Source organism: Uloborus diversus, chromosome 3 (genome assembly GCF_026930045.1).
Source record: "Uloborus diversus isolate 005 chromosome 3, Udiv.v.3.1, whole genome shotgun sequence".
Taxonomy (NCBI): Eukaryota; Metazoa; Arthropoda; class Arachnida; order Araneae; family Uloboridae; genus Uloborus; species Uloborus diversus.
This window is the reverse complement of record NC_072733.1, coordinates 215370276-215442364: the sequence shown is the minus strand read 5'-3', so window position 1 is coordinate 215442364 and position 72089 is coordinate 215370276. Positions and strand designations below refer to the sequence as shown.

Genomic DNA, 72089 nt, shown 5'->3' with positions numbered 1-72089 from the left:
GTTTCGTTAAGATAATGTTTCATTTACTTTCTTTTCTTTTTATACAAATTGTTTGCACACCATGAAACGCTACGAAATGAATGTTTGTTTCTGAAACATTAAAGAACTTAATATGCTTAAAATAATTCTAAAATATAATTGGGATTTTAGTAAGTAAATAAATACTAGTGTAATCAGCAAAAACTTGTAAAATGCTGTGAGTTTAAATTGTACCCCCCCCCCCTCTAAAAAAAACTCTACTTTAAATTGAAATAGTATTGAAAATATTTTCAAACTTTTAACGTAAATTATTTCTCTGAAACGAGAATTTTACTGAAATTATAACTTTACAGATTGTATACACGATTAGTAAACTCACAAAATAAATGCTCCATCTTCTACTTCACTTTCAACCAAAAATTCTAGCGAATATACTTTTTAAATAATCGTTATGAAATGCATCATCTAAGGTTAAATTCAGTTTTTGTAACGTTTAATAATCAAAGCGTTTAAAATTTATTGCTGTATTCCTTAAATATCCATTAATATTTTATTTCATTTCAAAACTTTTTTAAACACTATTTGTTTTAAATTTTCGTGCACTTAGTTACCCATAAAATAAAATGTAAATGCATAGTTTATCTTAAATATTCCTTAAGTAATGAGCCAAGAATTCTTAATTATGTGAAAATGTGTCCAACAATTTTCTGAGTGGAAAAAACGCTATTTGTAGTTTCCATAAAGTCAGCGTAAAATATTAAAACACTTATTAGCCAACTCTCTTAAGCCCTGACTATGACCAAAAATCTGACTTTTTCAGAAAATATTTCCATCATTCTTAATTAATGAACCATAAAAATTCTCAGTCTTTTGCTCTTTAATGCTTTAATCGCTCTGAACATGATTAAATTTTTCTTTATTTTATCTAACATATTAAGTAACATGCTAAAGAGGTATTGCAAGTGCGTGTCAGAAAAGTTATTCTTTGAGTTGTGATGGAACAGTTTTTTGATTTAAAAATATCCTCATGTTTTTATTTCGTGTTCTAATATTATCCCTATTAAGTGAATAACTAGACTTCTTTCTTAAAATAAATCTTTTTTTTTTTTTTTTTTTGCTCTTGAACTTTTATTTAAGATGTTTAATTTTCTCAGGAATTAACTTTTGAATGTAATTAAGTTACTTGTTATGAAATAATTTAAACTTATGGTGTTAATGGTTTCGGATATTTTTGAAATAAAAACAGCTTAACGGGACGAAATATGGGAAGGAATATTTTCTTTAAAACTTGCCTGGAGACTTGTATAAAATAATATTATTTTATTATTTTTAAACTAAGATTTTACAGCAAATGAATCATTAATAGCCACTGATGTTAATTCAGCATTGGAAATTTTGTGCTTTAAATTTGAATATTCAGCATTTTATTTACTTGTTAAACGTTTTCGAAGTACAGATTTTTCACTCCGCTTGTTAATTTATCTTAGAAACTTTTTAAATGTTTTAAATACGTTGATCGTTAAGCTTTAATTTTAACTTATGCTGTTAAAAGTGGTATATTTACGTATGTCACTTGAAGGCAAAGATTCCAATCTTTCAAGATTCCAATAATGCTCCAATATTCATGTTTTAAAACTATCTGAAATTGTTTTCATTAATAGTTAATTGCGTAAAGGATATTTTAGTTGACTTTTTTTTCTCTCAAGGATTTTTCTTCTTATTATTTTTTTCGTTCTAATTAGGTTGTTTCCTTAAATCAAAAGTAATACTTTTAGTCACTAAAATTGATAGAATAAGCAAAAAAAAAAAAAAAAGCAGGGATTTTTTTTTATTTTCCCAATAGTTGTTATTTATTTTTTTTTTTAAATGTTGGATTTCGGAAGTAAGACGTGTTTTTTTTTTTTTTTTTTTTGACGTCACAAGTTGTGTATTTTGTCGCGCTACTCCATTGCCACGCTAAATTGTTACGCTTTGCTGTCAACCGCGTTGCCAGGTTATGATAATTTGCACTGTGCGCTAATAGCATAGTGAAAGGAATTTCATCGCTTGTAATGTCATATGCAGAAGCGTAAAAAATGAAATTTCAATATACGCTCCGATTAAAATAATTGTTAATTAATATTAAACTATGTCAAATTATTTAAACAATGGTTAAATCATATTTTTTTTAATATGTTGTATCAAAAAGAAATACTTTGAAAATTTCGGAAACAACCCCATTTTTGTAAAAATTCTCTTCTTCTATACTTAGCTTTATTGTAAATTTCGAGTCTTCTTATAACATTCGTTACATAATCTTTCGTTTGCATTGTGGAAAAAATAGTGCTTTACAGCATGCTTTCGATCCTACCAAAAGAAGAATTGCAGATGTAAGAATAGTTTAGTATTTAATCTTTTCTCTCTAGAGTTAAAAAAACTTTTGATATATTTTCTTTATGTGCTGCGTACTAATCATTGGAAAATAATCAAATTAAAGCACGCTTTTTATCCTTTAACGACCATTTTGCGAAATCGTTTAATACCGCCCATTCGATTTAGGACATTGTAAACAGCCCTCCGGCCATTCCCTTTTAATGGAAGACCCCATTTGCATTCCAGTCGATGCTGCTGACCTATTTCATCCCTTGACCAGTCTCCTCGGGATCTGATTCAGCAATCCTTACAAAAACCCATCTAATGACTTGGGGAAGTTCTCTGCTCGTAGCTGCCTTTGATTAAAGGCTAATTAAGAAACGCCAGTCTTAATTTATAAGTAATTAGATATTCGCCTGAGTCGTTAACCAAAGACTTTTCTTTGTTACTCAGGGAATGAACTAATTAGATCTATCCCCATTAAAGATGGGGATTTGATTTGTCCATGCAGGAGGATTCAAGACGTGCAATAGCCTCGATGATTTGTAGATTCATTTCTACAATATTATTGTAACTTTTTGTTCATTAATATTTGTTGTTTTATCTTCTGTCGCATGTTTGGCTTTTTTTTTAATTATTTGAAATTCATGTGATTGTGGTCTTTTTTGAGATGTTTTTTCATATCTTTGTTTTGTTTCATTTATTTTTTTTCTTTGATTGTTTATGAAAAGATTTTAGGTTATGATTAAAAAAAACTTATGAAAAAATCTTGAGTGAAATGTAATACTTGCTTTATTAGTGCTTCCATTTTTAAACTCAAAGGACGGCCTTTAATTTAAGGACAGCTAGTAAATTTCATAATTTGATTTTTTCCACTTTTTGAACATAAAGCTCAAAACCGCAGTTTATATGGAAATTTAAGCGGTTATTTTCATACATGACGTATAAATGATTTAAAGACACTAATGAACAAACTTACTCCTTTATAATACACTAGTGGTACCCGCACGGCTTTGCCCGTAATAGAAAAATTAAAATGTCTTTTGGTTCGAGTGTTCAACTGTATATTTACAAATAATGTGTGGTGAATTTTCTCGCCAATTGTCTTGTACCCATGTTACGGTTCCACGTTATGATAATTTCGTAATTTACTCGTCCATCTTATGATAATTTTGTTCTTAAAATTGGAATAGAAAAATAACCACATCGAATTTTCGAAGAATCTCTTCGAGATTCACAACCCCATGCTACAAACTAACTTAGTGCCGAACGGTCTAGGCGCTATGCGCGTCACAGAGATCCCGACAGACAGAGAGAGGTCCGGACAGAGAGACTTTCAGCTTTATTATTAGTAAAGATAAAACAGTTATATCCCTCTATATGTCTATACCATACTTGTATGTGTATTTTCGACGTGCTAGGGAAAATATGCTAATAATTTTCATTTTCTTCTGAATTTTTATTATTGAGAATTGTCTGTAATCAATGCATTATATTAGCGTGAATTCTGTTCCGCTTTGCACTTATCCTCTTAGTTTTATCCTCAAACGCGATGGATAACAAACGTTTGTCTAATAATAACTTTTTCTTCATGTGTCTCCTGGGATAATGGGGTTGTTTCCTTCAGTTAAAAGTACTACTTTTAGTCACTAAAATTTATAGATGAATAAGCAAAAAAAAAAAAAACAATAATAATAAGGACCCAGAAAATACCTTCATTTTCCCAACAGTTATTTTTTAACTAATTTTTTTTAATGTCCAATTTTTCAATTTGGCGTGGTCTTGATGACGTCACAAATGATGCTCTTTGGCTCATCTTTCCACGTTATGATAATCAAGAAGCGAATTAAAATTGCGCTCTACGCTTGCTATTAACCATATCGTTGCCAATACACGTGAGTAAAGATGCGAATTAAATATTTTGCTCTGTGAATGGCAACACTAAATGGCATTTCATCATTTGTGATGTCATCGGTAAAAAGCGTAAACAATAAAAGCGCACCGATTTAAGTATTTTTTTTTAAGTATTAAACTTAAACAAATTATTTAAAAAATGGTTAGGTCCTATGTTTTTAAGCATGGTCTTTCAGAAAAAAATATTTTTAAATTTTTGGAAACGACCCCATTATTGCTTCCTAATGTTTACATTAAGCTGCGTAGTTTTTATCCTCTAAGCGCGTCTGTCTGTAACATCGTTTTTCTTCCTGCTTATGCTAGACATATTTAATTATCGCTTATGTAAGATTGGAAAAGACTTTCAAATATGCTTTTGTGCAAATATTGTTAAAATAAATTCTCCCAAAATGACAAAAGCATTAAATAAAATAAGGCTTTTGTATTGCCCACATCACCATGGCTGAATCTCATTACAAAAGAGAAGCTGGAATATATGTGCGCATCAAATAAATTGATTCCTTTTCTTCTGAGACTGCCAAATAAAATACTCGCACGCACATAGCTCTTCGAAAACAAACTGGCCTTCATTTCTTCAGCGATGCAGCTTCTGCGGGGAAATAGTTCAGATGCGGTTTTTTGGCAGCCCGAAGAAAAGTACAAATGAGCCCTGCTTTTCAAAATTCATTTTGAGAAATTTATAGGATAGGTTCATCGGTGTGTGTGTGTGTGTGCGGTCGCTCGAATGAGGTCGTTTGTCTTGTTTTATACTTGGAAACAATATGGGTTTCTGAGTGTGCCAGCTATCGATACATCTTCGTTTTGTTAAGGGAAAAAATTTGGCAGCTTGCTTTTCAGTTTTAAAGTAGTATATATTGTCGGTGGGCGTGGTTTCAGAATCAGGGTGTAGAAACGAATGAAGATTTCGTTTTTAAGATTTTTTTCTCTCAAATCGATATCTGTTTGTTTAATTCCATATAAAGCTAATGCTTTCTAATACTAAAGGAAATATCGTGTGGTTAGGAAAAATTAATTCGACTTGTAAAACATTTGTTCGATTTTTAACCCTCCGTTTTTTTCGAGGAGAAAAGGGGTGGGGGCAGGGGTACATTCCCCGTATTTAAAAATTGATGTAAATAAATATATAATGATGTATTGATAAAAGTTTTAATTACAAATTGATAATATCTTATTTTAAAATGAAAAGCTAAGTATGCTTACTTTCATTATTAGGTATTGACTTATAAAAGGTATTAATTTGTCATAGGTGGTAAAATATTTAACTGCTAACACTTAAATTTGATATTTGGTGAGAAATTGTTCTCCACTGCCTTCTAAAGAATTGAGTGAAGCGTTTCAAAATATGAGAACCTCGGTTAGTGCGAGCAGATGGGTATTTTTTATCTTATTTTTAGTATACTAGGGTGCTCTGTATACTAAAGCACAGTATACAGAGTGTGCTTTATACACTCTGTATACTGTGCAGTATACAGAGTATACTGTACAGTATGTGTACAGTAGTACACAGTACAGTATGTGTACAGAGTATGTGTACAGTATACTCTGTATACTGTACAGGGTGCTCTGTCCCCTGCTCGCTAACGCTCACCAACCCTCGAAGATTGCTTCGCAACCTTATTTGATTCGCAAAGATCTAAATCATCAATTTGAAAGCAGAATAAAAACGCATTATGAGTTCCCTTTTGGAACAAAGAGCACCCCTTCCTCGGGTTTAAAAATAATTTGTACCCGTTTATTTGTACCGATTTTCCGTTAAAATAGAAATTTTAAATTTAGTGAATAATAAAGACGAAAACGAATCAAAAAGACGTAACTATAGAACGCCGAATAAAACATCAATACAGTAAAACCTGTAAAGTTGACCACCCTTGTAAGTTGACCACCTATCGATGTTGACCGCTTTTGTCAGGAACGAAATTAGTCCTATATCATATAATGAAGGAAAACCTCTGTAACTTGACCAACTCTCTATCTTGACCACCTGTCTATCTTGACCACTAATGTATGCCAAATTTGGTTTGGAGTATTGTAAAAAACCCTTTGTAAGTTGACCACTTGGTTTATTTTTTTTAAACTTTCTTCAGAAAATTATTTTGTTTTATTATTTATTTATTTATTATTATTATTTCTTTTTTTAATAGCTTTCTAAAAGTGTTTTTAATGCTTTGATGACAGACTAGCATTTTACTAAACTTTTAACTTTTAACTAAACAGCAGCGTAAAGCTTATGCTGCTCTTTATTCTCCAAACATGTTTTTCATTTGTTGTTCTATTTGAGATAGCTTTTTGTACTCTGTTCAATGAAAATAGGTGTCAGTAGAAAAGTTCAATGTCTTTTCTTTTTCAGTTGCAATATCTTGTGGCAGCACAGGCATTGTGCTAAAAAGAGCAGGGACAGATCTATACATTTTGAGCCTACCTGCAACAAAATATGTAGGGCCCCTCCCTAGTGACCAGCAGTATCTATTTGTAAAGTGAATAAGTCTTGGTGCTAGTTTTTTTTTTTTTTTTTTTTTATTTTTTCTTCAATTTCTAGGGTCGTTAGCCCCTTTAAGAACGCGGGCCCCTCGCACTGCGGGTACGCAGATCTGGGATTGCTAATGAGTAAAGTTACATGTTTCTGGTGCAGGGGATTAAGAGATAGGATATTTAAATTTTGCCTTTATGAACTGAGAGAGTCGCGCTTATTGCTCTTTGTGCTATAAGTTGTACAAAAAAGGCTCGAAAAAGAAAGTTAATTGAACTTGAGATTAATAAAAAGTATGTAATATTATATTAAAATTAATTGAAATTGGAGAAAGTCAGAGAAAATTAGCCGTCACATATGGAATTTCTAAAACAAGTGTCTAATATAGTTAAAAACAAGGGAAAAATGACAAAATTATTCGAATAGTATTATTAATTATTGTTTCACTTTCAATAATGTTAAACAATGAAAGTGAGTTGAACAGAAAGAATAAGGGTGAATTACTCAAAAAATGAATAACATGGTGCAAGAAATGACAAAAAATTAAATAAAAAAAAAATCATTACCGCCCTTTATAAGTTGACCACCAAAGTATTGCACCGTGAGTGATCAACTTACACAGGTTTCACTGTAATTTGAATGGAAATGAGATTTTTCGAACTTGATTAAAACTCTTTCTAACTTTTTTCTTTGGAGATAGAAGCTGAGTTTTTCGACCATAGGTCGAGTTGAATCTGGAGTAAAAAACGTCGTTCTTTCCAGTGGTGTCAAAAAGAAAACTGTGGGGCAATTCCTTCACTTTTTACTGACAGATTTAATGAAGAAAGTAGTGCCTAAATTTTAGCTAAGCCTAAAACAGTTCGAGCTAAACACGCAAGTAACTCCCGCCGTATTTAAGTTAGAGCATTAAAACAAATTCCCTAGACCGCGGAAAATTCTACCCTTTCCAACGATATATAATATTAATATGTGCATGTAATATTTCGCCCCTTTAATAGGCAATAATATGCAATTTACGCGAAATTTGAGCTTAAAAAATTAGCTACAAAAAAAAAAAAAAAAACTAATTTGAGTTTTAAAAAACAAAGCCCCAGGTGCAAACCATCGGGACTCGGAAGTAATTTTGTGCAAAATTTCAAGGCTGTAGGTGCTAAGGGGTCTCCTGGATGCAGGCCCGCCACAGACTTCCTTTCAAAATTCTCTTTGATCTTACTTTTTTTGTTTACTGTAAAGAGAAAATATTTCAATGTCTTTATCAACTTTCGAAACACAGGGAAACTCTTATGTTTCATTTATGTATTTTACTCTAATTTTTTCTTCAAATGGAAGCACGCATAATAAAAATTATTATTTATACTTAGATATAATTATGTGGACTAATTTTTAATATGTATAAAATTCTGTATATAATAATAATATATTGTACTATAAATGTATTATATTTTATATTTTAATTCCCAAAAACACAGTAGCTATATTTCAAGTGGCTTAACAATGAAAAATTAAGTCAGTAAACCTTCAATTTTAATTTTAAGCAGCACGTGCTTGAAATGAACCTAGATTGTTTTAGAATCAAGTTGCATCTAAAATCATTGCTTTTCATTGGAAATTTAAGAAAAAAAAATCTGATTTTATATTCTACTCAACAATTGCCGTTAAATACACAACGCAGGTGAATACGAACTAAACTCAAAATCAATTTTTTCTGTGCAAAAAATCGCAAAGCCATTCTTTAAAAAAAAAAAATTGCAGAGCGCGAGGGGACGGTTTGAGGCCAAATGTTCACCCGGTTTACGAAAATGTGGAATCCACCAATTTAACGCTTCGTGAGTTCCCTAGAGCGAAAATATAATTATCTCGGGATCTTCCTCGCCTTGCTGCCTTTATACGGAATTTTGATTTTTATCCCTCTTTCCCCTCTAACCTTTGCTGATCTCCGTAAAGTTTTTCCCTTAATCTTATCAAGGTTTGAGTTTTCCGTTATTTTTTCCCCTATAAGTCAATAAAGTATGAGTCAGGTTAAATAAAAACAGCGTCTAAACATTTTTCAACCATTTTTCGGTAGAGTGTAATAATTTGTTTTGCTCTATGTTCACGATTGAGTTTGAAATAAATAGTACTGTACGTGAGGAAAATAGCTTTGATTTATGTAAACAACCAACTCAGATTTTGATTCAGACTTAAATCTTATAAAAAAGTTGTTTAGATTTTTTTTTAACCATCGACATGGAGAGGGGTGGGTTACAAGTGATGGTGCTTAATGGCTGAATCGATTTTCATATTTTTTTCCCTTATGTAAACGGCGACTTAATCGAGAGTATTCTTAGCTATGATTCATTAGACCATGGAGTTTATAAATTCGTATGTTTTGTTTACTCTTGCGTAGTCGGTTTTTGCGCTTAAAACGCAAGGCAGTGCAGTAAAATGGAAAATAGATCAGTAAACATTCTACATTACTGCTGTTCATTAAGTGACTTCATGCATGCGTTCTGTATAGAGCTTAACGGCCATACTTACCAGCGAAACTGAACTTTAGCCTGACAACCGAACCACTGATTATAGCCTTCTGATTGGTTAAAGAAGATTTCCATCGCTGCCTACTGATGTTTAACCAGTGAATATAGCCGTAAGTAGCGTTATTAACTGGTTTGACTTAGTTTAGAAAGAGGGAGAGTGTTTCATATTTGTATACAAGTGTTTGGTTCGCTAAACAATTTTGGTCCTAAAATGTAATTTTCTATTTCTATTTTGAGTCACTAACTTTCGCAAGTGTATCACTATTTTTAGAAATGATATTACTCTGACTGAGAGGAATGAACAGCAGAAAGCCCTCTGCCACCCAGGGGCGTGCACAGGGGGGGCTACATCCAAACTCTTCCCCTTGCTGATAAGGATGACAGGTGAGCTGTCAGAGCAACTATTGTATGGAACTTCCTTTGTGCAGGGAAAGAAACTTAAAAAGCAGGTTCAGTACAAATCCGTATGTCCGCCATTACTGGTCACGAAAACAGTTGTAAATCCCCGCGGAAAGCATTCGCCAAGGGAAAGATAACACGCCAAATTGTTGCACTCCTTTCGAAAGAGCGTCCGGTTCTCCGGAAAATTCTTGGAGGTGTCTTATAAGTGTGAAGCTAGCCGTAAATAATAGGGTGCTTTCATGCGATCATTTTCTCAACTTTCAATAGTCTTTCTCGCTAAAATTATTTTCCGATACAGAACTTTAAGACGATTTCTTAGCGTACTTTCTATGTCATAATGCTTGCATACTAATTCCGGTTCAAAAACAATGAAAAATAATTATTACTATAAATAGACATGGTACGAAGTTTCGGCTATTTCTCCACAGCATCGTCCTGGCCGAATCATGAGAAGTGATTCTGCCGCTTCAGCAGCTATATTATGTTGAAATAAATAAAGATTTATGTTGTGAGTTTCATTTTACAATTGTAATTATATAAAATAGTGTCCTTTTAGTTTACGCAATTATGCCATACAATGAAATAAAGTAGATAAGTACATTTAGTTAAATTGATTGTAAGTATTGAACACTTGGAACCAGAAATTGTCCAGAAATTAATTGCATATTCTTTTAACTTGAACGTTTTTGGAGAAAAATAAGTTTAACCTCTATATTCGAAGTAAATAAGTACGTAGCATTTGCTTATTTTAAAATAGATTATTTGGCTGTAAGGATAAGGGGAGGTAAGGATAATCTTTTAAAATATTTTTAAAAAGAGTCTCAAGAGAACTTTTTTCTTTTAAGTAAAAAAATGGGGGGGGGGGGACTTTTTTCGGCTTCTTCCATAAAATATTTTCCCGTAGAGATTGTTCAAGATTATTAAAAATAGTCCTGGATTATAAAACATCCTACGAATTAAGCAAAAAAAATAGTTAATTGAAAATGAACTTTTATTATTTATATTTTATAAAGCAAAATATGAAGAAATAGATTATTCCTTGCACATCCACGTTTTATCACTTTAAAGAAAATAGTTATTTGTGATTTTTTTTATTTTTTATTTCGAAATAAATACGTCAGCTCCGCTTAATCGGGTAACGGATATGCAAATACCCCGCGTTTACGTACAAAATCTCCTGGAACTGAATATTTCCACGTAGACGCAATGTTAAATATCCTCGCTTAATGCAACAATTTCCCCGGACAATCGAATAATATTAATCAGCTTTAGCAAATAATTTTGCTGGGAAAAATTTTGAATAAATTAGAAAGAAATTAAGCAAGAACATTGATTGTCGTTGAAGGCGTGAAAAACAACATCCATAGTCCATGAAAACGTTTTTAATGTTTTTAAAAGAACAGTGAAAGAAATTTAAAAATTTCTTTTGTCTTTGTCATTACAAAAAAAAAAAAAAAAAGCAGTCGATAATGAAATTAAATAACGCAAATGAATATACGCACTTTAGGCGATGATGAGGAATTGATAAATATTAAATGTAAGATACGGTAGACGAGAAGGGAAAAAAGGAAGTCAGAAAAGTGTTCCCAAAAAGATCTTGAGTACAAGCAATTTATGGAATTTTTCAAAAAATAACGTACTGAAAAAAGGTGCCAAAACAAAGATTTCATAACTCAAGCTGTAGGTTACTTTTTATAATTTCTATGCGTACTTGTAATGTATTGTACTAATTGTTGAACTATTTTGATGTTAAATTTAGCTTATATCAAAAACAATTTAGCAATAACATTTATTTATGCAGCGATCTATTTATTATTAGTATAATGTTTTAAGACAAATGTTGTCAAATTAGAAAGCTAAATAAAATTTTCCCGCATATTAAAATCAGGGGTGATTGTGAGTTCATCAAAAAATACCTGAAAGTTTCAACGGGGGGGGGGGGGAGTAATCTTTGGGGCCCCTATTACTTAAGTGCACCTTTGCCATAGTTTTAAATAGTTCTGAGTCAAAATATTGCGTGCACATTTAATTAAATTTTTAATGGATTACGAAGTTACTTTTGAGCTGGTGTTATACAAATTATCTTGACATTTGTCCATCTTAAGGGATAGTTGTCCATCTTAAGGCTCTTGCAGGTATATTTGATGAGTATTATATAATTTAAAATAAATTGCGGAGGTAGGGAGATAAAAGCATAACGAAAAAAGATCATAATTCCGGTATTTTCAGACATAAAAATACCGGAAATACGTCCGAAAATACCGGAAATTCGGTAAAATACCGGACCACAATCACCCCTGTAAAATAACCCGCTTTATCGAATAATATTTCTTGGAACCGACGATATTCAATTAAGCGGGGCTAGATCCAAAATAAATGCGTTAACTCTCTTACTTAAAGAATTTTTTCTGAAAGATAAGTAAAGTAAGAAAAAATATATGTACATAACTAGAACAATTTTAATTTGACTTCAAAAATTTCAAATTAGGTATAATGTTAAGATTTAGTAAAATTAGTTTAAAAATAAGACAGTAAGCAGGAAATGTTTTGTGACACTATACATATTAAAATATCTGTAGTACAGTATCATATTGCATGCATTTATTATGAATTCAAGTATTCATGGCTAAAAATTCAAGAAAAGAAGCAGCCGAAGCTTCGGTCACCCTTTATCCGATGCTTCGATGTTTGGCGCTTCGGTTAAACTGCACTTCGCTTTTTAATTATTAGCAGTAACAATAAAATAAAACAGTAATTAAAAGGCAGGGGCGGATACAGACAGTTTTTGGGAGAGGCCCCGAAAAGTAAAAAGTGCCCCCTTCATAAGAACTTTTTTTATTAAAAAAAGTTCTAGACCGGGATACCTCGCCCTTTTTCGTTATTCATTACTAACAAGCTAATTTTCCGTTAGTAGCTTCATTTTGTCGTGACGCCCAACATTAGCCAGTACAAAAATTTTGTAAGTGGTAGCTAACAGGGGTATTAAGGACATAGTTTGTTCATTTGGCGGTTATCAAATATTTATAACTAACTGTGTGTTTTTTTTATAATTATCATATTAATTATCTAAATTATCCGAAAAAAAATTGTCCTACAAAATGCACGATTTGATCAAAGATGTCCCACTTTTGCAACATGTACTATTTACGAAGACATGAAATATAATTACTAACCAGCTGAATTTTTTTTTTTTTTTTTTTGGTCAGTTAGTTAATGTTTATATAATTTAAAACACACATTGTCCTACAAATTGCGTGGTATGCTTTTCTGGTTCGACACTCCAAAGTTGTCAATACTACAGGACCATTTTTTTTTATTAACCGTAGGACACAAATATCACGTGATAGACTAATGTGTTTCGTGCCCAAATAAAGCAATGTTCAACGAGAAAACAGGTATATATCCCTAGTCCTACAATAATTGTTATTTTCGTTTTCCTATGTGAATCCATCCAAAATAAAAGCCCTCAAAAAAGAAAGAAATACCCCTTGAAAAAACTGCCTTAAAATTTCCAATGACGCAATTTGCGCTATGGACCCCCCCCCCCCCCCCCGTCTGTCTGTGCACTCCAGTTAATTAGAATGTTTTCCTGTGAGAGTTTATTATTTTACTATTATAGAGTGTGGTTTCTGCGAGTTTTAAGTTTTTTTTTTTTTTTAAGTAATAGAAATTATTTTTATTTAAAAAGAGGATTTTCGCCCTCCTCTTTCCCCCAAAACCCGAAGCGCTAAGTGCTGGGACTTTTTACCCCCTTTTTGCTGGAAGGGTAAGAAGTAATTTGCAACAGGTTTCGACTTTTTTTTTTTTTTTTTTTTTGGACGTTTGGGTTTGGCCATTTTTTAGCCTAATTTTACTGTACTATATGCATTACACTCCAAATTTTTTAGAAAAATATGTAAAGCATAATGTACTTACGAAATTGATTGTTTAAAAAAAAATAGCAATAATTTTATCATGAAAATACTCCAGTTTTTTTTTTTTTTTTTTTTTACATAATTGCGTGAAAAATTCTACTTAAAAAATTATTTTTCATATATTTTAAAAATAAAATGAAAAAATAGTCAATCGATTTATCTTTTATAATATAAATATTTTGATTTCACTCGAAATTCTTTATAGCAAGAAAAATGATACCCGATTATGCCGTCATTCCAATTTTCCGGTAGTACGACATTACAATATTTGTGATTATGATTCTTTCGAGCTGATGGAAAATTTCGACAAGAAAGCAAAATATCTTGAGAAAATTTCTTGATTTCTTCGCGTTTCTCATAAAAGCGAGGGTTGTCGCACAATATATTGCAAAAAAAAAAAAAAAAAAAAAAAAAAACACTCCATTATTTTGTAGCAATTCACAAAGTAATTAAAATTATTTCAGAGCGATAAACACGTGGTCAACATAAAATAACTTAGCACGGTTATGGTCGACTCCAACGTGAAATACCTAATACACAGTAAACAATTATGTGCGCATGCGTACTAATATAACTGAACTCCAATAGCAAAATGTAGTGAATGAATCTATTTTCAGTTGTATGAATTTCAAATTACATTGGAGGATCGGCAAAACGTACCACGCAATTTGTAGGATAATGTGGGTGTTAAATCACATAAATATTAACTAACTGATCAAATAAAATTTAGCTGGTTAGTAATTATATTTCATGACCTTGTTAATGATACATGTTAGAAAGGGGGGGACCTCGTTGATAAAATCTTGAATTTTGTAGGACAAATATTTTTTTGGCTAATATCAATAATTATTTTGAGAATTTAAAAAATAAAACCCAGTTAGTAATAATTTTTTTATTATCATCAAATCAACATATTATATACCTGCCACAATCGAGCATTTTTGCAAAGGAAACTGTTGGGCGTCTCATTGAAACGAAACCACTCACGAAGATTCAACTTGATAGTAATTATTTTTATATTTGAGATTTGTACTACAACTTTGGAGTGTCGGACCAGGAAAGCATACCACGCAATTTGTAGGACAATGTGTGTCTTAAATTATATAAATATTAACTAACTGACCAAAAAAAAATTCAGCTGGTTAGTAATTATATTTCATGTCTTCGTAAATAGTACATGTTGCAAAAGTGGGACACCTTTGATCAAATCGTGCATTTTGTAGGACAATTTTTTTTCGGCTAATTTAGATAATTAATATGAGAATTATAAAAAATACACACAGTTAGTTATAAATATTTGATAACCGCCAAATGAACAAACTATGTCCTTAATACCCCTGTTAGCTACCACTTACAAAATTTTTGTACTGGCTAATGTTGGGCGTCTGGACAAAATGAAGCTACAAACGGAAAATTAGCTTGTTAGTAGCGAATAACGAAAAAGTGCGCGGGATCCCGGTCTATTTCCGCGAGGTCCGTTTAAAATGTTTTTTAAAGATCTCTTAGAGCCAATTAAACTATTTTTAAGTACATAAAATTACTTACTAACTCATTTCGGATTCCCATTCCCAAATTTTAACGTTGTGATTTTAACGGAAAATCTTAGGCTCAACTCAATTCAAGCCCCAAGCTAAGGAGCAAAATATATTACTAGAGATCATGATTATGAACGCGATTTTTCAAACGTATACAACTGCAATTTTGCAATGCGCAGGAGCCTCGTAGCTAATGAAGTGCCGGATCGTCAAAAAAGTAGATCCACGGATCCGGATCATTAGCGTCAAGATCCACGGATACGGATCTCAATTTGTTTTACCCAATTAAACTATCCAAGTGTTCAATTTGTTACGGAAGGTATTCCCGTCAGAATAATAACACTGCTTCTTCAAAAAATGTCATCTACGGCGAAAATATAATCAAGACTATGATTTACTCTTTAAAGAAATCTCCGTTAAAAGTGAGGGAGAGTTGGAAGGAACGGGTCAACGCTGCATTAATGCCTAAATAGAATGTGAAGAATTATTTCTAGCTTCCTTGGTAAATGTAGGATACAGGAGCAAGAGTGTAAAGCTGCTACTGGGCAGGCTAGAAATAATTTTTCGCATTTTGTTTCAGCATAAATGCAGCACTGACCTATTCCACCCAACTTACTCCGACCGACAGAATAACAGAGCAGAGAAAACCTTTACAAACAGTTAATAGAGAATTTAGTTTCACTTTTTTTTTTGAAGAATGCCGAGGAAAAACCAAAATGAAGAACAACAGAAACCCCAAATCAATAACAGAAACGAATGTTAAACTAAAAATTAAAAAAAAAAAAAAAAACATGTCCTAGAGGGCCGACCCGATATTGAGATGGATTTTGCGGGTCAAAACACACATTGTTAACAAATATGAACTGACAGCGGATAGAAATTTTAAATCATTTAACTTTTTCTCCTTACCGACTATGAAATAGCTACCTATCACGCGTATAAACAAGGCCGATCCTAGGGTGTCGGCCGCCCATGTGCAAAGACCTAATGTGCCGCCCCTCAAGAGTAATTTGCATATTTTGACTAATCTTTAACGTCTATGTAAATTTTTCTTTAAATTTCGATGCCTAGTGCGAATTTAAAAAAAAGGGGGGGGAGGAGAATGATCTTTTAAAGGGAAGAATTTTTTTTATAATAAGCTCCTTAGGTACAATTTATATCTTTGAAGAAAGTAATAGATACCAAGGTTTACTAGTCGTAAAAACGCATTTTAGTCTTTCTTCGATGACATCAGAGAAGGGACGGAAGAAGGGGAAGCGTGGGGGGATGCGTCAGGGGTTCAGGGGAGGAGGATTGCTCCAAGAAAATTATCGAAATTAGCGTATGAAAAATATTTTTAGTTAAACTTTAGTTGTGTTTGGTTACAAGGACAAGAGAGTCAAGTATATTCAAAGTGCATGGAGAAATTTTCGTAATTGACGTCAAATATCGCAATTTTAGGAACTTTTTCGAGACTTTAGGTGAAAGTAATGTTGCAGTTCTTTCCTAAAATTCTTTCAAAATTGAATTCAATTTCAAGATGTTTTTTAAGACCGTAGCTTAGGAAGGATCGACGTTCTTCCAGAAAAATCTCCAAAACTGAAATTTTAAACCCGCAATTTTGGGTTACCTTTGTTGACGTTGCAAAGGGGAGGGAGATTCAGTCGTCTCCCATCGAAAGATTTCGAAATATAAGTTTAAAACGCAAATTTAGGCCGTGTTTGTTGACCGTAGGGGATCTGGCGGCTATCCTCCTGTAATTTCTCGGCACTATTTTTTCTAAAACCCGTTTTTGGCCAGATTTGAAAACAATATATGAGACGAGAAAATATCCGAACCAGAATATTTTTCGGAACTGAAAGCCATTATAGGCTATTTTTGGGAAGGAAGGATTTTGCAGCTCTTAAGCGTATGTTTCTAAAATCGCAATTTTATAATATCTTTGGTGACGTTAACAAAACTGGGAAGCTTCTACGGATCTTTCGGATGTATTTCAACATTAATATCTGAAAAATATAACTATAGACTTTTGTCCACCTCACCTCTCGACGATTGATGGATATGCCCTATAGCGCCGTAAAAAATTACATAAGCCTGGCAGTTCTCCTCCGAAATTCTTTAGAAATATAAGTCCCAAAATCGTATTTTAAGCATTGTTTGATAACGATTGGATTAACAGCGGGCGGGGGTTCAGTGTGCCCTCACGAACTGTGTTTTTGAAACTGAAGTCAATTTCAGGCTAGTTTATAGGCAGAAAGCTGTAACTCCACGGAACCGTCTAAAAACGAAATTTTTAGGCTATGCTTGATTAAATTAAGTTGGAAGAGGTGAATCAGAGACTTAATTGGGTCCTTAAGATCGATGGTTCAACCAGCAAAATCTTCCGAAAGTAAAGTCCTAGAAACGCAATTTTAAGCCTTCTTTAGTTTCGTCAAGGAGGTCGTGGCATCCTTTTGGATCTTCGTTTCGGAGCTACATTCAAATTTGCTTCCCGAGGCAAAGGCCCTTGCGAAAGTATCTAATCAGTATAGCTTTTTTTTAATAAATAAAATATGTCTTCATTGTTTAGGTCTGTAAAAGCTGGGGGGGGGGGGGGGGTAAACATTAGTGGAAGTCCTCGGTGCTCCTTTTAGACGGCACCATTTCATGCTTCAGAAGGGGGCCTTTCCCCTCCCCTGTATCAATGCCTGATTACCGGTTCTGTCACAAACTTTGCAACCAAATGAAGCATGTGTGTTAAGAGTAGATATTACTCTTAACACGACAATAAACCAACACAATATTCCCTAACATTCTATTTTTCTTAAACTATGCTATGCTGTCGGGAAATCGACACATACTTTGACAATTGAACATTTAAAAATCAACATATTTATTCTACTTATAATAAGTTAACTTGTGAGAAATTCCTGAGGAATTTTGCTTGATCATGGGAACTATATGATGCGGCCTGCGGCCGCCCCTTGCTTTGGCCGCCCTTGTGCGGCGCACACTCTGCACACCTGCTATGATCGGCCCTGCGTATAAAGGCTTTGAATTGCGTTTAAAATTTCCTTGACAAGATTATAGCTTTTACTGCATATAACTTGGAAGTTCCAAACAAATATCAAATGAAGAAAAACTTAGTTCTTTCAATTTGAGGCCAATATTTTTAACGTACAGGTAAGTTTTTACTAATATAATTCTGAAAAACGTGAAGTCGGTTTTTATTAATATCTCCGGTTTTGCAACGGGTGGTACAAATTTGCTTCTGAAATGATACCTTATAATTTAAAAAGGGAATAAAACCTAATTTAAACGGAGAGTTTTTTATTCAAATATTTAGGAATTTTTAGAATAGAAAAGTTTCGTTTAAGATCCGTCAAAAAGTAGCGGATACGGATCTTTAGTTTCCCTTGGATATCCGCGGATACGGATATCCGGAACATCACTACTCCTAATCTTTATCGCTCTGCAAATTAGTACAAATTATTTTGAAACCCGGGGAAGGGATGCTTTTTGTTCCAAAGAGAGCTCATAATGCATTTTTAACCTGTTTCTTTATAATTGACGTTTTAAATCGTTGAGAATCAAATAAGATTGCTAAGCAACTTTCGGGGCTTGGTCAGCGTTAGCGAGCGGGGGGCAGAGCTCCCTAATATATTGAAAAATAGTTAATGGTATTGTTAAATTATTCCCGGGAGGGGGAGGTTCGGAACCCTGTGCCCCACCCTAAAGCTCCTAAATGTTATAAAGTTAAAGTTTTGTCAAAAACATTTCATGACTAATAGGCCATTTTAAAATTTTTAAACAATGCAGGTTTTCGAGCATTCTGTGATTTAGTTTATAAGCACTTTTGCAAGCTTTTTTCTTTTTCACTATTATTTGAAATTCGAACACAAAAACTTTTAGAGCAGATAATGGTACACAATCCTCTCTTTAAGCGAAAATTTTTTATTCAAACAAAAATAGGTTAGGTAGCAAGTAAATATGTTTTAAATTTCAAACAGTTTCGTCTTAAATAGGTTAGACTGAATGAATGATAAGTCCGTCATTATGAAATCGTAGAAACTGGACACACGTGCTTTTTTTTTTTCTCTTTTCTTTTCACACACCCCTGCTTAAGAGTGGGCCACTCTTTAAGACGCCAAGAATTCGCCAACTTCATTTTTAATAGTAGAACCTTTTAAAAGAGTGAGACTTAATGGGAAAAGAACAGGAAAAACTGCTTGGTATTTTCAAACTCCTTTCGCCCCTCAAACTCAACAGGAGGTATGACTGGAGCTCTTCGGCTGCGATAAGCGCTATTGTTTGCTTCCCCTAGTCCCTCGGGTCTACCGGAAGTGTGGAAGAAATTGGAGTACACCAAGTAGAGATCATATATACGGAGAGATCGGACAACGGCGCGCCGATCTCCGCCATGTTTAGTCCAAGTGTCGTCAGCTCGAAATGCTGCGCTGTGTGAATTTCTAGCTTTTCCACGGAATATAGGATATTAAATCTTTTAAGTACAGACTTACTTTTTTTTCTCCTCGTATTTTTATAAAACGGAGTGAGTTCAAAGTCTGGCAATCCGGCGCCAATTGTTTCGTATCGTCATAGCGCGTACAAAGATTTTTTTTTCCTCAAAAATTTGTTTATAAAGATAGAAAACAAATAGATATTTGTGATCTGCACATTGCATTTCATAATATCATAACTAGCTTCTAATTTTTTTGATACAATGTACAGTGATATTTGGGGCAGAAGATTTACATTATGGTCTACGGGTAGTGGATATCTTTGGACTTAAGATGGCCGCCGTTCCGAAGTTCTTCGTCCAATCTCTCCGTATTTAGGATCTCTAGGGTAAAGGGGTTTTACTTGATAAAGTAGGTAAATTTTTAGTATGAATTATTTTTTTGGAACCTCATTTATTTTGTTTTTTAAATATGTATAATGGAAAATTTTAAAACAAAACAATTACATCTGAAATTTATTGAAAGCCTATAGGTACATATTTTACTTTTATACATAAAAGATGTGTTGAATAAACATAACAAAGTTAATTAAGGTCAATTTCAATTAATTAGCCAAAACTAGAAGCTGAAAAAGGAATTTGAAACACTTAATGGCTGCTTGTGTTTAAAGTTGGCTAAGGAAGAATTATCATCATAGGGTAGACAGACCAGTGAATGAACAGTTAAGCACTATTTCATTTTTTAAAAATCCTAGTAATTTTAAATTATATGCTATATAGATTTTGATAGCTAAGACAATTTAATTGATCTATGTAAATATCTCTAAAAAATCGCGGGAACTTAAATGGTTCCGCTTCCGACTTTTTTAGGTGTTTAAAGAAAAAATGGCACAACGACCCAGTGAATGAACACCTCGAACCAATGAACACAAATTGGTCCAGTGAATGAACATGATAAATTTTGATTCAAAAAGAAACTAAGTTTCTTTGAGATCTATATAACTATCTATATTTTATCTATCTATCTATATAACTATCGATATCTATCTATCCATATAACTATCTATATCTATTTATCTATCTATTTATTTATATTACATTCTATCTATCTATCTATATCTTTTTATATCTCTATCAATCTATCAATATACCTTTCAATCTATTTTTCTCTCTGCACATCTATCGGTCTATCTCTAAGTCTATTTACCGATTTATCAATGTACTTCTCTATTTTTCTATCTACCTACTTATCTATCTACTCATTTATTTATCTATCCACATATATCTATCTATCTATATACTTATCTATCGATCTATCTATCTACTTATCTATCGATCTATATATCTATCTACTTATTTATCTATCGATATATCTATCTACTTTATCTATTTGTCTATCTACCTAACTATCTACCTATTTATCTGTCTGTACATCTAAATATCTACCAATCTATTATCCTAATTGATCTATTTATCTATCTATCTGCCTGCTTTTTTACCTGTCTATCTATCTAACTAACTATCTATCTATCTCCTTATCAATAAATCTACCTATCTATATCTATCGGTCTATATATCTATTAACCACTACCTATCTATTTATCTATGAAAAATGACGCGCTGTTCATTCACTGGGTGGTGTTCACTCACTGGTCGGTCTACCCTACTGAACTTTTTCCTCTGTAATAATTTCAGGATTGTCTGAACCAGGCCAATAAAAACTCACTATTTCTATTCGTTCTTGTATTTGGTCTTATTCGTATTCAGCAATATTTTTTTTAATATGTATCATCAACTTGCAACATTAGACGTACATAATACTTTATTGTTTGCTTTGATGTAAGTTTCACAAGCTCATAATCACCGGCTTTAGCAGTTTTCGCATGGCTATCTGCAATCCCCCTCCCTGCTCTCCCTCGCGGCACGGGCAGGGGGATTGCAGATAGCCATGGTTTTTGTAACTGAACTTTCAATTCCAACACTGGGTTCAATTCCAACAACAATGGGTCATCATAGTTGTTTTGTATTGCACTAATACAAATACTTCATCAGAGTTGCTTTTGATTTTAAAATTGTCACTGTTATGGAGGGACCCCTTATAGCAATAATGTATGGGGTAAGTGGGACCCCTCCTCTTAAACGCATAGTAAATGTACTTTATACTACTAAAATACTAAATATACTTTAGTTTTAAAGTCCTCACTATTATACTGCCGTGGGCATGTAAAAGGCAGTAACTGCAAATTTTGTTATTTATTGTACGTTAGCTTTATTGTACAAGCTTGTTATTTAGACTACGCTGAAAAAAAGGCACAAAAAAATGTTAATTCCAACATTTTCCTATTTTTTTTAAATTAAAAACACGTTTTTTTTTTTTTTTTTCAAAATGTCTCGAAAACTCATTTATGCAGATTCTGCGATTTATCTACTTACGGCAGAATAGGGGGAGCCACTTACCCTTTATAGTGAAAATTTACGGGGTAAGTGGAACCCCTCCTCCTAAACACTTATTAATAATATTTTGTACAAAAATTCTTGTTGCACTATGCACTTTTCATGAAAAATTAATGATCGTAAAAAAATAATAAAAACTAACCTGGAAACACTTCATTGAAAAATGTTGCTTGAACTCGCAAAAAAAAAAAAAAAATATTGTTTTTTTTTTTTTTTTTTTTGACTAGTTGACTTAGTCAAAAAAGAACCGACAAGCTGAAAACATAGAAAAAAATTCCACCTAACTCAAATTTATGTAAAACCAATAACTGATAAAATACGACATGATCAGTGTAAAATTTTTTTTAAAACTTAATCCATATTTCAGTATGAGGAGGGGGAAAAGGTTGGGAGGAGGAAAGAAGGTTGGGAGAAGTGACCCACTTCTCCCAACCAACCCTATACAATGTTGCCACCTTTTTTAATGTGTCGATACTTTTCCCCTTTAGAATAGTGTTTTTAGATAATCCTATAATTTTTATATAAAATAAAAGTCTTGAATTAAATGGCTACTAACAATTCAAAAATAAATTCAAATTAAAAATGCTCAGAAATTAGCCTGCTGACCACAGACTCACCCCCTAATATTTTTAAATTTTCACGTCTAGTTAACATTATGTAATTTTATCAATTGTAATAAGAAAATCGGCTTTATAAATCAGAAGAAATTTTGAAATTATTTTTGGAAAATTGGGAAAGAGGAGGGGAAAAATCATTTCTCAGAAATTAACTATTTCCAAAGTCGTATTAAAAAAGAAAAAATAGTGATTGAGAAATAGCAATATTAAAAAAAGTCATTGTTATCATTGATCAGCTGAGCTGATTTATCGACCGATTTTCAAGAGCCAGTTAATCTGCCAATTTGCTTATTGGCGCATCCCTAATGTATTGTATAAATATCTTTAACATTTCAACTATCAATAGCAATTTAAAGAATTGGATAAATATGTTAAAGTAAAAAATAAGTTTTGGAAAAAGCATGTCTCCAAAGATAGTATAAAAATTTGTTTTCAGGGCTTCAACTTCGAAAATTTTTCGGAGGAGAGCCCCCGAACTTCCTTCCACTGTAATATATCGTCGATTATCTATAATTTCGATTTCCTAAAATTGTCGCCGAACCTCTCTTCAAACTAAATATTAAAGATCATCCAAAACTGAATTTTCGAAACACTCGCTAAATTTTGCGACTTTTCTTAAAATTTTGGTTGATTTTAAGACCTCATACTTAGTTAAAACGGAGACACGTAGACAAATGCGTTCAAAAACATGTTTTCTATGCTTTTTCGATTGCTACTTAGATTTTTTTTTTCATTATTACACTTGTATAGTTTCCTGATAAGAATTGATTTCGGTGCTGAATCTGTGATAGCTATGTAACTTTGTTTTATAATTTGTTTCTTCAACATCTGTATTAAATGTTGAAACAAAAGAACCTGAATTCAAGTAGAAGTAGGAGTATTAGTAGTAATAGGATTGAAACGCATGTTATCCAATTGACAAAGTTCTGAAAAACATTTATGTACACAGCTGTCTACAAAAAATGCAACATTCTGAAGGAAGCATGCAAAGTGAAGTTTATACCATGGAAAGACATTGTATTAACTGATGAATCTCGCTTCTTTCTGCAACATCATGATGGTCAGATTCCAATTTGAAGACACCGTGATGAAAGGCTGGTGAACTGTTGCGTTATGCTTCGCCACACTGGTCCTTCACCGGGTATCATGGTTTGGGGGTGGTATTGGATTTCACTGTTGCATTCCGCCAGTTACGCATTGCCGCAACACTAAACAGCTAGCGCCACAGCTCTGAGATTTTGGAGCCCGTGATCCCCTCATATATTCAGCGCTCGCTATCAGCCACATTACAGCAGGACAATGCGCGACCACACATAGCACGCAAAAGTTCTTTATCATCAGGTTGAATTGCTTTTTTGGCCTGCTTGTTCTCCCGATTTATCGCCAATTGAAAACGCGTGGTCCATGATTGCACAGCGACTGGTGATTTACCACCCGCTGCTACACCGGATCAACCAACTTTTACAATGTGTGGAAGCCGAATGAACTGCTATATTCCAAGGATACATCCAAAACCTAATTGATTCTATAATGGGGTGTAAGTAGGGCCCGACTACGACTTTTGAGGACACTGGGCACGAACTTTATTTGGTGCCCTAGCCTCTTCCTATGTTGTATAGTGAAGTAATAAAATATTTTTATACTTTCATATTTTTCCAGCCGTAAATTGCAGCAAGAGTAAATATCAACGGTATCTATTATATAACTTTTAAATGTATTTATAGAATAAAGTAAATGTTGTTAAGACTGGAGTAGCTTTGAGATTTGTGATACAGATTAAAACTTTAAGGATTTTTTTTTTCTTAATTTAATATTTCATCTTGGCGGTACACAAAAGGGAACCCCGCTCTGCTATGCCATCCAGGGCTTCCAGAGTACTGACCTTTCGGCCAGGGCCCCCTAGACCCTTACGGGAACGAAATCCGACCACTTACGACTCTAGACATCGTGGACCCAGGTACAGACCTGACTCCGGTAGCGCCCATTGCCTATTCACTGTTCCACTCGATAGCCATTGGGCAGATACGAATCTGCTCAAACGCAAGTAAAGAGTGGTGGTTTTACATACGTGGATGCTACACCATCGTAAAACCCTCCCCATTTATCCGGGCTTGGGACCGGCATAGGGACGGGCCTGGTCCCCCAAAGACCAAACCCCACCTACGGGTGGGTATAAAATTACTCTAATTATGAAAAAATTTATCTAGATTTGGTGCCCACCAAATTATGGCTACATTCGGAAACAGGCACCGGTGTCACCGCAAGCGGTCGAAACGGTTGAATATGAAACGTATTGGGACTCGATCGTTTCCGAACGCTTGCGTTGGCACCGGTGCCTGTTTTCGAATGTAGCCTTTGGTGCCCTGGGCCCGTGCCTTAATCTGACCCTGGACGTGTGGCAGCGGTTATAACCAACAATGGCGGCTACACTAACTACTGATTCTTTCATCATCCACACGTCAAAAGTAATGTTTAATAGTTTGATCTTTGTACAATATGTTATCTGCCAAATAAATTTTGTTGTGATAGCTCCAGTTGCTCTTTGTGTTGCATTTTGTGAGCCCAGCAGTGTACTCTTTGAAGTTTGGCAGCTTTTTTTAGCATCAGTGAAGAATTTCAGCAGAAGAATTGTGCATTGATTCGACTGAGTTTAGATTATTCTAGGGAAAGCCGGGACCTTTTCAAGTGTAGCAAAGCGTCAGTAATGAACTAATAGCTCATTTTGCACTTCCGTGATTAAACAGCAACGAGCATTGCGTTGTCTTTGTGAATTTACTGCAGTAACAGAACTAAACCGGGTAAGTGCTGTATTTTTAAATATTTGTTTTTCGAACAATTCGAAACATTGCATACATTTAAACCAAAAATTTATTTTTACTATTTTTAATTTATAAGTGTATTCAAAAAAATCCTTTTATATATTTTTTTAAACTTTGCTTATGTGCATGATTAGATGTTCATGGATTTGTTTTAAATATTTAATAAATTAATTTCAGTGTTCCAATTAAGAGCGCCCATATGCAAAATTTTAAGGGGGGGGGGCTCAAAAATTTTCCCCATGGTTTAGCAGAATATTTTCCCCATGGAAACCGATTTCAGTACAGATTAGAGGTATTAAAAGTTGACATTTTTAATAACTTATTCATTAATTGCTGGAAAAGTTTTTATACATTTTTTGCAAAGGAAAAAGCTCTAAAAGCGAGGAAGTTCTCATTTCTAACGGGGGGGGGGGGGGCTTGAGCCCCCACTTGCCCCCTATTTTGTCGCTCTTGATTCCAATTCGTTTATCCTTTTACATTGAACTTCGCATTAGAATTAATATTGCACTTCATTCTTTCATAATAGCATTGCTGTGGAAGAAATGATAATAAAATGTTCTGATACGAAGTGACTTTTCAATAATTATATTAAATTAGTATCATATCAGGCAATTGCATGATCTTGATTCGGGTATAGTGTAGAACTATACTATGCAGTTTTCCGAAATTGTGATTACCAAAATTTCATGTACAAATAAATAACGATTTTTACTCATCGTTGTTGACATCATGAGGATCATACACAATATGCATTCAGTTTACAAGTATTAATACGTGCCTTGTCTGATCGATGGATAGTCATCAGGGCCTGATACTGAATAGGCCAACTAAGCCGTGGCCTAGACCCCCCACTTTTTAGGGGCCCCCAAATGGCTATTTTTTTAAAACCAGTAGCTAAAACTGTTTTCACCAAAGGTTAAACAAGAAAGAGTTAACTACACAGGGGCCCGAAAAAGAATATGGCCAGCCCCCTGATATCTTAATCGGGCCCTGATAGTCATCCCATGCATGCACATTAAATGTGCAAATAAATCTAAATAAGCTTTTCTTGACTTTTTGTGTCGCTCATTTGCTGTAATAACTTCATAATTTGAAAATTATGATTTCTGTTCAATCATCATTGCAGTTGTCTTTATGTTCCTTAATCAGAAATAGTCCAATAATGTTTTTAATATTAGCTATTGATTTTTTTTCTTTTAAACATTTAATCTTTATATGCTAGTGGGCGAGTTTGTAATCAATAAAATGGGTTTCTTACAAAAAAAAAAAAAAAAAAAAAAAAAAACAATGATGGAAATAAGAGCATAAGAGTGGCCCCGTTGTCTAAAACCGTAGAGCCACCTTGAGTAGAGATCCGTATTTAGGATCTCTAACCTTGAGCGGTCAGAACGAACCCACGTAACTACTGAACTAACGTGAACCGGTACAGATGTGATATACCCCCCCATTTGGCGGCATTCGATTTTTTTGCACAAAATTAAAATATTTTTCTCGCCAATGAGGCGATAATTTTTTATGCATGGCATCCCTGGCCAAACTAACCTGTGTTTAGCAACCCGAAGGCAATCTTACAGATCTGTTCAAACTTGTTTACTTGGGTTGTTTGGGTTTCACGCAGGAGAGATACGTGGTGTTGTTTCGTGCAATATACCTTACAGGAATGCTTATTTTGTGTTAGTTTAAATTCAGTAGTTGTGTTTTGAAGTAAAAACATTAGAAAATGCCAGTTTCTTCAAACTTGAAGGTTAATTAAAAGTTAACTCCAACGTGGTGTGTATCTGTAACGTGCCATTGTCATATGATGTATTGTTTTAGACTGAGTGTGAATATTTATAACATATAAAAAGGTAAGTTCTTTATTTTAGAATTAAAAAAAAACCTCTCACTTCCAAAATTCTTTGTTTTTACAAATCCTTGAGGGGTTCTTGTAGTTTTTAACTTTATTTTTACTGTATGTAAATTAATTTTACAGAAATAGTACGGTTATTTTGTTCTAAAAGTTAATTCTTATCGATGCCACGAATTATTTAGACATTCTATTAACGTGCCTCCTTTAGGTACTGAATTTTATGTTAACAATTGAAAGTTCTTTCGGTTGTACTCTTAAAAATGCTGAATTTTATTAATAAATCTGCACAATAATGGTGCATATTTCACACTTAAAACTGTGTCATTATTGTACATTGAACGGAAGGAGCCACCCTTGGGTGTCTCCATGAAAATATACATAACTGTGACCATACTCCGACTGTAATGTATATTAACAGTCGGAGGGATAACGGACCGAGCGGAGCGAGGTCCTGGCGAGCCAGAGGCCTCGTATCCCGGAGAAATGATGAAAAAAAAAATTAATGCATTAATTTTGACTTGTAATTAATACAATAAATTATTTCATTGTATTTTAATATGTTTACAAAAAACCCCGGCCCTGTACATTTTTGAAGCATATATTCGTGATGTTTTTTGTTGTGCTTTTATGTTGTTTTTATATATATTGTGTTCTGAAGTGCTTTGATCATGTTTTTTTATCTGATTTTTCCTGTTGGCGCTAAAAAAGCATCGCTAAGAACGATGTATGACATATGTCGTCATACATCGTTTTCTTATCGACGCTTTCTTGGCGCCAACAGGAAAAAGTCGCCAAGGGTGTTGTATATCACATCAGTTCCCGTGAACCTACAATGGTTTTGCCTAAAACTCGTTAACATTTTCTATTTCAACGTAAATTTCAATTAATTTAACTCTTTGAAGTACAGAACAATAAATTTCTGAGCTGAAGTTTGTTGCTGTTGGAGTCCACTGTCAGTCGGCTATGTGAAGTAATACGAAGCCAATGCAGCTAAAAGGGTTAAGTGGTTTATGGCAATAGAGGAGTTAAATGAAAATTACTGCATTTTTTTTTTTTTTTTTAAACGTGACAATTAAGTTCGACAGAATTTATTGAAATATGATTGACGTCATTAACTATGACTTATGGCTTTTAAACATCATTAATATAAAATAATTCTTACTGATTGATTGTGATATTTAGCTTTTAAGACTATCAAACAAAGCAGTCAACTTAAAATGTGGAAATGATGTTCAGATTTTATAAAACAAGTCTCCAACCCCTTTCTCAAATAGTCTTATATTTCCCCGAAACCAAATACTCTGTTATTTAAAAAGCCCACATAGTCACACTGAAACTATGATTTCAAAGACATTTTTAACAAAATTCATAAACTGCGGAAGACTTTGGGTAAAATTTGTTTGAAAAATGCAAGGAGATAGTTCCAGTTTTTGTCGGTTTTGTGCTTTACATTGAAATATGTGAAGAAAAATGTTTATATACAAATACAAATACAAAAGTGACGACCAGCAACAGGCTCTGGGCCCAGCTAGACTGGTCCTAGTCAATTTACAATCCCCAGTGAAGATCAATGGCCCTCTTAAAACTGTCTACTCCTTTGCTCATTACCACCTCTTCCGGTAAGCTGTTCCAAGGTTCCACTACCCTGCTAAAATAATAATTTTTCCTAATATCCATGTTAGCCTGAGATTTAAATAGCTTAAAACAATGACCCCTTGTCCTGTTTTCAGTGCTAAACTTCAGCCTCCTAACATCTTTCATTTTAATAAATTTAAACTGAATCATGTCCCCTTGGTCTCTTCTTTGCTCAAGACTGTACATTTTTAGCCTTCTAAGCCTGGAATCATAGTCTAAGTGAGAAAGTCCATTTATTAGCCTTGTAGCTCGCCTTTGAACCCTTTCCAATACGTTAATGTCTTTCTGAAGATAAGGAGACCAAAACTGAGCAGCATACTCCAAATGGGGTCTTACCAAACTTCTATATAAGGGCAGAAGAACTTCTTTAGATTTATTTGAAATAGATCTATTGATAAACCCAAGCATCTTATTGGCTTTGTTGCTAGCAATGCTGCACTGTTGGCTAAACTTTAAATCCGGACTTATTAGGACCCCCAGATCAGTAACTTTGTCTGCCTGACCAATGACTGAACCTTGCAAATAATAACTTGTACACTTATTTCCATGCCCTAAATGTAGCACTTGACATTTCCCAACATTAACAGCCATACCCCATTTATCAGCCCACTCCGTAATATGATCTAGATCCTCTTGCAGCTGATTTGCTTGTTCTTCATTTTCTACAGTCCCCATAACTTTGACATCATCAGCAAAACAATTCATGTTCCCAGAAATATTTTTGTGAATATCGTTCATAAAGACAATGAACAAAACAGGCCCTAACACTGATCCTTGAGGAACCCCGCTTAAGACCTCACTCCAATTAGAATAATTTCCCCTTACAACTACTCTTTGTTTCCTTCCGGTCAGCCAATTTTTTACCCAAATGAAAGTTTTCCCTCCTATTCCTATATCAGCTAATTTGCTAAGTAGAGCAACATGCGGTACCTTATCGAAAGCTTTTTGAAAATCAATGTAAACAACATCTACAGGCTTCTTATTGTCCAAAGCCATGGTAACTTTGTCATAGAAATGTAATAAATTAGTTGCACAAGATTTACCTTTCCTGAAACCGTACTGAAAACTAGTCAATAGATTATTAGTCTCTAGAAAATTTACTATCTAATGTTTCAAAAATTTTGCAAACCACCGAAGTTAGACTCACAGGTATATAATTTCCCGCACTCCCTTTAGACCCTTTCTTGAAGAGCGGTTTAATGTTAGCCAGCTTCCAGTCCTCCGGCACTGTCCCCGAATTATAAGAAGCATTGAAAATGTTTGCGATTACATCTGCTAATTCCTCTGCACATTCAACTAAAATTTTCGGATAAATATTATCTGGCCCCGGAGCCTTAGTCTCTTTAATTTTTTTCAAATGAAGTAAAACATCATCCCTGGAAAATACAAAGTCCTCAAGCTGTACTATAGCTTGTGTCTTGTTGGTGTCAACTGTTGAGATACAGTTATCGTTAAAAACACTCGAAAAAAAGTTATTAAGAACATTAGCAATATCACTATCGTCCTGAATTAAAATTCCGTGCTCATCAACCAGTGGCCCAATATGACTATTTCGAACTTTCCCCGAATTAGCGTATGCAAAAAACCTCTTGGGATTCCTGTTTATGTTATCTGCCAGTCTTTGCTCCAACTCTCTTTTCTGAATCCGTACCAAATACTTAAATATACGCCTTGCCTTACAATATTGGAGCCTATCTGCACTGTGACCTGTTTCTCTAAACCTATAAAAAGCAGCTTGCTTGTAATTTAGAGCGTCTTTAGTTTCCCTGGAGAACCACATTGGCCAAATTTTAGTGTTGACACCCTTTCTCCTAAAAGGAACATGATCCCTAACCGTATTCGCTAGATTTTCCTTAAACTCTGCCCACTGAAGATTCACATCGCTATTGTCCAATCCAGAAGAAAAAACTGCTTTCAAACTCTGCCGAAGTGCCACAAAGTCAGTATTTCTGAAATTGGGCACAAACCTAAAATTCTCTACTTTGTGCATATCAAATTTAATCCCAAACCTAATACTGTTGTGGTCACTATCTCCAATGTGTTCCCCTACACATAACCCCTGAACAGAGCCTTCCATGTCGCAGAAAACTAGATCTAAAATCGCGTCCTGTCGAGTACCCTGAGTTACAATTTCATCTAAGAAACAGTCACCAATTACTTTCAAAAAATCCTCTTCTCTGCTATTACTATGGTAAAAATTATTCCAATCAATTCCTGGAAAATTAAAATCTCCCATTATGATGACTGACCCCTTGCTAGAAATGTCACTAATAATACTAAACATCTGTTCGTCTTGACCCTGGCTTAAGTTGGGTGGCCTATAAATATTCCCCAAACGTAGTTTTTTGCCCCTATTACTAATCAACTCCAGCCAAATCATATCAATCTCATTAGGTTTATCATTAATTACCAATTCGTTGCAAATTAAAGTGTCTCTGACATAAAATAAAACCCCACCACCTCTTTTACCTACTCTATCTTGTCTAAACAAATTATACCCAGCAATAGATAGTAAATCATCATCTCTTTCGGTAGCCCATGTCTCGGTAACTCCAATAATATCCAACCTCTCGTCTATAATTATGCTTTTCAATTCTTCCATCTTGTTCCTAATACTACGAGCATTTGTATAAAAAACCTTAAGTAAGCCCATCTTACTTTTATTTAATGCTGCACGATTGTTTGAATCCCAAGTGTTAAAATCTTTTCTCTTATTAGCCACCCTATTTCCGTTTCTACTAAAATCCCGATAGTTAGTACCCTTTCGAATTCTGCTCCTTAAACCATGCCCCCCATTCCAACTTAGTTTTTTGATTCTGAAGCCTCTAAAACCAAACCACTAACCATTTTGACCCCCGTAGAGCTCAGATGTAGGCCATCCCTAGCAATCCAATCTCGTTTACATCTACTCCACACATCAATAAACCTGATACTACGCTTAACGCAAATTTCCTTGAGTACCAGGTTCATACACCTAGCCCGTTGGTTTAACCAACTCCTATGCACTCCATACCTGGGAAGCAAACCAACCACTTGGACATTTGCCGAACAGTTGGTTGCTTTGTCCAACAGGAAAAAGTACGTTGCAGATTTTCGTTCCGACTGGGACCCGAACCTAGGGCCACTCGTTTGGAAGCCCGCCGCTCTAGCCATCGGGCTATCGGAGCTATATATTAAATCTTACATTCTATGCAAGAACGAGAAATCTGCAACTAATTTTTCATAAGGTATTTAAAAATGGGGCTGTAGTACCAGGTTGCGTTTCAGGAGAAAGTAAAGAAAAGCATTACATATTTTCTTGTATTATTCTGAAACAGAAGTATTTTTATATTCTTAGACTTCGCTTTGCTTTCTTAATAGAACCAAGTATTATTTGAATAATTTTGAAAAATTCAGAACTAATTTGGATAATTATGTCTTTGGAACAAGAATGGGACAGCTCCAATACGTAAGCAATACATTTTATTAAAATGTAATTGAAATTCGTTTTATAGCGTCGAAGTCTAACATAATACGAGTATTAAATATAAAAAGAAAATCTTTGAAAATTAATTTGTAAAACTTTTTTGTGGTTTTTGAAAGTTTTTTGAAGCTGAAAATGATGTGGATGGTGACGAAGAAAAATGAGCTGATAACGGTATTTAGTAGAAAAGTTAAAAAGGAACCGATTTCGATCAGTTTATATGGATGATGACGAAAGCCTTAATGAAAAAATTTACCAAAATCAGAAGCTTCTTAAGAAATAATTGATTGCAAAGAATACGAGCCGTGGCTGTAAAATTCATAGAACTATCACAAACTGATTTCCTGGACACGAAAAATCATTTTTTAATGGTCATGGTCGCAGACTAAGAGCAACGCCAAATGATTCATGGCTGTAAAATTGATAGAACTATCACAAACTGATTTCCAGGATACGGAAAATCATTTTTTAATGGTCATGGTCGCAGACTAAGAGCAACGCCAAATGATTCACTGATTATTGAAATTGACGAGTCTAACGGGATAAATACATGGAGGTGGGAGTATTTTTCCATTCATGGATAAGTAGTAGGTGAGAGTGTTGTATCTTGGGACGTTTGTACCTTGGGACACTGCTAATTTCTAAGAATCTATTTTTAGTAGCCATGTTTTTTGTAATCTCTAATAGTAACCTTCACTACTAAATGGTGCCATAGTAAAAATCAGCATCAAATGAGTAAAATTGACGATTTTGTGAGAGAAAGAAAATTTCATGACTCCAAAGTAAATATTTTCTTCATTTTTATTTCATTTTCTATCTTTGTATTTTTAAATTTAATCAACTGAATTTTATTTCGTTATAAAAGAGAAGTACTTGAAATATTTTGCTTATGAGAAAATAATGACAGTGCATCTAGATTGACCATCATTTTGTTTTTTCTTAAACCACGTTGTGATTGTACCTTGGGACAGCCAAACATTTTGTACCTTAGGACACGTTCCATGGTACAACATATGCATGGTTCTTAATAATTAAGAAATGTTTAGGAACATGGAACAATGTTCTAATCTTATGTAGTCTTAAACAAATTTAATGTTAGATAATAATTCATAGTTCATCATTCATAGGCTTGCCAGACGTCCCGGTTTAACCGGGAGAGTTCCAGTTTTCAGACAAAACCCCGGTGTCCCGGCCGATTTACTTCTCGTCCCGGAAAAAGATAAATTTGATTATAAATGACCAAAAAGGTTCAAAAGTAATTAACTGTGAAGGATTATTTAGGATAATTACTTTATCAGTTGTAAAATTGACTTGAAATATTAATACCGGATTAGCTTGTGTGGATTTTTACAAGAGTAAAACCGAAAAAAATACTCTAAAAAGTCCCATAAAATGAAAAGTATATATAAATATTGTTATTTTTTTATTCTTCATTCAAAGTGTTTTTTTAACTAAAATAAATCGTAAATATTTACATCTAAGAAGTGAAATGTTCAAATTTTATCTGCTTACGTAATTTTTTATTACCCTTGTTCTATTTTCATAATTAGTAACCATTTTTTCATATCATTGAGAATAAACTGCCCTATAAAACACTTCAACAAATGTGCCAGGGGTGTGTACTCTTTTTAATACTAGCGACTCTGGGGGGGGGGGGGGGCACTCCTGTGTCTCGGTTGAACATTTCAGAAAATTGGCAAGCCTAATTATTCATAACTCATAATTAATTATTCATGATTTAATTCACTACTATGAAAAAAAAAATTTTTTTGTTTTGTTTTCTGGTGCGAAATTGGTTCAAGTATATGGCTGTTTCCTGAATCATAAAGACTTTCCCATAGTACGACAGGATGTGTCCCAAGGTACAATAGGATGTTGCTAGGGACCGCTTGGAACTTTTACTTGAAATGGCTGGCAACATTCACTTTTCAAACTGTCTGGATTTTAAAAATACATTGCATAGAAGTATGTTGGGGTATTTTTATGTGACTTTCAGATTTTAAATTTGATTCAAATAATTGACGTTAAAAATTAAAATATGAAATGTGTCCCAAGGTACAACTCTCTCCCCTACTGTTCTCCAGCTTCATCGTAGTTCTTCTACACTAACTACCAATAAGTATTTGGACACCTAATGCAAATGTCGATATCTGCGGTCCTAAGGTACGTCACGGCCTCCGCCGGTATTTATCGTGTAGGAAACAGCATCGGCTTTAGTCGCATGCAAGATGCCTCGCACTTTGGAGCTCTCTGATTTCGAGAAAGGTATAATTATCGGGTATCACAAATGTGGCTGATCCTTAAGGGAAATTACTCGCGATCTGAAGTACCCAAAATCGACAGTGGCCTATGTGATTAAGAAGTGGAAGGTGAGCGGTCATTGTCGGAATGTGCCCCGAGTCGGCAGACCCAAGAAACTGGAAGATAGAGACCGACGAGTGCTGTCCAGAGAAATTCGGAAGAACCGCACCCAACCGATGGCCCTCATCTGCGAGGAGTTTCAACATTCATCCGGGAGTATTGTTTCATATAATACCATCCGTAAGGAAGCACATCTGTGTGGTTTCCATGGTCGTGCTGCTGCCCGTAAGCCTTTGATCACAAAGTCTAACCGCGCTGCTCGGTTAATGTGGTGCAAAGCACATCGAAATTGGACCGTAGATCAGTGGAAACAAGTTCTTTGGAGTGACGAATCAAGGTTTACCCTTTACCGTTCGGATGGCAGGGTCTGGGTCTATCGTCTACCTGGAGAACATCTCCTGCCAGAATGCATTGTGCCAACAGTCAAGTTCGGCGGAGGTGGAATTATGGTCTGGGGGTGTTTCTCTTGGTATGGGCTGGGACCCTTGGTCCCCATTCATGGTAAGCTCAACTCCGATGCCTACTGCACTATTTTGGATGACGATGTGCTTCCTACGTTGTGGCAGTTGTACGGGTTGGACCCCTGTTATTTTCAGGACGACAATGCCAGTTGTCATGTTTCGACGTTAACTAAAGCTTGGTATGGTGCCAATGGAGGTCATCGAATGGACTGGCCTGCCCAGAACCCAAACCTGAACCCTATCGAGAACCTCTGGGACGAGTTGCATCGCCGAATTCAGGGGTGCACTTCCCGCGTGCAAAATCGGTGAAGGAACTTCTATGCCTTCTCCAAGCTGAGTGGAAGAAAATACCACTAGCTGTCATACAAAGACCTGTGGAAAGTATGTCCCGGAGGGTTCACGCTGTAATTGCCTCTCGTGGAGGCTCTACCAGCTATTGATTTTGAATAAAGTTAGTTTTTCTTTTCTATCACAGGCGTTCAAATACTTAATTGTAGTCAGTGTAGTGGTGCCCAAGTTTTAAGCAAACAATAGGAAAACAAATTCAAGCTGTAGATATGTATCGTGCGTTTCAAAAAAAAAAAAAAAAAAAAAAAAACGGCGCGTTTTAAACTGTTTAAGTAATAAAACTAATCTTTAAAAAATAAAAATTCTGTTTGAAAACTAAATCTGAGGTAAAACTATTGGGTACTGAAACGCTTGATTGGTTTTTCATATGAGGTGTTGCGGATACGAACGTGCCGCCACAAAAGGTGGTTTTGAAGAAAAAGCATTTGAAACGTTTTTAGTAGAAGCGAAGTCGACAAAAATCGTGTCACTCTCTACGTATTTTGAAGGTGATCAAAGGGCGAACTCGACATGAAAAATTTACCTGCACATTCTTTGTCGGGTCTAGATTCTAATGGTGGAAAAAAAAAAAAAGCCCAATGTGTTGAGTTCTCCCTTCGTATCTGCAGCGCCTCATATTTAAATTGCAGATAGTTGCTGAAAAACTTATTGCAAAATGATATGGACATTCATTAAATAAAAAATGTGTAGAAAGTGCCACTCAGAGAAACTTAGTCTTTAAATTTTAAGTATCATTTCAATTTTTAAATGCACATTTTTCTTCGAAATGCGAAAGTTAAGCTTTCAAGCTGTTAGATAAAATTTAGACTCTTTCAGTTTTAACATGCAAGCAGAAAATAAAAGCCATTCGAGAGTAAAACGGACCTGTTTTTCTTCCCAGTTTACACGATCTTGCAAAGCAAAAATAGGTTGAATGCACAAAATATAAATATTTAAACAAAATTATAAGTTAGTTATTATTCAAAATCTAAAGCTTTTTACAAGTTATACATTTAATTTCTTATTTAGATAATTTATTGTAACATTCTAAAGAAAAAAAACAGCATTTTGGAAATAAAAACATAATATTGCATTATCTCACTTTCCAAGAAATTGGGTACTTTATTATTCATGAATATATGTTCGTAATGTACCTCAAAACAACTTAACAAACACTCAAAATCAACAACAAGCATAGGCATGAAATTCTGACTTAATGTCGAACTTAGGCATTTTTGATCTGGGCTCTAGTTTGCTCAAGATGAAAACATCACGTCTTTCTTCACTATAAACAGCTTCTGAAGCCTGTTCCCAATCTGATGCAGCGTTCCGTCGCTTTGCTGTGACATGGGTATTTATGAATGTCCGAAATGCAAACTGATTCCTCCAAATTAATTCCACCTTGAATAATTGCTTTACGAAAGACCTATGGCAGACGTGGGTACCTTACTTAAGCGTTTTATTGGCATCTTTTACTCTTCAATTTATGGTAACCATTTTCGAAAACTCGATGAGCATGAATTACTCATTTTTAGGCACCTTTCAGTCCCTGGTGACCATGATTAATTCACGTAAAAGAGGTGGAAATTCTCACTTTCGCGTTTTATTTACAACTTTTACTCTTCGTCTAATTTTTGGATACTCGATGAGGGTAGGTCAAGACTATATGCTGTCAAGTTTTCTGAGAGTTTAAGGTTTGATGGAAAATTCTGCGTGTTATGAGCTAAAAACTTGCGAACGAAATTAGTATTTTTGAACGAAAAACTTATACCTTCGTGAATATTAGTGCTACTTTTACGAAAATACATGGTGTTTCAAAATGAATAGCGGGGTTTTAACATGTTATAATATTTATTACATCAAACTTACAGCCACAAGTGACATATCAAACGAAAGAGAAACTCAAACAGTTTTACATAATAGCCTACAAGTGTTCAATGTGAGCACCATTCGTCACTCGGCACACGTCAAGACGATATGCGAGTTCTTCCCAAACTTTGATGAGTGTCTCATTAGTAATTGCTGCAACAGCTGTTTCAATCCTGTTCCTTAATTCGGGAAGGTCGGCTGGCAGTGGAGGCACATACAAACGGTCCTTAATAAACCCCTAAAGATAGAAATCACACGGCGGTAGGTCGGGTGACCGTGGAGGCCATGGGAAACAAGCCCTATCATTAAGTTCCTTGCGGCCAATCCAGCGATCGGGTACAGTTAGGTTAAGCCAATCGCTTAACCTAACGTTGCACAGTAACAACAGATTCCGTCTTTGCAAACTGTAAAACACAAAATGCTTTCTGTTCTTTAGTCGCCATCTTTGCTACAAGCGCTTTCTAGCGGATTGCAGCAGAAACATTCCACGCGCATGCGCACTGATGCCAACAAACAAAAAACTGTTTGAGTTTCTCTTTCATTTGATATATCACTTGTGGCTGTAAGTTTGGTGTAATAAATATTATAACATGTTAAAACCCCGCTATTCATTTTGAAACACCCTGTACAAAAATAAATTTTTGCATAGCTCGTAAACTTTTGTTTGAAATTTATAGCTTATTCCCAGCTATTTACGATGAAGGATGACAGGAGCATATTTTTTATTTGACAAAAGTTACAGACCAATTGGCCTCTTATTTTAATTGAGAAATCCGTAAAAATGTGAATTTTTGAAAATGTCCCTGTACTTTTGATGATATAGTGTAGACGTAAGGCAGGTGCTGTGGTTTTACACTGAAAAATAAGAGAAAAACCCGAAAGAATATAATTTCGGTTGATTTAAAAAATATTTGAGGGGGAATACTTCCGCGAGTCTCCCTCCTTGCTACAAATGTTCCTGCTTTTGAACTTTGCCTTCTCTAGCCCTTCAGAAGTATGTCAACGTTTGAAATAATCCTCCCTTCCCTTATAAATAAAAATAATGACTCTGAAACTGTCAAAAATGGGAAAACATTGGGGGGCGCTATCGCTCCAAAAGAATGGGTGATGGGGAAAACTGTAGTCATATTTGGATTCAGAGGGGAATTGTATCTAAGAATCAGTATGACTGGTGTCAGAATAATTTTGAGAGATGTTTTTTGTCACGCAGTGTAATTTATTAAAATATTTGATCAAAAGCTGAAATGCAACATATATGTTTAACAAGGGTTCTCACAGTAACCTTTAATGTAAACTTTAGAAATTTTAAAGAAAGTGAAATAATAAAGTTGCCAGATGAAAAGAAAAAGTATACACTTATGGTGCTATTGAAAACGATTGAAAAACCAGGGAAGTAAATAAAAGGCATCTTTATTCTACTGCTGATTTTGTACTGAATTTTCTACTCGTAAATTATTTCTCTTTGCTCAATCTAATTATCAGGGGAGAAAATGAAATTTTAGTCATTTAATAGAGATGAAATTAGTTGAAAAATAACGGTTTATTTGCCTTTAGATAAAATTAGATAGAAATAGGTTTAGGAACAAGTTTTCAAAAGCTTCAGTACTGACGTGTCGTGTATATATTGTGTAATATCAACTAGGATGAAAAAATAGCCACCAATTTTCTCCTTTGAAATGATAGAACTGACAATTAAGTGTCTTTCAAATGTTTAAATTATTGAATAGGACATGTGCCTCTAAATGAAAAATCCACTTATGCAAGCTCATGTTTTGTACTAGAAAAAAAAAATGATTGTCGTGTTTTATTTTTTTATTTAGGTAAAATTACATTATATATATATTTAAAGTGTTTTTTTTTATTACATTCTCATGCTTTCATAAACATATCTTAGAGTTTTCAGAGAAATTACAGGGTTTCTGCACCATACATAGTTTACTGAAGATTGCATGTAGATATTAGGCTTAGCGATTTCAGGGGCAGACTGGGTCTTACAAGAGGGCGCCAACCTTATAGCTTCTAAAGAGCGCAAAAAAAAGGGTGCAAAAAAAAAGACAAAAAAAAAAAAAAAGCTACTACACTTTACAGGAAAGAAAAAAAAAAGGCGAAGTGAAGTCGCACAGGTTTGTTAGCGCAAATTAAAAAAAAATAAAATAAAAAAATTATATTAATTTGAATTTTTGGCATCTTGAATTCAAATTATGTTTTTCGCAATCACGAGCGTGTGTGTGTATGAATACGCGCGTGTGTTTGTGTAGGCGCGTGTGTGTGGGTGCGTGTGTATGTATGCATGTTTGTGCGTGTTGTGTATGCAGTGCTGTGTGTGTACTCGCGTGTGTGTAGGCGTTCGTGTGTGTGTATGTAGGCATATGTGTTTGTGTCTGTGTGGAGGCATGAGTGTATGTGTTTGTGTCTGTGCGCAGGCATGAGTGTGTGTATGCGTGTGTGTGTGTAGGATATGGACGCAAGCTGGAGACGTTTTTCGCAAGAGGAGCAGCATCGTGACGCCGATCGACGCGGCGGTGGTGCTGGTGGGAAAATAAAATGATAGGAATTCAAAACAGTCAAGTGAGAACAATAAGCAATCGTGATTGCTCAAAAAAAGGAAGTTCGTGAAAAAAAATATGATAAATTTTAAAAAATAAAAAATTAAAAAAGGTGTTCAGCCTTGAGGGCGCATCGGCCCACAGGCCAGTCCGCCCCTGAGCGATTGGCAGATAATGAAATTTTTTGAAAAGTTAACGGGTCTGTAAAACGAAAACCAGATAACACATGGGAAAACAAATTTATGAGGTTGCTAACCATCATAAAAATATCAAATACACCGAATTTGAGGATATGGTTTGCATGGCCGGATGAACTGATGGGGAATGACTCACCCCTAAATATATTTTCAAAAGTTAGAGTAAATCGCGCAATTGATGCTACGAAAAATTAAATTACTTTAATTAGGTTTTTTCTTTTTTTTCATTAAATACGAATTCTAGTTTAAAAAAAACGTTATGGTGCACTGTATTACTTGCAGAACTTCTGTTTTATGTTGAAATTACTCATGTTTTAACTATTTATTTAAAGAAAGTTTACAGGTTTTTATTACTCACGACAAAGATAACCTGCAATACGGGTACATGAGTATGGGCACCTTAATTTTTCCTCCCAAAAAACTTTTCTCAACAAATATTTTCTTTCTTTTAATGGAGAAGTAAAACATATTATCAATGTTTACATAAATTATTGCACATTTATGTGCTTAGTCACACAAAAAATAAAACTTCATGAGAAAAGCAATTTTAGAGTTTCTGCCTTTTGTACAATTTTCTCTTTAGTTCTGAAAAAATGAAACAAAATGTTTTTTATGACTGACGCCGTGTACTTCTGGATGAGTTGACTTCGCGTCACTAGCATACGAGCATCAGTCTGTAGTTATCCAAAACGTTCAACGAGCTTCTATTCTTGCTTATAAATAACACATTTCGAGTAAATAATGTTTTATTTTACTGACATATTTGCTTGCCAGTCACAATTTTGTGGATACGCAACATTGCAAATTTTATTTTCCGTTATATTTTCCAATAGGTTTCTGAACGGAAGAATTTTTAATTGAAATTCTTACCATATGGTGAAATGCGCAAAGAGTAACTCACTTGGAAATCCTGCAACTTGAACAAATTAATATCACTTTTTACTATTTTCACAGTTAGATCGATTACAGCACGATTACCTGCTGCTGCTTTTCGGTTGAAATTACTCCATCTTTGTGATTCTGTATATTATTATTATTTTTTTTTAAATTAACGTATGTGCAAAACATCTACCTGTTGCGAGGACGTAAATTTCCAGTTGAACTGTCGTTGCGAAAGACGCTATTACCATGACCAGATTTCTTGTCTAGTAAGACATGCGATGTTAGTTCCAAGCATAAAAATGCACTCCATTTATGATAGTCAAACATTTGTAAAATCTTCTGAGACGTGAAAACATGGAAGGTGACTAAACGCGCATGAGGTTTGTCTGTTGTACGAACTTGACAAGTGCAGTATGTCTCCCACGTAATCCACAGTATAAAGATAGCACTCGTCGATTATTTGGGAAATTCAGAGAAAGAGACACAGACTTTCGAGATCAGTCAAGTATGGGACATCCTTTCGGTATTGAAAAATATTTTTTTTATCTCAATCCTTAAAAAACATTCTAGATCCATTCGTGTAGGGATTAGCCAAAGCATTCCCCGTATAGTACACAGTTGTCGAAAGACGCAGGTTTTCACACAAAGTTGGACATCAGCTTACTGCAGATCAAACTTGAAAAAGGTTATAACAGCAAATGAGAAGCGGTTTTTCCACCTTAGCGTAAAACTTTGACAGTTTGTCTTCTAAGCATCCACATCGAAATCGGAATTCTATCTCAAGCAGGTTTCTTTCAGTGCATGGTAGATTGTACAAAGAGAAATCCTACAACCTAAACAAATTAATATCGCTTTTACTGCATTCACAGTACAGTTAAGTTAGATGGATTACAGCACGATAGCGGCTGTAACGAAGTTCAACTTTTTCAATCAGACTGGTGTTATTTTACGTGATAACACGTTACTATCATCACTTTTCCAAATAAAAGTAATTAATTAAGGGTTGCGTCCCTCTATCCTCATTTTCCTTTCAGCCAATCAAGGTTTTATGATCTTGATAATGTGAAAACCGGTACCAACGATTTTTTCCCCTCGGAATCTCGGGATCTTTACTTTCATATCTTTCCAAAGAGATAGCGGAAGGTCGTGGATAGTAATGGTGAATATAAAATAGTTGAATTTTGTGTACTTCGGATTTCTTCATTGTCACAGAAACAACTTTTTCTTTTACCTAATAATGCAGCACCGAATGATGGTCATTAGCTAGCCATTCCGAATATGGATATATATATTCAATCTTATTTGCATTGCACCTTTACCAATGCACGTCTTGAAATATCAAATCTGTAAGTCTCTTTTCACTGTGACTTGTTTTCTCAGTCCTAAATATTGACTTAAATAGATCGTGATTTCAATATAGCGTACAGTTGCATACGTTTTAGTTCTACACCTCATTTTTTTTTTTTTTTTAGGAAATGTGCTAATGTTAACACATAAAATAAAGTTTTGTTTTTCCTCAAAAAATGACCATTTTAGTTTTTTCTTTAGAATATAGCCTTTGTTCAAATATATTTAAATATGTTATGGTTAAATGTTAATTTCTGGCACATCTGTTCAAAAGAAATGTTCCTTGAACGACGGCTAAGTACAGTGCTTTATGAGAAAGGTTTTTTCTTACACATTGTGTTTCAAAAGCTAAACGAGTATATGGTAATAAATACACACTCTCATCATATTTTTACAATCTATGAACTGTTCAAATCTCCAGCGATTGCTGGACTTTAATGCCTTGTTTAGGACTCGTTTTTGAGTTCTAAAGCCCATACGTGTTGCGGCCATCCTGTTCTTCCTTTGGATTTCCTGTCCCTATTCGGTCCTGGTCCTAGAGTTGCCTGAAAAATCGAAACACTATGATAGAAATGAATTATAAGAAATGGAATATTCATTTCACTGAATCAAGATATTGACATCAAATGCATGCGAAATATTACCTTTTTTCTTCTAACTAGCCAAGTCTAGGCGAAAACATAATCCAAACTGTTCGTGGAAAATGATCAAACGTTTTTTGTGCTTTTGTATGAATAAAAACCAATCATCAACTAGAAGCACAAATCGTGAAGAAAATACTGCCAACACCTATTTCAAGACGACAGTGGAGCGCCTTCAATCAGTGCAAGAGTGTTCAATACACAGAAGCAAGTAGTTCACTCTCGACTTTGCTGTTGAATGTTCATGGCCCTTGCAGTGATGAAGGGGCTCCACTGTAGCCGTGAAAAAGCTATAAATTCAATATTTTCTTCGCAGTCTTTGCTTTATTCACCTTGTATTTTGATTTTATTCAAATACTTACTAATTGTTAAAATCTCTTATGATTCTGTATAAGTCTGCAAACAACTCAAATATAAAGTTTTAGATTACATTAGTTTCGCCCTAGACAAAGTTGTCAGTAATTTATGTATTTGAAAACATTAAATAGAAGATTTTATTTTTAAATTTGAAGTCCTACCCAATCGTTTCATTAATTCGAATGATAACTTTGGGAAGAACCTATTTCCTCTTGTACACATAAATAAGGAGTTCCTTTCTAGGCCTATGAAATACGGTAAACTCCCGATTATCCGTGGATAAGGGTGGTACGGATTCCTCGGATAATCCGTAAAATAACCGAAAAGCAATACTAGTGCATGCAATAGCAATAACACTTGCATACATTTAAACTGTGGCTAAAGACGATAACTGTGTGTGTAAAAGCTTTTAAAAAAATCTTGCTCATAGTTGCAAATGGTGAAAACACATCAACGACTGAAACATACAAAGCTAGTTTACACCAAAAACGTATAGGGAAAAGGATTTTTTTCGAAGAAGACTGATCTATCACTCCTTTATGCGCGAAAGTAGAGTGGATTTAAAAAACCAGTCACTAGTGGTCTAAAATTAAGTTTCAACTAGGTAGTGTAAATCTAAAAGTCAGTAGGTAGTGTAGAGCTAAAAATCATGGGTTCTTGGAAGGTTTGATGTCGTTGGAAAGAAGTGTCTAAAAATTGATTACTTTTTACTTGTTAAGTTAAAATGGATGCATTTATCTGCATACAGTAAATCATCGCCTAGAAAAAAAAGTCAGAAAGTGTGAAAGATCGCTGATAAATCGCTCACAGATAATCGGGAATTTACTGTATAGACAGAGCTACCGCAATTTTCTGTCATGTGACCGAGAAATGCTCACGTGTCAAGAACGTTTCTTCTACCTTTCGAAAATGGGAAGAAAAGAACTGTCGAAAAGCTTGCTGCTTGCCTGGGACTTTTTTAGAGGGCGCTAGGTTTTCGATTTGGTTGTAGAAAAAAATGTAATAATAATAATAAAAAAACAATGATAACAATTATGTCTAAGCAGTGAGTAAATACATGAATAAAATTATTATAATCAATATCAGCTTGAAGTTAAGTAAATAGAACATTAACATTTATTTTCATCTGTTAAAGGTCGTGAAAGCAAAAATTATTTCGCTTCAATTAGTTCTCGAAACATGTCCCGAAATTTACAACTAATTAAAAGAAAGTATTTACGTAATTAATTCCACTATATTCTCATTTCGTCAATTATTTACAGGAATAGAAACATTCCAAATCGTAAAAAATAAAACATCGCACAGTGCAATATTAATAGCAGACGAATTCGGCAAGTTGGGGATGAAAAATAAAATTTTTGCATCAAAATACTGTGAAAACTTCCTGTGGACGAAAGCCGTACATCGTCCACTATATTAGCCCCTTATTACAACCCATTTCCAGTAGTTTTTTTGTTTTTTTTTTTTTTTTGCTTTAATAGCTGCCTCTAAAAAAAAGAGAAACTTAGCATCATTTACATTGATCTGCTGCGATTGTCGGGAGCGGTTCGCCGACAGCGCTCTCTGGAAAAAGTGAACAATCGTTGCCACTTTTACACTAGCAAACTCGTAGGACATTTCTCTCCTTCTTCCTACTCCGTGCTGCTTGCTGTTGAAGCTAGTACAGAGATGGGTTCCCAGGTTTTGCTCGCATGACTTTTTAGATTGGCATATTGGCAAAAATATTTTCGGGGTCTGTAGTTAAAATATTTTAAACACAAACATTCATTGGAGCCAAGGTGACGACTTCAGGGGTGCGGCGGTGCTCAACTACTAGCTCAAAATATTTGCTGCAGTATGTAGCACCTCACACTTTAAGTAAGCAGAAAAGGGGAAATAAATAAGGAAGAAAAACTTCATTTCCTTTCGTTTTCTTAAATAATAGATTAGAACTTTTATTATTAGTCATTTGGGGGTCCCTAAAATTCGGCGGCTCTAGGCCACGGCCTAATTGCCCTATTCAGTAATCAGGTCTTGACTTTGCCCACTTACAATGTCCAGTCCTTTTTCTACGGTGTAGAGAGGTAGAAGAATAATTATTCTGTAATGCTTTGGCTGGTGAAGTATGAGATGACGTAATTATGTTCACATGTACAATATAGCGGAGTATTATATGTTCATAGTAGCGTTTTTTACATTCGGTAAATTTCTTTGTGGAGCAGACAGAAGAGTAAATTGTTGCACTAAATTTGGTTTCAGCTCCTGAATCTTATTGGACGATTTTTCAAACCCAGTCAATGTTTTCCAGAGTAATATTAATGCAATAATAGAAAATAAAATAAGTAATGATGCTTTAAATTTCGTTCCGCAAATGCGTTTAGAATGTGTTTGAATCTGCAGTGTTCATACAAGGAAATAGCTGAAAGGTAAGCCATGATTTCTGTGTTTTATAAAATGTCAAGTTATACAAGAAAATAGAACCAAAAATTTGTTACAGTTAAACTACCTATGGATCTTTTCTTAATTATATTTAATTCAGTTATAAATGCAATTAAAAAATACACGAATGTCTAAACGAAAAATCGCCTACCGTTGCATCAAGCAGTAATTAATAGTCGTGTCGTTTGAGAAAAAAAAATATATTAAACGTATTGGGGATTTATAAAGCAATCACGAAAATCTATACAACTCGGTGAGTTTGTAGATTTTTTTAATTTATGAACTGATGAATTCATCTCCTTGCTGACCATAAGTTGATTTGAAATACAGTCGAGTCTCGACTTACGCGTGTGATGCATTCCAAGGCCCCTTGCATAAGTCGAAATTTCGCGTTGTGGAAAAGGTTATGTATACGAATTTTTTATAACCATACCCAATTATTTTAGATCCTTGTAAACACCCTTCAAACTGTTTTAAACCGTTCCTTAACTATACACAACGATTTCTTTCATACAGCACTGAATTTTTACTATATCTTGTTAAAAAAAAGTCGTTTTATTCAACAAAATACTGTTACGATGCAAAGATCAATGGGAGAGACGCAAAGTAAAACAGTACGGTATGCACAGAAATAATAAAATGCTGCACTATATTAGTATTGTACAGCAGATACAGTAATGATATTACTTATTTACTATATTTCTTATCTTTACTATAGTATAACTTAAAAAATGAATGGGGTGGAGATTTACGGTCCGTGGTTAGATCGTTATTCTAATGCATTTCTAAATACAGTTGCTTCACCTTTTCTTTTATAACGTTTTCGTCTATGGTAGACACCTCTTTTTCTGATTTCTTTTTTGACTTATCTTGGAATTGTCTAGCAGGGCTAGACAACGGCTTTGGCTGCAGGCTTTTACGTGAAAATGTTACCCTTTTTTTAAAAAGGGGGTGTCATTTCTATAATAAAGGGTCTTAATTGAAAAGTCAAAAATAAAGAGAATGAGAAGGACGGATGCTCCTTTGAACATTTAAAAATTGTTGATGATGTCAGAGCTATAAAGAAGTTGCTATTCATTTTAGATTATGAAGCTAAAGACAGGAGGAACGAACGTTCCGATGATAGTTTTCAAAAAAATCTTGTTCCACCAAAGGTTTGTTCCTGTTCATATGTTTGTAACGAAGTTTTTGTTTCCAGGCACTGAAAAGTAGCATTTTGTTGGATTTGTTTGTATTTTTCGGTGTATAAGAATTCTTAAGCTGAACACGTTTGACAACACATGTTCATTGTCCATAATAGGGGAAAGTAGGGAATTTTGACCCATGAGGATTTTTTCATGAAAAGGATATTTATGGAAAATTTTAGTCATATTATTGGTTGACCAGTCACACAGCAGTATTTTTCAGGGATAAGCCATTTCATAATTATCCGTGGTTTTCAAGAAATTCAGTGTTAAATGATACTGCACCTAAAAAGTAAATTTTTTAGATTTTGGAGTTTTTAGATTTTATCCTCCAGTTTTGAGGGAATGAATTTTTAAAGTCTTCATGTTTTAGTCACTTTTCTAGCTATCTTTTGATATACAATAGCTTTATGTAACTTAAATCTAAGTTGCTAAAAATTTAAGGTAAGCAAAAGAAAGCTACTCAGGGCCCGATCAAGACAAACTGGTGCCCAGGTCCTGGAAAGAAGATGGTGCCCCCCCCCCCATGAGAAAATCATCCGAGTTTTAAAGTCAATGTTTTATACTAGAAACCTAATATACTAGAATCCTACTCATTACTACAGAAATCTGGGATTTGAATACCAAACACTTGATAGTCACATAGTTAAAATTGCCTTACCTTGAGGTGAAAATGAGTTAAAAAAAACAATTTAAAACTGCAAAAATAGCAAAAAAAAAAAAATCTAACTAATTCGGACATTAAGCTTTAAAAAGGTTTCTTTCTGTCTTTAACAGAGGCAAACGTGTCGATCACATCATCGAAATCTAATTTTGATGTCACAGAATTTTCCATGGTCAATAAGGAAAACGCCTGTAAATTATCCTGAGAAACGCAGCTTCTCAAACGATTTTTGATTCTTTTCAAAGCTGAAAATAAGGAACGTTCACTTTAACAGAATAAAAAGGAAGGAAGTAAGTTAATTTAGGCTATTTTAGTGCCCCTAAATTTGTGGTGCCCAGGTCCGTGGACCCGCCGGACCGTGCGTTAATCAGGCCCTGAAGCTACTTAGGGAGCTTTGACCCAAACTAACTAGGGAGACTTGACCCAAAGAATAATTTGATGTTTTTTTAATGAATTTTTGTTTATGAGTAGCTAAAATATTGTGATTTAGATATTAATTATTTGCTTTTATTTAAACAATAACTTTAACATTGTGAATACGAAGAGGGAACATTTTTTTACTTAAAGAATGACTAAAATATTTTGGTCTAATAAATTGTTTTTATTTGACAACCGACTAAAATATACTAATGATCTTTAAGCCCAATGATATGTTTCTAAATGAAATAACTGAAACATTGTTTAGGTCTTAGCTGATGAAGTTTTGAATTAGACTTGTGCTTTTCTGCTGATGTGCAATGAGATTATTTTTTAAAAAAATTGTAACACTTCGCCTAAAGAGTGAACATTTGTTCATTCACTTCAAGTATCACTTATTAAAGCAAAAAACACCATCAAATCTGCGTTTTTTTATTTCAATATCTATGAGTCTTCTTAAATTCATGAGAGGGGTCATGTCTCCCTAGGTGTTATGTTAAGTCTCCCTAGCATTAGGGACACTTTACCCATTTGCAGACGTCATGAATATAACTTTTTTGTACCATTTCTACTTAGAATTATGCTATTATTTTTAGCCATAATGATGTAATGATAACTTTTCTGTCACACGCCCTTTTACAGTAAAAACTAAGGAACAATTCATTTAACAGTGCTTTTCAATTTCATCAGAAATATATCAATTTAATCCTACCGACATTTTTTAATAATAATTTTTATTTTAGTATATTTTTGGTTCCCAACATGTGAATTCTCACCTCCTTGGCATGTCACACATCTGGTGTGACTGTTTATGTTGCTTAATAACTTGTTTAATTAAAAGTATATACTTATTTATTTGTTATTCCTTTCACAAGTGGTCTCAAATACTAATTGTTTGGGTATATTTATTATTTTTTTTAATTGAGTTTTAGTTCGTTTTAGTAGGATAAGGAGTCATGTCACACAATAAATTCTCACCTCTGTTACCTAAACACAAAATGCCATTCCTCATTAACACGTGTCAGTAGTGACATCAAAGTTTATTTTCCGTGATACAGGGCAGCAGGGTTGTCAACTGCTCCGCATTTTGCGGAGTTGCTCCTCAAAAATGGCGAAACTCCGCGGCTCCGCAAAGAAGTTCTTTTGCCCCGCATTTCCCGGCCGAAAGTTGCTATTTTATCATAACAAACATGTAAATATGGGAAATTAAAGATGCTTAAACTCAAAGATTGAAATAATGTTTAAAACTGTTTTATTAACTTAAAAATTAATTATTTCTGTACTAGTGCTTAATACTACTGCTTAAAATCTCTAAAAATAATTTTAGGTTGAATGGTTTTAGGTTTTTTAATTGATTTTTAAACGAAATTCGGAACTGCTCCGCAAAATTTTAAATTGCTCCTCAAAATCAGCACAGATGCTCCTCAAATTGTTTCTTAAAGGTTGGCAACCCTGGGGGAGCCCCTTTGTTAATTTTTAGCAATAAAGAAGTTCTGAGATTTTTGTCGAAGAACAAGAAGGTAGATTTTGTTTTAAAAACTAAGTGTAGTTATTGTGACTTCTCACCCCCGTGAACTTAAATTTCAGGGATGTAAATTAATGAAAAAAAAAAAGAAGTGAACATGTTTTCATATGCTTAACATGCGCAGATTGTAGCAACGAAGAAAAAATATATTTATCTGAAAAATTTATCCATTAGGCCTATATTAATGGAAAATTCCTCAACTCCGTGAATCTCACCTACGTGACCAGACCCTATCAGTGTCATTATTTCTGAGGTGAAAATAAAAGATGGAGGGGGAAATGCAACAGTCTTAGGCAGTCTACCAAAATTATAAATTACCAGTATATTCTCAAATTCACTAAATAATATTTTTAACACACATTTGAACTAAAAGGATAACTACTAATTAAGCCATACTTTAATTAAGAGAGCTTAATACTAGATTCCCACTAATCATTAAAATAGCTGATAGTTTGCACAACTAACAAAACTGCTTCTTTGATGTTAAATTGGCCTCGATTTATAAACATTAAAAGTTTTTCTCTTCTTTTTACTTCCTTTTACAAAAAAGGAAGTATTGTATTCGCGAAAAAATTTTCACTCAAAAATCGCCCTTAATTTCCATTTTGCTCACCCCCAAATGAATGTTGAGTTTTTTTTTCGATTCGACCACATGCGGAAAAGTGCCTAAGAACGTATAGACACGCGAAATATCCATTTTGACCATCACCGAGGTAATTACAACGACTTTTCTCGTGACGTCTGTATGTATGTGCGTATGTGTGTATGTGCGTATGTGCGTATGTGCGTATGTGCGTATGTATCTCGCATAACTCAAAAATGGTATGTCCTAGAAAGTTGAAATTTGGTACATAGACTCGTAGTGGGGTCTAGTTGTGCACCTCCTATTTTGGTTGCATTCGGGTGTTTCTAAAGGGGTCTTTTGCACCTTTTTGGGGGGAAATCATTGTTAATTTCGATGCAAACTCAAGTGGTGTTATAATTTGGCGGTCACTTGGCGATATATCGCCAGTCTTTTGGTTGCCAAGTTTTGTCGCCAACTTGGCGAAAAATTTGGCGATTTTTTTTTTTTTTTTTTAAATCTGCTTTCAATGTGGCCATTGCTAGTGATATTTAAAGAGTTAGAGAGAGAATCCCATTAAAATGGCAATAATAGGGAAATAGCATTAAATTGGTGTAAAAGGAAGTCATGTGATGCACACATCAGCTCGTTTTATTTCCGTGAACAAGGCATTTTTTAAAAAAATTTTTATTTATGAGTAAAATGATTGGAACTTAGCTGGACCGCTGTTTATAGTTACTTCTAGTAGGTAACACTTTCATGTAAGAATGAAAAGAAAACAAAAGGTTTCAAAATTGAAAAATATTTGCGTTCAAAAGTTACATTTTCTGGAGAATGAACCATATCATAATGAGAAGTAACTACCAAGTGCTTTTTTTTGGAAAATTGATACTTTATTATGATACTTGATAATCAATTTCGTCGCAATTCAAGGCCAAAGCTCACAATTCCGGGAATCAAGTGCAAATTTACGTGCAAAAATTGCACATCCGTGTAAATAGTTTGAGCAAGCGGCATTTTTTTCTCAACCAGACACAATGTATCTGGCAAAAGGTTGTTTTGGAATGAACGAAAGAAGGCAGAAGGGTGCTTTACAAAATAGTAACAAAAAGCTCCGAATGGAAAACAAATAGTATTCGATAGTTAAGTAACTTAAAAAAAAAAAAAAGGAAAAGAAAACGCTAGTCTTTCACTTGGATCGGTGTCAGTTGTTTGAAAGGGAGTAGACGGTCGCTTTATACGTCAATCACTAAAATAATCTTCAAAGGGCTTTTTTCGCCGCTTTGGCTGAGTTCTTTTACAAAGAATAATAACACTGTTTTCTTTACACTGACAGTAAATCGGCTGGTGCTTTTGTTGACACAGAAGTCGACGAAAAAGGATTTTTTTTTTCTTACCAAAGATACAGTTTGAGTACTTAGTGTTTTGAATGAATATTATAGTGTGCTGTTAAAAGTGAAGTGTGACAGAAACGACTTCACAAACTTGATTTTAGGTTGCATGTATCCCTCTTAATCTAATGTAAGAAATAGGGATTAAATTAGTTACATATATGCTATAATACAGGACAAAGAGGGCGGGGGGAGCTCAGTGGGAGAGTTTTCATTTCTTTTAAATTTTAGTTGTGAAATTTTAACTTTAGTTTAGAAATTTTAACTCTGGAACACATGATTGTAGAATTCTTTAGCTGTTGCTGTAATTTTTTTTTTCATAATTTTTCCTCATGATAATCATTTTTTAAAAATTGAATTTCCAAAGGGTCTGAAGTTGTCCCACCGGTTCCACACGTGGCACAGTAGGACAGGGCATGGGGTATAGCGAGAGCATTGAGAAAGGCACATAAAATAAGCTGTATTATGACAACATATTATTATTATTATTAAATATAGGTTGATTTATGCATAGCACACAAAACGTAGGAAAGCAGTTTTTAATCAAAACTTTAAAATAGTTTATAACTAGACTTGCTAGATTTCTGAAATCCTCAACCGGGACACAGTAGCCCCCTGCCCCACTTAGCGGGTATTCAAAAGGATACCCCAAAACTTTTTTTTTTTTTTTTTTTTTCAGCGTTTTGGGAGGGTTGCTTATTCTCAATGCTATGAATAACCTGGTTACTAATTCAGAGCTGCCACTGGCAAATTTAAAGCAATGGCCCCTATTTAGCCAAGATATGAGCAAATACGACTATCTTGCGGATTATTGTAAAAAACGGCGACTATTTCAGTGAAAAAGCGACTAAAGAACGAGAAGAAAATAGAAGCTCCCATTTTTTCCCCTTAGGGGTAAAAAATCGAAAATTTGCTAATAGCTACAACTTTCAAAAAAAAAAAAAAAAAAAAAAAAAATGGAACGCTTGACCTATTCGTTATTAATATTTTAAACTGGTGTTTTAAAAAGTAGGAAAATGAATTGAAAGAAAAGGATTCATAAATCATAAATGTGTGATGTTTATATTTTTGTACGAAAACTCAGTTTTTTAGAGTCGCGATTGTTGTAAAGGGTTCGTTTTTGCGATCGCAATTTTCGCAAAGCAATAATTATCGCTGACGGATGCAATTTTTGTAGACTGTTTAATTTCTTGTAGCTTTATCACATTTATTTTTCGAAAGGAGCGTTGATTTCCAGATGATTAAAAATATCTTAATCTGGCCATTCTAGGGTTTTTTTTAATGCAGTCAATCTTTTACGATTCTTTAACTGTCAGACAATATAAAACCATATTAGAATATAGCAGTACTTGTTTGTTTAGTGTTCATTTAATAGGGTGGAACTAAAGTGAAAAGTTTTTTTCGCTTTTTTTTTTTTTTTTTTTTTGAGAGTTGTTTACGGAATATTTTCTTAGCGTATTGGTCTAGCCCTTGCTTTGAGTGGTCTCACTAACATAATACAAAGTCGAAATATGTCTTATTTATTCAAGTAGAATCGCCTTATCTATATATTATAAAAATGAATGTTTGTCTGTATGTCATCCATGAACTCGAAAACTACCCGGCAGATTTGGCTGAAACTTTCACCGTTTGTTATTTTTGGTACTGGGAATGTTTATAGACCAGTTCGAAAAAAATCTGATCGATCGTTCCTTTTTTATTCCAATTTAAGTCACAATCCATTGGATAAATTACGAATAAAATTATCGGCTGCAGAAATTAATTCGCGTGAAAGATCTCATTGATAAGAAGTTAGCTGTTGCCATTTTTCTTGAGTTTGAACAAATAAATTCTTTCTTTATTGTTTTATTGGCTTTTCATGCAACGGAGGGATTTAAAACTTTTCTATTTGATATTTTTAGGGATTGATTGATCTTGCAAACTGCGTGAGTACAAAATTTGAGTATAATCACGGCTTCACTTGATACCTGGACCGATTATTATGAAAATTGCTATATATATGTATTTTTCCACGGAGAAGGTGCATAATATGCTTATTGAAGCCACTCGCCACCAGGTGGCACTGCAGAGTAGCAACTTCTGCCCCGTTCAACCGATTGTCATGAAAATCAGTATAATGATGTATTTTTTTGTTGGCGTAGCAACGCGCGTCGGGTACAGCTAGTGATGACATAAATACTGATTCAAAAAAAGGACTATTTAAGAAACAATTTTTTGCATCTGGTGACTATTTTGGAGACTATTTTCCTTCTTACAGGCAGCTAACGCGACTGTTTTTAGTAGTAGAACTCAGTGGCAGCTCAGCAAATTATGAACCTTAGCCTGAGGTTATAATAAATGATACAAGCAGATAAATTTAAAATTATATTTCTTACATGTTAATATTTACAAGTTACTTGTAAGAAGAAGCACTTTGAATGAGGCATACAAATTTGAGCAATATTTACATGTACTTTTCATTGGCTGGGACGTTTTTCAAAAAGTCTTTTGTGGTTTTAATCTTGTTGCAAAATTTTTCACAAGCTAACCAATATTAATTTTACGTGTCAATGTTGCAAATGTGACTAAGTTATTATACTAAATAACCCTTAATAGTTAATGACATTTTTAGTCATCGATAATCAAATTTATCTTTCGCGGGCGTGAAGTAAACCGGCCGGGACACCGTGATTTTGTCTGAAAACCCGGGAAATCTGGGAAGGGTAGATAAACATTAAGCACGCGTGAAAGTTGAAAATAATTTTAAAAAGACATTTGATGCACTGAAAATTATTAAACATCTTTAAATAAAACATTAAAAGATAATGAAATGAGAATGGTAGAATTTAGAACATAGTAAATTGAAGCTTCATTTTACCCTAGAAAATCATCGAAATTCTTCAAGAAATTATAATCTATTTTTTTGCTTTTGAGCGGCTAGAAACCATGGGATTTTTTGATTTCAAACTGTTATTACAGGTTTTTAAACAAAAAAACTAAGAATAATGCAATCAAAATACAGTTTATAAGAAATTTCTCATTCGTAATAATATAATAGTATCAGTAGATAAATATTTTAGTAAATGATTTGATGTACGTGATGTACGTAAATGTCATTGAAAATAGTTAAAATAACTCATTAAAATGAATACCCATTAATTATTTCATTTTAAATCTTTATATATTTACTTTGCATTATTTTAAAATGTTTACTTTATAGTGGAGAATATTGGATGTTAATATCACAGACATTGTCCTACCGTACTCCATCAACATGTCCCACTTTTCCCCAAAGTAGTGTTTTTAATGGAGTGTCAAAATTTGAACAAAATGTATCAATGAAATAACGAACATTACAAGCATGCAATTAAGAAAGTTTCAGCTTTAAAGTAATGCATTGATATTGATTATTGAACAATAATTAATACCTCAAATTCAAAAAGTAAAACTTAGAAGGGGAACAAAAAAAAAAAAAAAAAAAAGAAAAAAGAAAGACTAGCAAAAAAAAAAAGCTGCAACTTCCCTACAAGATAAAAAGTAGCAGTGACTAGCCAGTACGGTGTTGCCATGCAGGTTAACTAAAATATGGCATACTTTTTTTAATTTTTAGTATTTGAATTATAGGAAAATTTTAATTTGTCCCATTGTACCCCGGGGCGCACTGTGTTCCTCTGCCCAACTTCTCTAAATAAAATAAACCTAAGTGGAATGTTACTAAACTGGATCACCATTTAACGCATTGAATATCAAATAATCTTAGATAGTACCCTTCAAAATCACTCAATAAATAAGTGTAACTACGTTTATTTTACTTCATTTTTATTATTTTAAAATAAACCTTTATACTAAAGTGGCCCATGATTAATCAATTTTATTAAATACGTTCTCTAATTAAATACAGTGTATGCTTCTACAAAACACTGGAAAAACTAACAAAACTTTTATAATGTTAGTCTGGAAGCTTTAGTTTTAAGCAAATAGGGTCCATAGATCTCCGTTTTACGTTGCGACGTTGTTTGGAATATCAAAACTTTTCGTTCAGGTTCAAAGGATTTTGATGGAGGAAATTTACCTCGCGAGTAGCCACGAAGTTAGCCTTCAAAACGAAAGTTTTGAAACAAAAAAAAATGTAATTTATAGACTTATTTTATCTTGAACTTTATTAATAAACAAAAGTTCGTCATTATTTCCTAAAATAATGCTCTAAGTATTCTTACCGTTTATTATTATTTTTAAATCCCATGTGTTTCACACTTACCCCATGACAAGGAGTAAGTGGGCCCCCCACTTTTTATTTAAAATTAAAGTGAGCATATCTAAAAGTGGGTCTTACTTGATAAATGAAATACGGAAATTTTCAGTAAGAAATATATTTTTGTCAATACATTAATTTGAGATATCTACTGACAATTAAATTTGCATTACGTTAAATTATATGCAAAACAAAAAACAAAGCAATTACATCTCTGAAAAATTTATTTAAAGATAAGTCACAAATTCTACTTTTGCACAGAAAGAAGTATTGAACAAACATAATACAGTTGATTAAGATCAATTTTGGTAACGTAATAAAAATTATTAGTTGAAAAAGAAGTAGGAGACGGTAAATTGCAGCGTATATATAATGTTGGTTGAGGGAGACTCATTATCGGCTTCATCCGTAGTAATAATTCCAACATCATCTGCATCAGGCCAATAAGAAGCCGCTATTTCTATCCCTTCTCGCAAAATTAGCAGTGATTTTTTTTTTTTTTTCATTTGCCCCATCCATTTCCAAATTAGAGCTACATAATACTTTGTGGTTTTCTTTGATGAAACTTTCAAATACATAGTCACCAGCTTTTGCAGTTTTGCAGCAGCAGCAGCTGAACTTTCAATTTCTTCTAATTAATAAATAGGTCGCACCAGTATGCAATGCCGATCACATAGTGATGAAATGTGACCAGGCAAGTTGGTGAAAAATCCGTACCCGTATTTCAGTTTTGGGGGTTAGAGGAAGGGGTGGCCCACTTACCCTATTGTTCCAATTACCCAAACAAACTCTAATGAAATAATTTCAATAAAAAAAGCACCTAAAAGTATAAACACTTAAAACATCTCTGTAACAGGATTTCTTGTATCAGGCAGCAAGCTTCAAACTCACACGCTGAAGTTTACAAGTATCTGCGACTCCTAATACTATGGGGTCAAGTTTACTATCATGTAAAATGCATTGCTAATTTTGAATGTTCAAATATCCGACAGAGACATGTAGGATTCACGTACAGTGAATACACTGTAAAAAAAAACTGTAAATTTTGAAGAAGTTATCCGTATTTTTTACAGAAAAAAACTGTTAGTAATAAAATACAGGATTTCTCTGTTTTTTTGAATCAGTATAAAAATCGCCTCACCGCGTACTTTGTTTTTCTTCGAATCTTCGAAATTTCGCCCGCGTGTTTGGATTTTGGTTCTCGTGCTCGAATTTTTGATCTTATATTTATTTAAAGCGAGTAAGTCTTAAATCGTTTGAAACTACCATTTCATTCCATCCTAATCAATATTTTATTATTATGTTTTTTTGTCATCTGTTACAGAGGCATATTCGGAAATTTACCTTTGTATACATGTATTTCGTAGTAGTATAGTAAATATTGAAATGCATTTATGAAAGTATAGTTTCATTTTTTAATCTTCATAAAATAATAAATCAGCTTGAATAAATAATAAAAATACGGAAGAGTTCTGTAAAATAAACGGAAGAAAACTGGCGTCCTGACTGACAGTTTTTTTCCGTAAATTTTACGGATTTTTTTTACAGTGTACATAAAACAAACGAATGAGGCAGTGAAAAGCAAAGGGATGTAAGTGCCAAAATTTAAAATTTGTAGAGAATCAGTACAAATGGTTGGAGACTCATCTGTTTTGAGACAAGAGATACTACTAAATACACAGCATGATTTAGGAAAAAAAAAACAATGAAAGTTGATACCTAGGATCTCAACTTTAAACGCGTTTTGTTGAAAACTGTAAAAGGTCCGTATATCCCTTTTGCTTCTCTCTGTCACTGCCTCAAATATACTTTTAAAAATTGAAACGTCAGTTAGTACAAGAAACTAAGAAAATAGAAAGCTTAAAATAAATGCAATTTAAATGCAATACACTTTTTGAGCAATCACGATTGCTTATTGTTCTCACTTGACTGTTTTGAATTCCTATGATTTTATTTCCCCCCCGCCTCCCTCTGCAGCACCCCCGTCGACCGACCTCATGATGCTGCTCCTCTAGTGAATACCGTCTCCAGGTTGCGTCCATATCCTACACATGCATACATACACACACATACCTACACACCTACACACACTCATGCTTGCCCATAGACACAAACACACACTCCTACATACACACACACGCGATTGCGAAAAACATAATTTGAATTCAAGATGTCAAAATTCAAATTCATTATTATTATTATTTTTTGTCTTTTTATTACTTTTGAAGGAACGGTATGAACAACTCTTCCAGAAACAGAAATGAAACATGGTTCTGATACATACGGAGGGCGTTGAATCCGATGCTTTAGTTTAATCTTTGCTGCTCAGTACGGCAGAGATCTATTTCTGCCACCACGTAAAGCATGAAGCAAACATGTATAAAATGAATAAACGTCAAAAAGTAAAAATGTTAAAATATTTAAAAGAAAGAGGTGTTAGAGGGTCAATCCCCCGAATATTTGGTTTTAGCGCATGTTGCCAATTTTAATTATTAGGAATGTTATGATCAAACCTTCACCCGTTATCCTCCCAGAAGGTAAATGTTGGCTATGCTCGTGCCTTTTTCGAAGTGAAAAATGATCTAAATCTTCTCGGAAGGGACACTCTTAAAAGCGTGTTAATGTTGCGAAAAAAAAAAAACTTATTGGAAATAAGGATCAAAATAAGAAAATAAGTACATTTAAGTCTAAAGTAGTTTTCTTTATCGTTGCAAGACTTTATAAACACCCTGTGTTTTGAATAACAGTGAGGAAAAATCCTTTTTAGTCGAAGCGGGGTGGCCTACCGTTTGTTGGAAGAGAGAAACCGAAAAGAATGTTCGGCGGGTTCGTGTTTCGCGAAATGTTTCAATGCGGGGGTTCGGGGGGAGAAAAAAATGTGCCTCTCATTTCGGAAAAGTCATCGGAATGCTCGGATTCTTCGTCATTGTTTGTCCAGCTGCGACATTTGTTCTCCCGCACTCAGAAATGGCGGAGGGAAGTCATTATTACGTAAGAAGCTTCCTACGGGAAATATGACATTCCTGATAGTGCGCTCAATAAATGAAGAGCCTCTTGATATGAAAGACAAAAATGATTTGCTTTTACCAGGGTCGAAATGAAGATCTAGTATAACGAGTATAATAAAGAACCCTAAAACATTTTAGGACCTTGCCTACTTGTTATTCAAAATAATATTATACATGGTATTGAAATAATGCGCTAATATTCAGCAAGTTGCCGCCCCATAGCCAGGGCTAAGGCAGAAATACGTGAAATACACCGCCAGCTCAGTCATTTCCAGCCGAGGACTGCAGTTTCGTGCTTATTAGCACTCATCAGCCTGGCATAGGAAAGTGACTGAGCTGGAGATGGAAAACCTCTTAAGGAAGCCAAGAGTGCCAAACAAACTTGTAGCTAATACAGGATTAGCACTGACCAGAGCTGGCGGTGTATTTCACGTATTTCTGCCTTAGCACTGGCTATGGGGCGGTAACTTGCTGAATATACCTGCCTTGCCTTCAAAATTCGAGTTGAACCGAACCATTGCTTCGGTCACTCGTCTGGTCAGTGCTAATCCTGTATTAGCTACCAGTTTGTTTGGCACTCTTGGCTTCCTTAAGAGGTTTTCCATTTCCAGCTCAGTCACTTTCCTATGCCGGGCTGATGATTGCTAATAAGCACGAAACTGCAGTCCTCGGCTGGAAATGACTGAGCTGGCGGTGTATTTCACGTAAATGCGCTAATAACTAGATGTTTTTTAATAAGTGTAATGGTGTGTGTTATTAAGTTACGATAAACGTCAAAATAATGTGAGAAAATAAAGCAAAAAAAAAAAATCGCCAATAAACTTCATGGCCATGTTTTGAAATTTAGAGAATCTCCTTTATAAGTGCGAAAAATGGTAACCTTCAGCGTTTTAGTAATCCTAGTGATATAGAATTTTATTATTATTATTTTTATTTATTTATATTTTTGAAGCTTTTGTGCATTCCATTGCTCTAAAGCGACTTGAACAAAGATGAACTTTAAATGCTGGAAAAAGAAATATTTTTCAAAGCTTAAAATTAGCTAGCCATCGATTAATTTAATCGATATATAACTTAAAAGTATGTTAAGCAACGTTGACAGCGCTAAATGAAATACGGTGACGATTAGAATCAACTATCGTATATCTTCTAAATGTACTTGAAGTGCTTAGCTGCATAACTTTGTTCAAATGCGTTCTTTTTCCAGTTTTTTTTTTTTTTTGTAATACTTAAGTAGGCCAACAACCTGAGACAGTCACATAGTTTCAAAATGTGACTTAGTGTTGTGATGATTAAGTAGTGTTTAATCGGAAGAGGAAAAGTTATTGAAACTCATATATTTTTGTAGCGACAAATATTTGAACTTTTCGGTGTTTATTTTGAGATACTTTTTCAGCCATACGCTTCACTTGTAAATGTAAGAGAACTACTTTTAACTTGCTTCTTGCCTCTGTCAAACTCGTAAGGGAGGCGTAAACACCCCACACTCTGAATCAGTCAAGGTGTAACATTTTTGTAAAACGAAAGCATATCGTAAAAAAAAAGCTAAAAAATGAAGTTTTATCCAAAATAATTTAAATTTTGTCAAAAAAAAAAAAAAAAAAACATGCTCTTTTGTCCTGCTTGTTTATGTATGTTGTAAAAATGTACCCGGTTCTTTGTTCTTTGTCGGAGAAAAGACGTAAGAATGTTATGCAGCCGTAGAGAAAGGTGACTATACGGTGTCAACCGTTCTTCTTTTGATATTAAAATGGAAAAGAAAAGCAAGAAATGAACATGAAATGCAACGGGATGCGAGTTTGGGGGAGGGAAGGAATAATAAACCTTTTTTTAGAGAGTACTTCATTGATTTGTGTAGATTGAGTACTTCATTAGTATGCTCTTCGGTATCTTTTCGGACTTTTGTTGTGGCGTCGCTCAATCTAAATTGAAGTTCTATATCCGTGTCTATGAAGAAAAACATATTTTTCGGACACTACACACAATGTTCATGCAGTATGTACAAAGTTTAAACCAGGGCCTGAGTAAGCCATAAACGATTACAAGCTCAACAACGCAATTTTTAAATTCAAGTTCTTTCCATAAAATAAATACACTAATATGGCATTAATAAGAAGAGAAAAAAAGAGTTATGGGTGACAATAAGCGTTATTGAGCCGTTGAGTGTGATATCTTTTAATAAACATTATCGATTAATGAACTAAAGTAGGCAACTAAAAATCAGTTTAAAAACTATTTAAGAGTAAATTAAAATTAAATTCGACAGTTAAGTTGTAAAGTCCCTGATGCTCTCCTTTCCATGAAGCCTAAACCACGTACTCATTTTCCTTATTGGTTAATAGGACTTTGGCCTTAAACTTAGTTAATGATGTCCAACACATATCCGATTTTTTTTTCTTTTGTTTTATATAGAGAAGAAGTTAGCATAGCTTTTCGTCGTTCTTATTAGGCAGTTTTAATGAGAGTCAGGCAGTCAGAAACATACCACTTTTGACTTTTCTGAAAATTTTACAGTGGTTTCTTCTATTTATTTTAGAAAACACTTACTTTTCTTTTCCTCCAAACAAATTTCTTGTGACCCCAGAAAAATTTCGAAGATTGGTCCCGACTTAATGTTTTTCTCCATTCGTCATTTTTCAGTATTCGATTATCTCTGTGCTTTGAATATCAATCAAAGTATTTCTTGCGATTAGATCATGACATTTGGTTTTGAAATTGAAATCCATGTTACTCTGTTAGAGGTGGCCAAACTTTGTCGATGGAAGTGAGAACGATCTACGTTTGAGACCTCCTAACTCCAATCACTGATGGTCAGCAGTACTTTTCGCGTTCAACATACAGTTTAGTACTACATATCTTTTACGTTACTAATTAGTTGCATGGGTCACCCTGAGTGCTGGCGAAAAATAGCGATTTTTGTACCTGAAGTAACGAAAAAGTTATTTTCGTAGTCTTATATCTTCGTGGATTGAGGGTCAGTATGGAGCTTGAAGAGTGTATTTCAAAGTCCGATGTATGTATTTTAACACACAACTTACATAACTATGGGTAATGTTCATGCAAGCTCATTAAGCGCGTTTCTTAAAGATGATCGAATGGCCTATGTGTTAACGACGCATCCAGTTAGTTGTACTCGACTTGTGTACTTTGTTCTGAATTTTTTTTATTTCTCTCCCAAAGGCCAGATAAAGCAATAATTATATCCTGGCCTTGTTAACATTTGATGCCCCCCCCCCCCACCCACACATCCAAGACACTTTCAAAAGAATTGTTGTGTACTAAAAAGCAATCAAAAATACATATACCAATATACTTTTTAACAATCTTTCTAAAATATTCTTTAAAACTGCAGTAATAACAAAATGTGCTTTTAAAAAAAGGGGGGGGGGATATATAAAATAGTTTTTAAATCTAGAGACTATTTTTATATGCTTGATTCGCACTGAAAAGTCTGAAATTAAATAAGCATATCATTTCTTGATTACAACACTTAAAAATTGCATTCAATCCTAATATCTTTTATAGTTAGCTTAATTCTTAAGCTGACTATAAAATTTAGATTACTGATTCAGAGAAGAAAAAATATAGGCAGTATTTATAGTAAAAGCTATTCGTACAAAGCTATGTACCGGCCCAATTCTTCTCTCAAATTTTTAAATATAATTTACTGCTTTAGAATTAAACCTAAATATATTAATATTAAATGCAAGTTTCGAGCGTGGTTGTCAAGAAATCCTACCCTTCTTTTATTTTATACTTTTTCGTGCGAACCAAGCATATAGAAATAAACTTTTTAAAAAGCAATTTTATATTTTACTTTAAAGTTTTTTTTCTTTTGGAATTTATTTAAAGTGAAACTTTTTGAAACATAAAACATATTTACCTGTAACTTATACTTATTCAAAACGACTGCAAAAAAAGGAAAAAAAAAAGAGGATTCACTCTCGTTGTATTACAAAGTATTGCGCATAAATATTATTTAGTAAATTTCAACTGCCAAAATCCAAATCAATACTTGCTTAAATTTAGTCTTGAAATTAGTTTCTCCCCTTTATTAACAAAATGAACTTTCACAATTGATGTTATCAGTATCGTACCTAGCATGGTGACACCCGGGGAGGAAATTTATGATATTACCTCCCCCCCCCCTACGAACGAGAAAAAAAGGGGATTAATATTTTATGTAAACATGAAATTCATACAAGTTTCAGAAACAACTATATTTGTCTGATAAAGAAGTTTTAAGTTGGTTAAAGTACGAATGACAAATATAAATTATAAACGCTTTTTACGCTTATAAATCTGTGAGGGGTTGCTGCCCCTATCTGATGCTCTGCAGATTTATCGTTTGCTTTTAGAAGAATCGTTTATTTTTGGTCGTTACTCTGTTTTGTGTGTAAAATGTACAAAATGTTTAATTCCCTTATTCACTTGAGTGAAATGACTTATAAATGTTTGCATACGGTTTTTGCATACATCCTTTGAACAGAAATGATTTAAGAGCCTTTTTTTACAAATGAATATTGCACTTCCCAAAGGTTTAAAGTGTGAATATGTTACTTTTCTTTTTTTTTAAAAATATTTTAAGTTTCTTTTCCCCTGCACAAAAAAGAAAAGAAAAAAAAAGAAAAGAAAGATAACCTTTTTTAACCCCCTTTACATTATTTGAGGGAGCATTGTGTCTCAGATTGGTTGAAGGTGGAAGTGCAGGTGGGCCATTCCACTGTCACGTGAGGGACAAAAATACGCTTAACTTTCATTAGCATTTCGTCATATCTCTTAATATTTTAATGTAACAGGGGTAAGCATTTTTTTAAATCTTTACATTTGATACAAGGATACTCCTGACGCAATGAATTTTTATTAAACAATTTTGTTATTTAAAATAAAATTTATTTACATGCGGGACATCCAAAGTCAACCTCTGGTAACTTGCTTATGAATAAGCTAAAATTTTTGCTCTATTAATACAGCAATGACAATACAAATTGTAGATTTTGAAAGCTATGGTTCCAACGGAAAGGAAACATGTCTCATGTTTAGAAATAATTATTTAAACCATTGAAAAAAAATTATATGTATATGCCCATTCCATTCAAAATGGTCATTTTGTCCCGCACGTGACAGTTCCTATGTTTCACAAAAAAGAAATAATTTTTGAAGAAAGTTTTTGCTTAAGAAGTCACACATGCGCATGTGATTTCTTTTTGTTCATCATTCTTTTAAAGTATTATTTTTTATGAAATATATGAAGCGTCACGTGCGGGACAAAATTACCGTTTTCTGCGGAATGGCCTAGATCAGCTTTTTGCATTGAGATCGGAGTTCTATAGCTCTAGATCTTCTAAGTTCTAAGTCAGAGGTTCTCAAAGTCCAGTCTCCCGCGGACCCCCACCTGATACCGTACCACTTTTTCGCCCCCCCCCCCCCCCATAAAATTCTTTAATACTTTTAAATCTTATTTTTTATATATTTTCAATCCTCTCTTTTTTTTAATTTATTTCTCAATATATTTTTAGAACTACTGTCTAGTTTTCATTACTTGACATTATTATATAATTATTTTGGGCTGTGATAGCAAAAATGAATCCAAGAATCAATATTATGGAATAAATGTAATCAAATGATCTCTATTGCTAATTTACTAGAAATAATGAACTTATTAAAAGTTTGTGAGCAAAACAATGTTAGCCTGGTTAATGTGAGATCATTTTTCGTAAAAATTGTGTAACCATGATGTATTAGAAGTTTAAAAAAAAATTCGGAAATGTACAAAGGTGTTTAATAATAAACCTTGTCAGTCATTGTATAGCAGTAATTATGTACATAAAACCCCATATTAATTCCTTGAAAAGTGAATTAAGAACCATGTTTTTAATTTATTAATTAGGGTTTGCTTGGGGAAGTGGATCACTGGGGTAAGTGGGTCACCCCCCTAAAACTGAAATATGGATCAAGTTTTCAAACTTTTTTACACTGATCATACTAAATTTCATCATAGTGATTGGTTTTGCATATATTTCGGTTTCGTGGAATTTTTTCTAGATCATAGCATTTACTCAAAAAAAAAAAAAAAAAGATAAATATGTATTAAAGAATAAAGATAAATTGTAAAGATAAATTTGAAGACTGTAAAGATAAATTTGAATTTTGGCTTCTTGAATTCAAATTATGTTTTTCGCAATCACGAGTGTGTGTGTGTGTATGTAGGGGTGTGTGTTTGTGCCCAGTCATGAGTGTGTGGGTAAGTGTGTGTGTGTATAGGTATGTGTATGCATGCGTGTGTGTTTGTGTCTGTATGCAGGCAGTGTGTGCATGTGTGTGTAGGTGTGTGTGTATGTATACGTGTGTGTTTGTGTCTGTGTGCAGGCATGAGTGTGTGCATGTGTGTTTGTGTCTGTGTGTTTGTATGAGTGTGTGGGTAGTTGTGTGTAGGTGTGTATGTGTAGGTGTCTGTATGTATGTGTGTTTGCAGGTGTGTGTATGTATGCGTGTGTGTAGGATATGGGTGCAATCTGGAGACGGTTTTCGCTATAAGAGCAGCATCGTGAGGAGCCGGTCGACGGTGATGGTGCGGAGGGTGCTGGTGGGAAAATAAACTGATAGCACGCCAAAGCAGTCAAATGAAAGCAATAAGCAATCGTGATTGCTCAAAAAAATCTGAAAATTTATTTTTGCGAGTTCAAGCAACATTTTTCAAAAAATTGTTTCCAGATTAGTTTTTATTATTTTTTTATGACAATTAACTTTTCGCGTATAGTTTATTTTAAAGTTCATAAAGCAACAAGAAGTTTTGTGTAAAATATTATTATTAAGGGGGTCCGGGACACAAAAATCCTCAAATTTTGCAATTTTTTTTTATAATTTGAAAACTTGCTCCGTTTTTTTTCTGCTTAAGAGGACGTTTGAATCTTGTTTCTACCTTAAATAGAACGAAAGTTATAGTTATTTTTGTTGCATGCATCTAACGAATGTGTACATAACTTTAAAACTTTAAACGCGTTTTTCTCCATGACGCAATTTTTCCCGATTTCTTGCATTCAAACTCTTATAAGTCAGGAACCGATAGAGATAAAGTAATGAAACTTGGAGCATATCTTTTTCTAGCAATTTACTTTAATTTTTATTCGGCGAATTTGAAAAAAAAAAGTTTACTGCAAAAATTATGATTTTAAAAAAAAAAAGTATCTTCGAATTTTTCGAAATTTTTCTTCAAATATTTTTTATTTTTTATTGAATCAATATTTTTAAAATCGCCGAATAAAAATTAAAGCTTAGATATTTGTGCATACTTTTTTGAAAAAAAATTGAAAATTGACCAACAATATTTTGAGTTATAGCAATTTAAAGCAACCCCATTTTTTTGAAAAAACTAATTAAATTTAAATAAAAAAATATTTTTTTTTTCATATTTATGTTATGATTTTGCTTATTAAATAAATGGTGAATCAGTTCAAAAAATTTCAAAACTCTAAAGTACATAATAAAAATTTTTTAAAAATGTGTCCCGGACCCCCTTAAGTGTGTAAGAGGAGGGGTCCCACTTACCCCAGTTACCCGTACTTTTTTGCTATACGGGGAAAGTGGGTCCGAAGTGTGTTCCCCTATAATAATGGGGATTTCAAAATCAAAAGCAACTCTGATTAAATATTTGTATTGGTGAAATACAAGACAACTACGATGACTTAGTAGGAATTGATTGTTCAGCTACAAAAACTGCTAAAGCTGGTGATTTATGTATTTGTGAAACATACATAAAAGAAAATCATTAAGATTTAAGTAGGTCTCTTGTTGGAAATTGATGATACAAATTTAAGAATACTACTGAATTTGCAAGAACGAATAGAAATAGTGACACTTTTGATTGGCATAGTGCAGAGGATGTTGGAATAATTACTGAGGATGAAGCGATAATGGTTCTTCCTTATCTAGCCAACTTTACATAGACGCAGTCATTTAGTGTTTTTAATTTCTTTTTCAACTTATAGCTTTGGAAAATTTACTCAAATTGATCTTAATCAACTGAATTACGTTCATTAAACACACATATGTAAACGTAAAATATATACCTAGGTTTTCAATAAATTTCAAAAATGAATTTGTTTTGTTTTTCGTTTTAAAATTTTTCGTGATACAGATTTAAAAGACAGTAAATATCTCATAAGTGGATGCATTTACAAAAAAATAATTCACACTAAAAGTTTACATACTTTATCGTGTAAGACCTTTTGACCCCTTTTTTAGATATGCTTCATTTAAATTTAAATAGAAGGAGGGTGGCCTACTTACCCCTTACTATGGGGTACGTGGGACACCCATCCGATTTTTTTAAAAACATAATCGTTAAGAATATTTAAAGCGTTATTTTAGAAAACAATGATGAACTTTTGTTTATTAATAATATCCAAGATAAAATAAGACAATAAGTTTAAATTTTTTTTGTTTCAAAACTTTTGTATAAGGTTTCAAAAACGAACTATTCTAAAAAGGGCTCCCACTTACTCCAACCAACCCTACGTTTAAAAACCACACACACTGCTAAATATTCAGGAAGACTTTCTGGTAATTGTTACTGTAAAATGACGGACTAACGCATCGCTGATTTTTACGGTAATTTATACCGGAGAAATAAGCGATCCCAGCGCCAGTGGGTTGCTGTGGCCTACCGAGGAAACCGAAAAATTTTACAGTAACATTTCATTTTTGCGGTAATAGTTACTGGCAATATGGATGCCAGTAACAATTACCGTAAATTTTCCGGAAAATTTTTAACAGTGCAGGGAAAAATCTAAAGTTTTTTTTACAGACTTCAACAATTGTATTTCCTACACAGTCGAATTCGTTCCTGGTTGCTATCCCCGAAAGCTGTCATTAGTATTTTCGTTTCACTTTATTAATTATCCGCAATATCAGATGCAAATATACCTGGACAATAATGTACTGGACTGTTCACAGACACAAGAACAATTCACAAAACTAATTACGTTATTTAGGGGAACGTAGGGTAATGACGCTCAAAGGGCAATCCCGCTCACCCAAATGGGGGAGAGGGGGACACGAGATACAATGAGACAAATGAAATTTTTTCCTAGAATTCAAATACTAAAAATTGAAAAAATGTGCCATATTTTTGTTAATCTCTAACGTAACACAGAGGAGACTTGCCGCTGTTGCATTTAAACTTGTAGATAAGCTGTAATCCTTTTTATCTTTGCTATAGTTTTGCTATGGCCCAATGAAAAAACGTGAGAGCCTTTTGAAAATCATTTTTTTGAAAATTGCTATTGTGAGGAGGCATTATGAACGAAGTTACAGAGGGCGCTAAGATGGCCCCTAGTCAGTTCGGTCGACACCCCCCCCCCCTTCCAGCCCTAAAACTGGCTAAATTTGTACTATGATTCCGAGCTGAGCCTTCTTAAAGGACGGGCCACTAGTTTCCGATTAGGCTGACATGGTCTCTGGTCAGACTTGACAGTATCTAAGGAATTCTGTGACCACTTTCTGCAATTAAAATTTCTTTAGAACTAAAATTAAAGAAACCATGTCAAAAGAAATGAAAACTCCCTCTGCCCCTCCCTCTCCCCAATCTCCAAATAGATTAGAACTAAAAACTCGCGATTGGTACTACCATATAGCTAACATTATCGTAAATTTACAGTAAAATCTCATTACAGCGAATCCCAACAAAACTAAATATCCATCTCAACGAAATAAATGCTCAGTGCCATTACATTGATTGAATTCCATTACAATGAACTAAATTTGCGGTTCCTTGAAATGAATTGTTAAAGAGGTTTACCGTAGAAAGGATACACAGTCTGTCGTTGCAAAGAAGGTGGTTTTTTTTTCCCCACGTTATTAGTTTTCAGGTGTTTTTAGTATAAAAATTCCCCACTATCTAACTTGCAGGTGTGCACTAAGGTGGTTCAAAAATACAGTCGACGCTCGATATAACGACCATCTCTGACACAGAGAAAAAGGTCTTTATAACGAGTGGTCGTTATAAGAGGTAAAATTAAAAAACATATACACAGTCATGTGTTCCATTTAAAAAAATGGTACTTTTTCAAATATTCCTGTTAAATGCCCAAATTATTTTTATCAAAGGAATTTTTAGAAAAATCGTGTGCAAAATACTTTAACAGGATATTAAAGAACTTTTAAAGTAGAAAATAATGGGAGGAAAATGTTACACACTTACAAATCTGCTACTACTACTGCTACCACTATATTTTCTGAAGATAAAACCAGAAACAGATGTTTGCCTTTTTAAAAGACGTGATTTTTTCAAAACGTTATTTTCCGTTTCAGATATAGGCAATAAATTGTGTTTTTTTTTTTTTTTTTTGCTTTTCAAAGAAAGATTTAAAAGTCCCTCGGAAACTCCAAATCTTAAAAACCACTAGGTTTAAACACCAAACTACCAACACATCTGTCAACTCCCTTTTCTTAGGAATCTGGAAATTTCTCGATTTTTCCTTCCAATATTTTTTTGTGCTAGCTGCGGTGAATGGTAATCTCCCTGCACCCCCTCTCAAAGTTGGATTTGACATTGAAAACTTCAGGCAGATGTCCGTAAACAATAATCAAGGTCATTTCAAGCTACAAAATTTGTTTTATTGAAAAGAACACCAGAAATAGCTTCCGCTGAATTCGGTCATTGTATTGGATTAGACGATACAAAACGGTCGTTATAACGAAGGCAAATTAACGTAGAGTTCATAGGAACAAAGTTGGGACTTTTACCACGGGTCGTTATAATGGGACGGTCTTTATAATGTGTGGTCGTTACAACAAGCGTCGACTGTACATGTAAAAAAAAAAGTTTCTCCTAGATAACAGGACACCCCTCAATATTTTTACACTTGGGGATAGTAATATACTGGAAGAATTTTAGCTTCCTATTTCAACAAAACGAGGGTGCTCAACCCTTTCCCCCAAACTTCATAATTATGGGGAGGGTGGTTAAAAAATACATTGAACTGAGAAAAACAATGCTACACATTATAATATGCACGAGTAATGTGCATATACATTGCAATAAAATAATTATTTACAAAAAAACAGCTGTGGAAATTAAATGTTTCTAAATTTGTGGTATTTTCTAAGCTACGGCTCATGTTAAAGTGAGGGGTCATTGAGCACCCTCTTAAAATCTGAGTAATAAGCTACTCAAATTTACTTTTGCTACATAATGCTATTAGTAAGTCTAAAAAAAAATGGGGGTTGTCTTGTGGACTTCAGCTGAAAAAAAAAATTTTTTTTTTTGAACCACCCTAGTGTGCATTAGGGCGACTTGTTTTGCATTTTTCTGTTTTTCTCTGCAACGAAATGACTGTATACTATAAGGCAAAAAGCAAATATTTTGCCATTGCTGTACGAAAGAGGTGGAGTAAAGAAATGGATATTATTTTTAGGAAGAGACCGAAATTTCTTTAACCCATTTACTCTCTATTCTTTGGTATTTAATTTCAAATGTTTAATTTTTATTATACAGGAAACTGTATAATAAAATTTTAACTATATTTACCATAATAATATAGTTATAGCAAATTGATGTTCATGATATTAATACCTCTACATACAATAACATTACGGAGACGTCAAAGGGATATATTAAATGAATGTCTCTCCCAGTCGTCATTGTATGTAAAATATTTGAAGTTATTGGCAAGTTAGCGTACTCTTTTTAAGATGTTTAATTAGTTTGTTTAGGGGTTAAAGTAAAAGAAATTGGTACTTACAATTTCTCGTTTCCTCTTTTCTTCTCTGGATTCGTACTTTTTGCAGAGTTCTGCTTTAAAACCCCCCTTGAGGCGCTCTGCTGGGATCCTCTTGAGCTAGAAGATCCATGAGGTACGCAATGTAACTTGTCGCCAGTCGCAATGTTTTGATCTTGGACAATTTCGTATCCTGAGGAACTGCCGGTATGCACGAACGGAGCTCGGCGAAGGCATTGTTGATGGAAAGAGTTCGTTTGCGTTCCTTGCGGTTGGCCGTCACTCTTCTTTTGAGGCCTCTTTCAGGCCTTAGACCGCTCCCGAGACAATAGTCTTTAGTCTCGACCGGCGGACAGAAGTCCAAAGAAGTGTCTGGACTGTAATTTCCGAAAGACCAGCTCAAATAGGAAGGGTCTGGTGTCACCGAAGGAATGTCGTAACGGTTTGCCGTAGTAATGTTGCGGATAAGCCGTGGTCTCGGAGTTTCGGAAATGTTGCTGGTAATTGCCTACCAGGCTCATGCTGGACGATGAGTGCGGGGTTGCGGCAGAGCTCTGGTTTGTCTCATCTGGATTGCGGGCCTTCAGGCTCCTCCCACTCGGTGGGTGGGGCCTTTCGGGGATGCCCAGGAGCGAGGAAGAGGAGAGATGGAAAGGATCTTTATTGAGTTAGAAGATGGGGAGTCGGTTTATCTATCAGGTAAGCGCGAAATAATTCATGGGGGGGCACTCTTCTTTGATCAAAAAGCGGGATGATTTGCTTTTTCGGAAATCATTTTTAGTATTGGCTTTCCTCGTCTGTGAGCCAGTACATTAAAAATTGTGTGAGGTCATTTGGGGTAAAACCAAACAGAATTTCAATGTTTCGGCATTTGATCCTTCCCTTTCTTTTGGAAGAATTGAGAGAGAAAATTGTGTCCAAGACTACTCTCTAGGAGTAATTAGGTATGAAAAAATTGATTTTCTGACTATTTGTTGGCAAATACTTTCTTTTACCTCAGAAACAAATGGAAACGCTCAATTGGTTCCCCCATGAAGTTGATGTAGGTAGATAATCTATACACAATCACTTTCGATTTGTTAAGCTGAGAGCTTTTATAAGTGCTTAGCTTATTAACTTTTAGTGAAAGCTTAACCAGGACGTGTGATATAATAGTAGGTTCAGTACCACAGGCAGTCTGACCGACATTTACGAAGCAAAGCAATAAATATTTTGAAACACATAACACAATTATACATTTTGAAAAAAGCATTTTCCTGTGGTTTATTACTTTTTTCAAGCTGAATATAATGAAGTAATTGAATTTCAGATATACATTTTGGATGATTTTATAAATATTGCTGAAAAACATGGTAACTGACTGACATGAATGCAATTTGCATGAAAAGTTATGCAGATTCAATAAGAGATCTTTTTCTGAAAGCAAAAGGAATTTTTAACATTTAAATTAGGATCACGGAACATTGAAGAACCTTTCGGTATGTGGCATTTGATTTCGAAAATGTTACTACAATAGAGAATTACAGAAATTAGAACAGTTTGGAAACGGATTGTCGATGACGTTTCTAAATTTCCTATACATATCCAAAAGCAAAAATTTCAAAATTATGCGGTTGTTGTCGTCGTATCATTGTTAATTATCACTATA

The 72089-nt window shown here is 34.0% G+C and overlaps 1 protein-coding gene across 1 annotated transcript; it reads right to left on the bottom strand.

Annotated features, from left to right (window-relative positions):
• Positions 1–42769: 42769 nt before the first annotated feature.
• On the bottom strand, positions 42770–70962 carry LOC129218621 (heart- and neural crest derivatives-expressed protein 2-like). The gene is given in 4 exon segments (XM_054852938.1): positions 42770–42868; positions 70466–70531; positions 70533–70886; positions 70888–70962. Coding segments are annotated over 4 exon segments (594 nt in total).
• Between the last annotated feature and the right edge of the window lie 1127 nt (positions 70963–72089).